The 64,724-nt window shown below is 38.0% G+C and overlaps 4 protein-coding genes across 6 annotated transcripts; 1 reads left to right on the top strand and 3 right to left on the bottom strand.

Annotated features, from left to right (window-relative positions):
• The first annotated feature begins 7,049 nt into the window (after positions 1 to 7,049).
• LOC145766384 (uncharacterized) lies at positions 7,050 to 20,364 on the top strand. 2 transcript variants are annotated; one of them, XM_082578084.1, is made up of 6 exons: positions 7,050 to 7,200; positions 8,917 to 8,968; positions 14,879 to 14,947; positions 16,248 to 16,426; positions 18,213 to 18,320; positions 20,164 to 20,364. In XM_082578084.1, the coding sequence occupies exons 1-6, from the start codon at positions 7,129 to 7,131 to the stop codon at positions 20,263 to 20,265; spliced, it is 582 nt and encodes a 193-aa protein (XP_082434210.1). In that variant the 5' UTR covers positions 7,050 to 7,128; the 3' UTR covers positions 20,266 to 20,364. The 2 variants fall into 2 exon arrangements, with proteins under 2 accessions (XP_082434210.1, XP_082434209.1); XM_082578083.1 differs by having other exon boundaries at positions 16,239 to 16,426.
• Positions 20,365 to 20,821: 457 nt separating this feature from the next.
• On the bottom strand, positions 20,822 to 29,127 carry LOC145766383 (DNA-directed RNA polymerase III subunit RPC4-like). The gene is made up of 11 exons (XM_082578081.1): positions 28,988 to 29,127; positions 28,029 to 28,150; positions 27,731 to 27,780; positions 26,569 to 26,680; positions 26,208 to 26,335; positions 25,524 to 25,593; positions 24,869 to 24,962; positions 24,412 to 24,466; positions 24,135 to 24,270; positions 23,458 to 23,595; positions 20,822 to 22,345 (listed from the first exon to the last, which is right to left on the bottom strand). The coding sequence occupies exons 1-11, from the start codon at positions 29,022 to 29,024 to the stop codon at positions 22,214 to 22,216; spliced, it is 1,074 nt and encodes a 357-aa protein (XP_082434207.1). The 5' UTR covers positions 29,025 to 29,127; the 3' UTR covers positions 20,822 to 22,213.
• Positions 29,128 to 33,796: 4,669 nt separating this feature from the next.
• Positions 33,797 to 52,669, bottom strand: LOC145766292 (uncharacterized). 2 transcript variants are annotated; one of them, XM_082577967.1, is made up of 3 exons: positions 52,563 to 52,669; positions 40,346 to 40,625; positions 33,797 to 39,824 (listed from the first exon to the last, which is right to left on the bottom strand). In XM_082577967.1, the coding sequence occupies exons 2-3, from the start codon at positions 40,508 to 40,510 to the stop codon at positions 38,982 to 38,984; spliced, it is 1,008 nt and encodes a 335-aa protein (XP_082434093.1). In that variant the 5' UTR covers positions 40,511 to 40,625; positions 52,563 to 52,669; the 3' UTR covers positions 33,797 to 38,981. The 2 variants fall into 2 exon arrangements, with proteins under 2 accessions (XP_082434093.1, XP_082434094.1); XM_082577968.1 differs by having other exon boundaries at positions 40,346 to 40,666; positions 52,563 to 52,631.
• LOC145766293 (oxaloacetate tautomerase FAHD1, mitochondrial-like) lies at positions 40,557 to 42,647 on the bottom strand. The gene has a single exon (XM_082577970.1). It carries the CDS (start codon positions 42,626 to 42,628, stop codon positions 41,981 to 41,983), a length of 648 nt encoding a protein of 215 aa, XP_082434096.1. The 5' UTR covers positions 42,629 to 42,647; the 3' UTR covers positions 40,557 to 41,980.
• Positions 52,670 to 64,724: the final 12,055 nt, after the last annotated feature.

The following is a 64,724-nucleotide window of genomic DNA, read 5'->3' as shown; positions in this document are numbered from 1 at the left end:
TTAGCAACAAGCTCATTAATACGAGGTGAAACATTAGCAACAGCACAACGAAGATCGTGTTCAGGTGTTTTGACCTGCGATCTGTTTTTTGATTTGATTCCAAGCAGCACTGAAAATGTTGACTCACACAACCATGTTGATGAAAACAACAACAATGCATGAATAGCAGGTTCCGCAATCTTTTTGTACGACTTGCACATCGTATACCAAAATCACTTAAATTTCTCTCAGAGTACACATCGCCATCATGTTGGAGTTCAATCATGTTGGAGTTCATGTTGGAGTTCAATGTTGGCCATCATGTTGGAGTCCAATCAGTTCCTCCTGCATCCCTGTCCCAGCCTGCAGTGTCTGAGCGTTCGCAGTGAAAGGATTCCTAAGATATGCAAATTCGACTTCACCAAGACTTGGAAAATAGCCGTCAATTTCCATTTCCACCTTCATAAAATGTTCAGTGACCAATTCTGAGAACCTTGTGATCACAAATCGGGGATTTTGACACAGAAATTCTGTTACAGTACTAAACATGGAAAAGTTGCCAGAGCAAACATTTCCTCTTCTTAACTCAACTGTTTAATCACAGATCATTGATTTGTGCCGAAACCGATTGGCAAGACAACTGGTGCTTGAATGATGTTTAATATTCGGGGACGACTGGTCGATTGTATTTGCTTTCTAAGCTAGCCTTTGTAATTACGGTTCTCATAGCAATCAGTCAGCTGTTTTGTCTTGTGTGCTGTGATTGGACAAAATAAGTCATGTGAACTTGGTAGTTACTGCAGTCTAGTTAAAGCTTCTACTGGGGTGAAAATGTGACTTACTAAGGAGTTCTTCTCAGGTCTTCAAATTATTAACATCATCAGGTGATAAAAAATATTTCAAGACAGATTAGAAGTTATGGAAAGAATATCCTTATACTTATCTAATGTACCCCTTGAAAAGTCGAAATGTACCCCTGGGGGTACATGTACCCCAGTTTGGGAACTCCTGGTCTATAACGTCAATTTGGCTATAACGTCAGTTTTTGCAAATCCCCTAGAGCTGCCGTTATAGGCGAATTCTACTGTATCAACTTCATTGCCACAGATATATTGCGTTAGCTGAGGAAATATATCGTACTCATCTCTGGTGACATAACTTTTCCAGAATATGAGTTTTTTGTGTGAAGCAGAAACTTTTGCGGCGCGATCATTCACATATATAAAATTAGAGAATTCAGAGAGTCAAATATATCGGCAAGGTAAGCAACTTTTGCCTTGAAATCTTCTTGCAAAAACTTCTCGGCTAATCTCACACAGTTCTGTTGCCTCAGGAAGATAGCAATCTCCTCTCGCAAATTACAAACTCACTTCAGGACACGACCTCGTGACAACTATCGCACTTCTGTGTGCAAAGTAATGCTTGATAATAATTAATCAGAATCCACAAAGACGAAAACAAATGCCGATTTAGTGGACTTGTTTTGATGAAGTTTACACACTTCACATCATTCAACACTTCGTGCAGCTCTTGAGACAGCTTTTTTGCAGCAAAGGCCTCTCTGTGGAGAAAGCAATAAGTCCATACAGCACTTGGGACTCTGTCTTTGATGCGTTTTACCACACCAGACGATGCGTGGTCCAACGTGTGGAAAACTTTGTCATAGTTTGTTGGACATAGCGTTCGTGACATAGGCCTATAGGCCTAGTGCACGTTGCAATATATATCCCGTAACTTTGTCAAGTTAATTTATGTTTGAGACTGAAATTTTTGTTAGATTTACATTTAATAATAATAATAACAATAATAAAAGCGAAAATTGTTAAAACTTTTTGCACTACGAACATGCTACAAAGCTTTCCGATGTCTCGACATGAAACGCTTCATGACTTGTGTTTATATTTTCTAGTTTTGTGATCGATCTCTTTATGTTTTAAATTTTTTTATTGTTATTTTTTTCGCCCAAGATACAATATGCCTGAAAAAACAAGCGACCCAAAAAAATTATCAGGCGATCCAACTTTGGGTCGCGACCCATGAGTTGGGAACCACTGGATTAGGGGAAGGCGGGGAAAAACGGGCGTGTTAACTTCAAAGTGCTCTATTTGAGCAAACAAATTAGATATCAAGGACTTATCGCGTTTTGCAAGTTTTTGGAAAGTTTAATGTTGACTGGAATTATAATCAGACTCCAGTCATCGTCTATTTGTTGGGTAACAAATTCATTTGTTTATCTTTCCATTTAGCTGATACGTAACAGCCTCCTGTAGCACCACATTTCAAAACTTTTTAAAGCCACGTATTTTGCATATCCAAATCTCATATCCATGCGTCACAATTGGGAAAACGAGAGTTTGCAGTCATCTTGACAAAGTTTAACAAATGCATCTTTGCTGTTTTAGTTCTCCAAAACAAACTAGCTATCCGTTTGTATCGATATGTTTGTTTTCCTCCAAACGTCCATCGTTTTGCCCCAAACAAGCTACCAAAAAAAAAAAAAATTAGCAAAACTAAAATATGTAGAAAGCTTTTGGAGGATAGTGATCCATTGTCCTGCAATGTTCAAACTAAAAGAGAAGCAGAAATTTTCAAAAAACACCTAAATATCAGATTTTTGCAAACACTTTTTTATATCAAAGTACTGAGAAAGCTATTTCGATCTCTTGGCCGCCGAGTGTCTCGCAAAAGTTTCAAATTTTTTGTGTGGAATATTTAGGCTAAAAGATAGAGAATATTTTTATTTGTATTTTTTTCAAAAAAGCGAATGTCCGTTTTGCCCCGCTTTTCTCCACGGGACGCGCAGCTTCGCTTTTCCGGCAACATTAAAAGGTCAATCAACAATTTTTTACGATTCGCTACAATCTTGTTTTCAGCAAAAATACTTAAATTACTTTAGCGCACTCTTACAAAAAAAGGAGCTCTTCAAGCCAAAAGTGAGTGTGGTTTTGCATCCCCATGAGCTAAAATCCCCTTAACTGGGGCTCGCTGCGCCTATTAAATGCTTTTTGTGATTTGTATTGGAAAACTGCTGAGATGCCACCAAAGATAAACTGTTTAAGTGCAGGAACTGATATGGCCTTCAAACAACGCGCCGTTGGCTTCATTTCGAAAGAGCTTTGCGAAAAGTCAATTTAATTCCATTGTCAATTCGAAATGTGATTTATTTCGTTTTCTTCGAGCAACAAAGGTACTGACCCCTTTTGCAGCAACTGAACATGAACAAAACTTTTACAAAAATAGGAAGTTCGCTATTCGCTTAAAAAGCAGCAATGCGCTATTTACATATCGTAATTTGTAAATACACTCGTTCGTGCAGCTTATTTGATGTGCAAGTTTCATCATCTGAGTGATTTGGCATGGGCGATTGGAATGGAGTGGCTTGTCTTGTCGGAATTTAGTAATCCACCAAGGCGCTGATAAAACGAATTCTGCTCTGCATTGTTGATAGAAGCGACGCCGGAAGTCGGTGGCAACTTCCAATAAAGCTTCGCGCTGCAGCACGCGAACTGGTAGAACAGCTGTTGCTTGATGAGATGCAGTAGCCTGAAGCCTCAGCAGAGACATTTCATCAATTTCGAATCAAGCTCGTGTTACTGAAAAGTCAGAATAACGCAATTTGAGAGCAATTTTTTGTCAAAAACTTTACAGCGAAATTGGGGACAAGTGTAGGCCGAGATGATAAATTTGAAAGAAACTAGCAAACAAAACGACAATCAAGGTTCGATTCCCAGTCTGCCTTCCAAGGGTCAATCATAAAAGTTCCAATGCAATTAACACTCCATCCCAATTTGTATTAGCCTAATAAGGCAGACAGTCTCAGTTCAGGCGAGCACTAGCGCATGTTGTGGCACATTATTGCCCGTACAAATGGCGTAGCTAAAAACGTAGCGTATATGTAAAAACGTGGACGTAGCATAGGCCTACTAGACACTTTTAATGCAAAACACAGACATTTTGTGTGCCAAGTTTGAACATTTTGCTTGTCATTGGGATTAGGGGTTCTCATCACTTGGGTCTGCTTGAGGAACAGAATCAATCATGACCACCCCTGACTGAAGGAAAGGAAGTGAAGTAGGTTAGTTACTGCAAGCTTAATCTAACTACATCTTGTTGCTGTAGCGTCATTTAACATTGAAACAACGTTCAATAAAATTCAACCCTTGCACACGAAAGGTCAGTGTGTATTAAAGTCAGTTGACATTCAATGACGACAGAAAGTTTGAAAGGGTTTTGCAATTTTAATAAACTACTGTTGACAAACCATAACTTTACAGGAGCAATAGACTCTTAGGCTATAGACCACGTACTATACCTGTAGAACAGTCACACCATTCTTTCTACCGGCAGTGAGTTACGTCAGAGGCAAGCCTATTACTTCGTAAATCAGTGAGTATTACCCAGACAGCCATGTTGTCGGGCCAGATCTGATCATATCCGTACCCGATCTGGTAAAGATCTGGACCAGATAAAGTAGTGGTCTGGGTAACGACTTCTTAGGCTTTTCAAGCCTTCTGTAGGCTACCGTTTCTTTTTTTACAGCAACGTAGTCTGCAGCCTTCAGGACATGTGCTGTCTTATTAAGAGGATTGGACGGTCTTTTAATCATTCGCTCACGAACATATGCTGCTGTATATTTGCATAGTAACCAACTGTATATCAGCAAGACCTACTATTATCAGGCGTACGAGCATGCAAAGAAAACGAGTGCAAGGCAAACAGCGTCTTACTGTTCTCCATAACCAAAGTAGTCATCATTTTGATGACGTGGGTTCGATTTTCATTTCTGCCATAACTCTTTTTTCTTCTGTAATTACCAAACCAACTTTAAAGCAAGAATCAACTCTTTGGCTGAGTGCTAGAACACTCACATTTTGATGGTAGCCACTTAAACATGTTCTGATTGGTTGGCTGTGTCATTGCATTCATTGGGGTCATACTGGAAACTGACCAGTTTAAGTGGCTACTATAACCTCAGGGATCACATTCATGTTACACCCAGAACAACTTTTAATACAGTCAAATACCGAGATAAATGGTAAGAACTATGCATGAAGGGCTAAGCCTGGAACATGCATGTTACACGGGTGACATGAAGGGCTAAGCCTGGAACATGCATGTTACACGGGTGACATGAAGGGCTAAGCCTGGAACATGCATGTTACACGGGTGACATGAAGGGCTAAGCCTGGAACATGCATGTTACACTGGTGACATGAAGGGCTAAGCCTGGAACATGCATGTTACACTGGTGACATGAAGAGCTAAGCCTGGAACATGCATGTTACAAGGGTGACATGAAGGGCTAAGCCTGGAACATGCATGTTACACGGGTGACACGACGACGAAGAACAGTCATAATTTGTTTAACTTGAAGGCAATAGATCACAACTGTTAAACCATAGGCTCTATCCAAGGTGGGAGGGTGAAGGGGATAATCACCCCCCTACTCATTGACGTGGGGGGTAAGCAATGCAAAATCACCCCCCCCCCCACTGATTTGGCTTTGAAAAGGTTTTGTGATATTTTATTGATCGAATTTTGAAAAAAAATATTTCGGCTGTTATCACTTTTTTGACTTGGTAACCCTGAACTACGAGACATGTGTTTACACGGTGGAGTTTTAACTTATTTAAATGCTTACCCAAAAATGGCATCTCCGAAACAACCATTTGGAAACCCTGTGCACGCTGATGATCAATGAAGCTGATGCTACAGTGGGGGTCTGAGGGGCGTAGCCCCCCAGAAGTTGAAATGACTATGATGATTTTAACCCACTGTCCAAAAATAACTCCTCCCCCGAATTCTAAAAGTGGATAAAGCACTGCGTTAAACAATACATCATTTTAAAGACAATTTGCCATCGGCAACTCTGTCGTGAGCTATATAAAGCAAGTTCACTAACTTGATAGCCCACAGCTTTTTCCTATGGCCTGGTATCTAAGTTGAAACTATTTTGTAAGATCACTAGGAGATCTACGCTTAGGGGCCTACTGCAGCGAAAACATTTATTAAGTAAAAATGTTTGAAAGGTCCGACTTGACGCGCTTGCTTTAAATCAGTGGTTCTCAACCTTTTTGTTTTGGAGGACTCCTTTTGGTACCTTCTAAGCAGTCGCGACTCGCGGACAGTTAAAAAAATTTTATCTAAAATTTTGGTATATTGCTTTTCCTATAACAAAATTAAATGTTTCATGTTTCGAAACGACACACTTAGAAGAATTTGCTGAAATTGCCACGCCACTTATGACGATTGATGGCATTGATGAAATTATGGTATGAGCTTTATGTTGGCATACAGGATCAAAAATCAGTAGGCTACCGGTAGCCTAATCTAAGTAGTCAGACTTAGAATTTCTCAATGTAGAGAGAAAAAAGTTTTCTCTGCCTATAAAACGTTGAATGGTAGTTTTATTAAATATTTCTGGAAACTTCCTTGGTTTCATATTATCTGAATAATCTAAATGTTGATTTGATGTTTTTCTATCAATTTTTACAAAAATCAATAGATTTTTGCGACCGCTACAAACAATTTCTCGCATTTTTTATTTCTCATCAATAGCTTATTATTTCGTTATAATCTTTGTCATTGCAAAACTGTGAGTGGTGATAGACTGCTGACTAACATTTGCATTTCTAAGCTAATCATTGATCAACAATCTGTTGTCTTAAAAGAATTTAGTTGAACAAAGCCTTATTAAAAAATTAATTCATTTTTACCCTATTATATTTTTTTAGTTCAGAAACCAAACCTTTGAACTTTCTAAGGACACCGCACAAGTTCGTTGGGAAGTACAGTCAATAAATCATGGTAATACACAAATAAAGCACAACCAACCAATTTTTAAATTTCGTAATTTATCAACATGCTGCAAACTCGGAGGGTTTCACGGACCTCCTTGGGGTCCGCGGACCTCCGGTTGAGAACCACTGCTTTAAATAGACTGATATGAGACAGATACTGTGAAGAGTAAATGATTCTTCAATGCTCATTTTAACATAAACAAATTCAGAAATAGCTTTTCTGCCTCAGTAATCTAATCATGTGCACTTGTTTCCTTCTGCAGCGTGAACCTCTCAACAACCGTCATCTCTAGGCCTACATGTTGCACACAGGCATCAATTTACATTATAAATTATTTCAGTATTTTATATGATGTTGCTTTGTATTTTCTATTTTCATGTCTGGTTCCTTTGGATTACTTCATTACCGGGCTACGTCAAGGTAAGCTAGATTAACTAGAAAACCTCTTCCGAGACAAGGTTTGAACCAGGGTCTTGTGATCCCTACCCCATTGTATTAAATTATCCGATGCACCATCAGTGCCTCATCATGAACACTGTTGGGCCGGTGATGGCGGAAACAACGGCCCAACCTAGTTGGGGTATTGTGACGTCCAGAAAGTGACGGGTTTAGAAACCAATTATCATTAGAATTTTAATTCCCTCCCAGGTGAGGCCTGCTACAATAGGTTAGAGGTGACTGCGTCTGCAAACATCTCCCATTGCGATACGTGCGTGATGTCACCATAGTACTTGTGATGTTGATGCAACTATTGTGAAAATCCCGTTGCAACGAGGGAGCTGGAGTATGTGACGACCTCTGACGACGTTACTGGTCCCAGTGCCGGTCTTTGGGGTGTGCAAACCGTGCGATCGCACAGGGCCCGCAAATTAGGGGGCCGCAATTTACTCACAAAATGCAGTAATTTTGTCATTTTCAATGGAAAAATTCAACAAGTGAGTTCAACAAAGGAATTAGCAACAAGAAAACATAGAGACTCAACGGGTGCAACCTATTTTGTCCCCTGAACATTTCGTACCCTGAAAAGATCGAGAAAAAAACAACAGAGCCGAGGTCGCTGATCGGAGTTGCAGTAATCATTTCAAAATTTTTCTTGATCTTTTCAGGGGACGAAATAGGCCGAAATTTGATTTTGTTACTCCGATTTCAGGATACGAAATCGGGGTGCGAATTTTTCAGGGGACGAAATAAGTTGCATCCAGACTCAACATAGAGACATAGCTTTATTTCCGAAAAATGCCAAGAAACCATGATCTTATCCTTTTGCTATGCCACCGGACAGCACCATTTTACAGTAATATTCATACCCAAATTTTTGTTGAACATGCTCTCAGAATTCACCAAATTCAAAGTAATGTTTCAAAATTTTTTGAGGGGGCCCCAGACCCCCCACCGCTGGGTGTCGTCCGGCGGTCACGCCGTCAGGCTTCATCCGCCAACCGTCAAACCACCCCCCTCCCCTTTCAAAATACCTAGCTATGCTACTGAATTGGATCATTGTCATTGGGGCCCGCAAGCATATTCCGCACAAGGCCCGAAATAGCCTACCATAAGACCGGCACTGCTGGTCCATTGCAACAACAACCACTTGATGACATGAGCAAGAACAGAGGGGTGTGACAAACTATTACCCCTTACCATACAATGTGACATGACACTGACTGAACCCAGTGGCATAGCTAGGGGACGTCTGGGGACGGCACTTTCAGACTACGATTTTTGATTTTGATTATAATCTGATAAAAAAACGAATTTCATTTTCTCATGCTTTTTCTGGAAGGGGCGGCAAAATCCGAATCCGCCCCGGGCGGCACATTCTTTAGCTACGCCACTGACTGAACCTCCTTAGCTCAGTAGCCGATTCAGAAGACGGAGGACATGATTTTGTTTGGTTAAATATGAAGAACACGTCTTGAGCAAAGACATTTTTAAATCTATAAATACACAAAAAGTGACTAAATCCAATTGCAGGATCCATATTCTCTTGCGATTTTTACTCAACTTCGACTTTTCAAAACCAAATTTTTCAAAATCCCACTTTTTTATAGACCCGCTACTGCTCTAGCCTACAGTAGTGTAAAAACTTTGTTATTGTTTTATGTTTCATGCCATTAATCATTAACGCATATTTCTTAGGGGGATTCAATCTGCCAACAAGCGCCCGAACTTCCGCTGACGTATTGTTATGGTAAGCCATTGTCTTTGTCGATCGTTGCTATTGGAGCAGAGCTCGGTAGTTTCGAGAAGAAAGTTTCATCAAAAGTCTTGCTTGGATTTTATTTTTCTTCTGCTTGGACTTTGGTCTTCAACCAAAAAAATCTGTGGCGTCCATGCCAGGGGTGCCCAAACTCTTGTCCGCGGACCAAATCCTGCCCGCGATACGTTTTGTATGGCCCGCGCCTGTTGTTACACAATGTGTTGCTTTTGGCCCGCAGACACACTGAAATCATATCAATTCAACTTGCAGCTTTAAAAAATTAAAGAAGATAATACTTCTTACAAACAAAAGCCAGGCGAGAAAAGTTAGAATCATTGTTGTGTCATAATCACAAAATCAACTATTATTGCCTGGAGAGTATAGCAATGAGTGATACCGTCGAGAAGTCATTCATTTGCTTGCTAGCAATATCATCAACCGCTTTAGAGATTTTGCCGCAGTTGTAAAGGGCTTAGATCATGACGTACTCAACAGAGGCCATGTCATCGTGCGTGCTGGAGTCTAAACTGGAGGCGAACATGTTTTCATGACTTTGACATACCATATTGAAAAGATATGTATAAAAAGTTGAAGTGAACGTTTTTCACCTTAAATATTTATCTTACATGAAAAAGTTTGCTAGAAAATCAATTTTTAATTGTATATTCATTCGCCATTTGCGCAAGCATACTAAAACTATGCAGAGTTGCCAGGTGTGAAAACACCAACAGATATCTGTGTGCTTTAATCGGTACTGTCCCGTTGTTCTGTTATTGAATTTGCACAATTGTTTTAACATACCCTTCTTTGAACAGGAAAAATCTACAAGAACTATCTTTACTTTTCAAAAACGCAGAAAAGTCTTAGTTTTTAAAATACTTTTTTTTTCTTTCAATTTTAATATAATTCCTATGTGATGAAACTTTACTAAACGTTTCATTTAGCAGCTTTATCTGCGGTTTTTATAATTTATATATTGAGCAATTTTTTTAATTTTAATCAGCTTTGTTTTGAAAATTGCACTTCTTTTCATGGCATTTCCTTTAAAAAGTTAATTGTTTTAAACTTCTGGCAACACTGATATTGTGTTCAATAATTGAATTAGGTTTTGCGGTAGTTTTTAAGGTGCTTGCTGTTGAAATGTTATTTAGGGTAGGATATTTGGATAAATGAAATGTTGATTTATTGAAATACTGGCCATGCAAACAAATATTGAGTACCGAGGCTGAAGGCCAGCTAGCGAATGCCGGTAGCCGCGTCGGTTTTGGTAAAATAATGTTAGGCTACTTGAGGGCACACCCAGAAGTGTTATGAAATTGTGTGAAAAGTAACTTACGGTACTGTAGGTACTGTACGGTACCTTTGAGAATGATGGGAATTGTTGAGGCTAGCTTTGTTTTTTTTTCCAAATTGGTGTAGCTGTTTTTATTTTTAGTAGAGCTGTAGTATATTAAACGCATGATTGCAGTGTCAGCCTTCAGCTCTTAAGCCTAAAATTGCTTGCATGGTCACTGGTCAGTATTTCAAGGTCGCCATGGCTCAGACAAATCTAGAAATCCTATGCAGCATTTTGAAATTCTACTTTAGAAAAATAATTGCTTAGTCTGGCTAGACTTGTGCAGGCTAATACTTTGCTACACTGTAGAACAGTACAGCAAAAATGTGGCATGAAGGCACCCAGGAATTAAGAGACACTTTCATTTTCGAACCTGGTTTTAAAATTTTGTTGCAGTCTAATATACCCGATTGTTCTATACTGTGCATGTAGTATAAATAGGAATAGTCTAATGTGGTATAAGAAGGAATAGTCTAACAAACGCGTTTAAGTTTGTGTGCATTAATAAAAATTTAGTCTCCAATTTTGAGACCAGCAAAGTTTTTAAAAAAAAAGCAAAACGTTAACATGTTTAGATTGTTCTTATAAAAACTGTGCATTTAAATTTTGCTGCTTAAAGTTTGATAAGTTGAATTTGGTCAGTTTATGCGGTCTCAAAGCATCATTTGTGAATTTTGTCAAACTTGTGCCATTGCAAAGTGTAGCCTATAGTTAGTGCAGGCATAGTTTTCATTACATCTTCATTTTCATGTATATTTCAAAGTATGTTAAGAGGTTATTTGATATTTAATTAAGATGGGTAGAAAATGTTGTGTGACTAATTGCCATGGAAATTATGATGAGGCAAACAAAGAAACAACTTTTCGTTTACCTCGAAATCCTGAAAAGAAATATACCATATATATACAATTATACATATATCAGGTGACACAGTTTGCCAATGGGTACTTTATGGTTATATCATGTTTCATGAAGTTGTTAACCACTGTTGCAGAACCTCGTTATGTCGTGTTTTTCACTCTATATCAGATCAATACCAGTTATCTGTGAACAAAAAGTATGCAGCTACATTGGCCAATATTAAAGTTTAAAAATTATTGTTGTCTATTTTTACCTGTATCAGAAAAGGAAGTAAAACAAAAGATTTTAAAACTTGTGCATTAAAAACTTGTTTTTTGTTTGTTTTTCTTTGTTGTTGAGACTTCTGTAAGGACTGTTATAGAACTTCTTTAAATGTCCATTTTCATTCCTGAGAAGTCCTTGCACTGATATTATTTAAAGTTGTCGTAACAGATAATTTTTTCGTTCATTATCTGAACTAAAGTAGCACCACATTAGTTGCGCAACCAGGGGGGCTTGGTTTAGCCCCCCCCCACTTTACTAAAATCCTGGTTGCGCTACTGGCCACAGTCCTTTCATGTAGTAGTTTTGACCATGTAGGTACATTGTATTTTTGTGAATCAGCTCTATACAAAATAATAACTTCAAAGTTAAAACCTTACACATCTACTGTAATTGTTTTTATTATTGTAACACACACGGGAACAACTATTCATTGGAATAGACTATGTCAAGCATATGAAATGCCATGGATGAAAATGTATTTTACATTTTGAAATTTAAAGGCAAAATTTTCATTATAATCGTTTTAGGTTTAAATATACTGTGTTTGCAATGCAATATGTCAATGAAAATGTTCGCCTCCAGTTTAGACTCCAGCACGCACGTTGGTTTGGCCTCTGTTAAGTACGCCATGGCTTAGATCCATTGCTATCCATTTTTTTCTGCTTGAACCTTGATGAGGCTCCGGCTCACCTGCAGCTAATTGAGCTTTTCTACGAAGCGACAGCAACATCTTTCTTCTCGTGCCTTTTTACCAGCAGATGGATAAAAAAAATCTAGAAATGCAAAAGTTCGCAAAGAAAATTACGAGCTTCCGGATCAACATAGTGTACATGTGTGAGCATGTGTGGTCCGCCTCGTTAGCTCAGTGGTTTCGCGCCCAGCTCAAGATCACGCGGCGCTGGTTCGACTCTCGGGGTGTGCGCTTGAGCAACACATGTTCAAGCGCACAATTCAGGACTGCTCTCCATTCAGCGGCACCTAATGGATGAAATAGTTCCTCGGCAACAACACTTCAACTATCGGAAACTTCACTCTGTCAATCTCGGTAACCGGCCCTGCGATGAAAGCCTCTACAAGTAAGTTATGCGAAACTACCAGAAATAACCTATCAAGGCTTTGTCAGTCCGAGGATAAATATTCCAAACCAACCAACCAACTAGATGTTCTCGCTTCTCGGTGATGAACTTGAACCGCTTGAGGTCAAAGCTGATTAATTACTGGGTATTTCACACTTGTCCACTAGTAGCCTCGAACTAGACCTGACCTGGGTACAGAAATCAAGATGTCAGTTTCATCCTTCACACTTCACGGTGACACAGCTATGCTTTGCGTGGTTTCTGGTGGAAAATAGACAGTCAGACAACTGATACAGCCTATAACTGATGACATCCCGCGATATGTAGCCTATATAGCAAAATACCTAACCCTGCATAATGCTTTATTGTATAAAAATGACATTAAATAACATCATATCAGTATATGTCTTTTCTTTACGCAAAACAAGATTGTTTGAGGCTGTTGGCCCGCAGGCATTTCTGCATTATCAAATCTGGCCCGCCTGGAAAAGCGTTTGGACATCCCTGGTCTTTGTGATTATTCGTTCGTTGTCTGCGCTATAGATAAGCTAGGCATGAGAAAAGGAAGTTGCTTGCATACGGAAATAACTTTAGGGCCGTTGTTCGACTGCAGCAGCACAATGATTGTTTAAGATTATGACCCGTGAAGGCAGTGGCGCGGAAGCTGCCGTAGTGTTGTCAGGCTTCGCCCCCCACACCCCCTTGTGTGGTAGAACATTTAAAACTGGTAGTAAGCGTTCGGTCGCCTCCAGTGTAAACGAACGACGCCAAAACATACACATTGTAAACTGTAACAAATGGAGAACGGCAACAACAAAGCAGCTGTTCAGGAAATTAAAACGAAAACGAATAAATTAGAAAGTGATATGAAAACGACAGTTTGTGGAAATGCACACGCTTCCGAAGATTGCTTTTTGTTCAAGTGTTTTCTTTAAGAACTGTGTCATGCGTTCTTTAACATCGACAGTGTCCAAAATGTTTTGGTGGACATGCATCAACGCAAGATGAGTAAGTTGCGATAGTATCTCAGCAATATTTTGAACGGAATTTGCAGTTTTTCCATTGACAACATCGCTGAGCAAGGTAAGTTCCATTTTTAGGCGATCTTTTCTGATTGCGTCGGGTAAGCTGATCTCAGTGTCAGAACTTTCCTCACCGTTTGCACAGCTCAGAAGGGCCTTCTCTCTGTTGGCTGCTGTAAGCAGATACGCCTGGTCGAATCTTCGATCAAGCTCAGCTTGAACCAAATCAAGGGCTTCGATGTATTGTCGTTTTCGCGTTCCTTCTCCCCCAGACATCCAGAACCCCAAAGCATCCGATTCCTCTGTGTTTCTAAATCTTGCTGGAGTTTTGCTCACTCGGAGATCCTTTGGCGTCTTTAGGTCATTGGCAGACGCAAAGACGTTCGCTGCTTCCATAAGCTTGCAAACGGTTTCATCTTTTCTGATATTTTTGATCCGTTGGCTGAGAATGGTGATGGATACCAAAGCTGAAGAAGCAGAGATCTTCTTGTTTTGGAGCTGCCTTGCGATGGCTTCTGCAGGCTGAAAAACTTCACCGCTGCAGGAAATCGCAAAATAAAGCCATGTCGTGCGTGCTTGTTTTACCAAGCCGAATCTTTGCATGTTCATCTTTGCACGGTCATCTCCTCTCATTGCACTATCTTCTGTCATGTCAGTCAGACATTGCAACAGGTTTGGGTAACACCAACACGAGCGAGGGCAAAAGCACGAACGCACCAACGAGTAGGACACAAACCCAGCAAATTGCAGGCAACTTCATTGGAACCCAAACGCAACATGCATAAAGATTTATATTTAGACGATTCAGGAATTGCAACTGCAACACTTTGAACGAAGTTTAAGGTATCCGCCATAAGCCTCAAGTCCTTTACAAAGTTATGTACGGTACCTTAAATTGTCAGAATTTTCTAGGGGGGGGGGGAGGGCTGAAGCGATTATCGAAAATTCCAAGGGGGCTGAAATGGCTCTAAGGTGGCTGCAGCCTCTTGAGCACTCCTACTTCCCGTGCCCCTACGTGAAGGGCATGATGACGTGACAATGTATCGCTAATGGCATTTATGTTCGGTTGGTCATGTTCTAACATACTTTGCGCACTGTTGCAACTGTGTAACTTGATGAGATTCGGATAATATTTGAAGAACATTTAAGTTTGGGGTGATGCGAAGGTTTCGAGAACCACTTGTTGACATAATACAAGCGTTATTGTGATGTTACAAGGGAAGATGATGTTTACAAAATCTTAACTTTGTCACAAAATCATAATAATTTTTATCTTTCACAACCGACATTTTGTTACGGTACATCTGGTTCGGACTAACTTCCAGCATTATCTTTCATCAAGGTATCACAGCTTATTGTTGCAAGAAGAGCCCGGGAGAATGCTGCTGGGATGAGATATGGAAAGTTTGGTGTAAGAATATTATTCAAACGTTTATTCTAGTCTAGAGCCTTCAGTCAAACCAACCCCGTTTTTATTTTATCATTTTTTGAATTTTGTGAAGTATTAAAGGCCTACTAAATGAAATTTTCAAACGTGAATTAAGCACTAAAATGCGTAAACTGAACATTCAAGAATATATTTCAAAAAATAATTACCGAAAAAAATTTGTTTTCAATGGCACTGGCAAAGCCCAAAATCCAATGTTTCATTTATTTTTGATTTTTTCAAAATGACCAAAAAGTGGAAACACAGCTCGAGAATATATCACTATCGACAGCAATAACAAAAACCACGTTACCACGTCTGATGTTTTAACATCAGATCTGATGTCTTGAGCAAACTGTCTGATGTTTTGGTGTTAGAATCTGATGTTTTGATGTAGCCTACATAAATACATAGCCTACAGTTAAATCGCCCGCAGTAACAACTATTGCTCGATCAGCTGATTGCTACTCTATAGTGACTGTAGTAGACTGTACAATCGCACGCTTCGCTGCTCACGCCCCTTCCCGTTTTGAAAGCTCTGACAAAAGCACGCGCGGAATGCTGATCAGTGATCAGACTGCAATGATCGTTTTATGGTAGCAAGTTAAACACAAAGAACATGGAAAATCGCCAAGTCAGGTTTTTCCTTTAGTATCCCTTTTAAAACCAACTTTTTGACTTTAATTTGTTCACTAATTTTAAAACTGTAAATTCGAATATTGTTAAAAAGTGAAAGATTGAGAAATACCGAATGAATTTTAAATAACTACAAACTACATTGATGAAATAAGTTGATGGAGTTATAAAGTGAGCACGATATAGTTCACGCCGTGCACCATCAGCGCTACCTTTAGGCTACTACAAGATGAGGCTAACATAATTAATATATGTTTCTCGGCAGCCGATATGTAGCAAGAATTGACAGCGATAGACACCGTGTTTCGCCCATGAGGCTGGGCTCGTCAGTATCGCACCACTAATTCTGCCACAAAGGTATTCGACCACCGCTTTACCCGTATTCTCGAGCTGTGTTTCCACTTGTGTTAGGCAGTGTGTTAATGCACCCGCAGTGTGGCTTTAAGTTTTGGAATAAGTCATGTGTTCTGCTATTGATTGGCCTACTGCATAATTATGTAGGCTACATTGTAGCGTTTGTGAAGAGACAATGGCGTTATATTACATCACTAATAACCTATGTGTAGCACTGTTATTATATAATCAGATAACCTCAATCATAATATTTTAAGTTGTTTTGACTGACTATAATATTCAACAGCCTTTCCAGGGTTTTGGATTGTCGTTCTCGTCATGGCGATCCTAATCGCGTCCTGTTGCAGTTTTTATTGTAACAACTCCCCTAGAGGAGGCCAGTGTGACGTGTTCAGAAGAAATTCCCTCGATATGTTCCAGCGGTTTCGAAGGTTTTCGTCAAGAGATTATTCGTCATCAAACGATGAGTGGAAGGTAACATCTTATTGGCCCTCAAGACACATCTTTATTGGTAACATTATACCATATTCATATTACCATTGGTAACATATACCAATGACACATGGTCATTGGTAACATCTTATTGGCCCCCATTAAGAAAATCACTGTATCCAAAAAGCATGCGACGGTTTCTTAAGTTTTTGGGCCCTTTAAAAAGGTTTCGGGACACTAAAATAATTTCAGGCCGGGTCCAAAAGTACCCCTTGGAACCCCTTGTTAACGCTACCCTTTGGAACCCCTTTTAACGCTACCTCTTGGACCCCTGTTAACGTTACCCCTTTGACCCCCTGTTTACTCTACCCTTTGAACCCCTCTGTTAACGCTACTGCCTTCGAAAGTTGTCCATGAACGTGCCTGTTGAGGTGGGTTCTGTTGGATATTTAGGTTTGAGATACAAAATTAAAATAATTGCTCATGGCACTTTAAGTTTAAGAAAATAATTTGGGGTCGGTAGCAAATGCGTATCAGGCTCCGTTTACATCTTTATACAAATAAATGGCCACATCTTGGGCCCGGATAATTTTTCAAACTGGTGCCCAAAAGTGGGAGATGTTCCACCAACGGACAGGGTGCGACCAACGGACCACCGTTCTATTTCTTAAAATAAAAGTTGGAAGCACGAAAAATGTTATTATGGTATCGAGATTAACCTTTTTGGTTTTGAAAATCTTCCTTGCGGGGACCTGTGATTTTTTTTCATATTGTTATGAAGGAAAGTATGTTTTACAAGGTAGAAAGTAAATTTTGAATATTTTTCTTCTGCAATTTTTTTCACCCATCGGTTTATTTTTTCAAAACAATTTTTTGTTTGTTGATTGCTTATTCATTGATTAATGAAATTGCAATGAGTTAAATGTTTAAATTTTATCCATCATTAAACTAGGCCATAAAATCCAAGAACTATCATGTATCTGACCAACGGACCACCCACCTGTTTGACCAATGGGTCACTAGCTAATTGTTTAACAATGTCTTCCTTTATATATTCAGACTAAAGATGTCAGAAATTAAAACAACGAACAATAAAACAGGGTTGTTTAGTTCGGAAAATCTCAACAAAGTTGTCGAAGATGGTTTGAAACAAAATATTTTTGTTCGAAACTCGGCGAAAAAATATGATATACCACGAACAACGTTGGCTCGTTATGTTAAAGAATGAATCAATGGATAGTGAGAAAACTACTGCACCAACACCCGTGGCATCTACAAAACACCTTTCTGATATCCTGAAGTTTTCTACAACTTTAGAAAAATATGAGATTTAAAAATAGTAAAATAAACACCAAAAACACTTGAATCTCGTATTATGAAATTGAATTGAGTATGAAAATATGAAATGAAATTTCATAATAAAAGCATATTTCTAGTGTTTGTTGCTTATGTTGTTCATGTATTAAATAGTCCAACATAAGCTCCAGTGCATCAGCTTTTTGCCAAGTAGAAGTGACCCGTTGGTCGTATAGGGGTTTGACCAACGGGGCACTTTTTATTATCATTTAAAAGTTATTTTTCGGCAGTTAGTAGTTGAAAAATTAAAAAGTTTTTTTGGCTGAATATAGCCTACCAGGGTATGTGACCTACTGTTGTGCCAAAAAAGGAGGACGCATGACCTTTGTATGGACAGAAAATAATAAATATGTGAAAAATGACCCGTTGGTGACACATCTCCCTATCACTTGGATCTCCAATTGCTGGTGTTTGAACTAACACATTCAAAGACCTTTTTAGGGAACTCACTTTCCTTTTGATTCATTTTCAGCCGCCTCCAGAAGCTGTACTCCCCCCGTATTCGAGTGTATCTCCGATTGTGACCGAGACAATGGGAACTACGACCGAACAAAGCCAGACTGACAACACGACACATTCAGTGAGTAGCCTACCCAAAGTTGTACAACATTCGATAAACCTCCACTGCCCTTCTGTGACAGTAAAAAAAAGCTAAATGTGATCCCATACTTGATTCAAATGTCGGGTACGAGAAGATAAGGTTCTCATTGTACTAAGCCTCATGCACTAAGGAGAGTAGGGTGGCCAGTTCCTTTCTCTCGACCGCCTTTCCTTCAGCAACTATGCCCATCCAATTTATTACACCCTGGGTAGAGGTGGATGGGGATAGCCTAATTCAATACTTGAGAAGACAAAATCATATGCCACCGCAACAAGACCAAAATTGATTGGATTAAAATTAAAGACGATGGCCAAACAAACAATGATGAGTTACATGTGCACTTGTGCAAGGTTTATTGCCACCAGCTTAGTGGCCTACTGCTCAGCAATGGAATGGATTAAGAAATTGTTAGGAATGAACTTGAGAAATTTCTTTGTCAAATTTTACAACTTTCTAAAATATTTTTTAATTTCATTCACGTTTTCATTCCATTTAAAAAATAAAGCATTACATTTGAAAAATTGTCATACTGTACAATGCATTTCAAACATTATGAAGTCATATTTTTCGATTTCAGTCTGTGGATGATCTTTTCTAATCTTTTAACAACTTACGTATAGAATCCATCTAATACGTCCTTCTATGAATTAGATGCTAAGTTTGTAATTTGCAAAATCATTCCAGGATTATTGAATATGTTGCTTGTCAATAGCATTTAACCATCACAGCAAATTGCTTTCTACTTTCAGTACTGTAGCAAGTCAAAAACATTATCCCTGCCTTGTATCACCACGAACATTCAAATGTTCATTGCACCAGGTTCATCCCCGGGGTTGGTAATAAAAACTATTCAAATACAATTTAATCCAGCCCACAATTGCTGCATCTGCAAAGTTTGCTTTGGACACTAAACCGGTACAGTAAAGTGGTTTCGTAATTAACTTATTCAAGTTAGAAAAGTTCATCCACTGCAGCAGCGACCGAGTGGTTAGCGCGTTGGGCTCGCAGTCGAGAGCCTGCATGTTCGACTCCAGCCACCCGCACTTGCTGTTGTTTCTCTGGGCAAGAAACTTTACGATAATTGCCTCTACCCAGTGATCGATTTCGAGTAATGGGTAGTACCAAATTTAAGTCATAAGTAGAGTAGACAACCGGAAACAGACATTGCAGTCGGCTGCAGCGTGGGTCAGGTGTACGTCGGAAGGCGTAGCCTACACCGATGCATAGCGCTCAAGTCCGCTTTCTCGCAATGCAGGATAAAGATAAAAAACAAACAAACAAAATATATCCAATATCATCTTACAGTGTGACCGAAAATAAAAAATGATTGGCTTTTTATAATTTAGAAATAAAGCCAACAATGTAGTTTTTCATTGTCAACGTCATAGCAACTTTTGTACCACTAATAGAATGTGACCTTTATCGTTCCTTTACTTCTATGCGCCTCAGTGCTGATATGTTGACACTGGTTTGTAATGGGATGAGAGCAAAGCATTTCCGCAATAGTATTCAAAAGTATTAACATTTGTAAAGTGAGACATTTCGAAAGATCAGTTTGGAAGAGGAACATTTTTAAATGCGCAGTAAACTTTATTTACTCTTGTTTCTCTCAAAATAGACCATAACCCTGCCAGAAAATGTTGCCATTTTTACACTATTTTAAACATTAACAACGTCGCTAGTCGTTGAAATGGTGTAAAAATAGCAACTTTTGCTGGCTGGCAAAAAACGGTGACATTTTTTGCAATTCTCCGATGAAGAGAAGTTGTATTTTTGTTACACAATTGGTAAATCAGTGAAAAGAGGAAGATTTTTGTTTCAGGCTTCCCCTCCTCCTTCTTACGCCGCTGCTGTATCCGAAACACAAACTCTATCCGAAACAACTTCACTACTACCTCCTCTGGAACAAACTTCGACGTCATAATACAAGAGCACGTTCTCTGAAGTGACGTCATATAGCCTACGTGTACGCTTTTGCAATCAGTGACGTCACTTAGCCTTTTCTTGTTGGATAAATAGTAAAGTTTGAAAATGATCCGCTTAGTTCAGAGTTTCCAAACTCTTTGTTGCGACTTGGAATAGAGAATTGTAGGAATTTGTGATGTTGGAAGCATTTCAATGTTTATTTGTTCAGTTTTCCCTACGTGGAAGACTAACGGACACAATGAATTCCTTAAGCCGCAAACACGGGTTTGGACATCTCTTGTAGGCTATAAAGCAAACGATGTCATTGCTTCTGAAAGAGTTTATAAATGGTCTGATATTTCATGACAAAGTGCATAGGAAACCTTGGGTTTGATTCTGAGTGTCAAAGTCTTCCGCGGCGTTTATTACGTCATTGTTCAAACGCGTCATATCGCATTTGTTGTTTCGTCATAGTTTACTGACTCGTGGTGTTCTGCTGCCTCTGAAGGAACTTCAATTAAAACCCCCAAAAAAACTTGGCAGTCTATTCCAAGTGAAAAGTTAACAGTGTGCAGAAAAGCTACTCTTCTTTACAACAATGGTTCGATTTCTTGCTAGGTTTAGTGTTTACCCAAGGAGCAAGCCAGTCCTTTTTTTACATTGCTTCAACGTTTGCAGACGTTGAATCAATGTACAGTAAAATAGAATTGGTTTGCTAGGTGGGTACGGTATTGAGTTTGCTTTGATGCTCAAAGACAGAGACCAGCAATTGACTTCACATGATAGTCGGCTGCATTGTTGAGTAAGGTTCAGTTTCTTCGTTTGGTCAACAGACAAAAGAATATCGGCTTCTTTAAATATTTGTTAATTCATAATCATCATCATTATGACGATGAGCTGCTGTACTATCGCGTTATTATCACCATATGTCCGCCCCGATAGCTCAGTTGGTTAGCGCGTGATTTCGTGAACGAAGAAGTTTCAAGATCAAGCGGCGCTGGTTTGACTCTCTGGGTGTGCGCTTGAGCAACGCATTCTCAGAACTGCTCTCCATTCAACGGCGCCTGATGGATGCAATAATTCCCCGCCAACAACCTTGGATGTACGTATGCGCCATGGTGAAGCTGAAGAAGGCTCTGATTATATGAGTGAATTCTTGATCTTGAAACGCCTTGGACATTGCTGCATTTATTGGTTTCCCTTGTTCTGTGTATTTTAATCAAAGTTTTTGTGCTCTGTGCCTATTTTCTCAATAACACCAGTTGCAAAGAGTTCGCAGCACATGCATTCCCGTTGAGTTGTAAAAGGGCCCAATTTGGAGAGATTTCCTTGCCCATATTTTCTCTGGATAATTATTACCAGTGAAATTTTCAGGCACAATACTTCTCGTCAGTACAAGTTCCACCAGAAACATAAACGACCAAAATATTTAAAACGAATTTACCTCAAAAACAACTTCGTGGCAATCGGGCCCTTCTTGAATTCACGTATTCGACGTCATGTGTTTACGTAACAAGTGAGCGACGACGCTGGAAGCTATAACTACTTTTCTGCCGAGCAAAAATTAAAATATTGACTGCGAGTTGAATAGATGATAACTGGGGGGTTGGGAGGGGAATGCCACATCATGGAATACAAGAAAAACAAAGCTGATTGCTGTCGCTTCATTTCAAAACTAATTCTACACAGCTTCTTCCTCCAGCCAGTCTGCAACTTGTTGTTGGTCCAACTGGGAGTTAATGTCTTCAGTGAAGCTTCGTTATCGCTCTTCAGGACAAGTCATCGATTGTTGACCGAGAAGCAGAGCAATGAGTTCGCACAGCACTTTAAACATCGCTCTAGCGAAGTAAGTTCGGGTCGGCTCGAAGCGCACCGCGAACATACACCACCCGATAACGCCTGACACATCACTGCTTCAGTGGCGTTAAAGCCGCTAAACAATCGCAATCACGTCACATCAGACGCCATTACGCGGTCTTGACGAGCGATCCCACATCCGGGATACAAACAAGCTTGTGGTCGATGTTGCCCAAAATAGTCACGTGACCTTTCGATGACTCCGGACTGCCCTCTGGTGGTAATCGGATAGAAGCGAATTCCTGAAAAATTAATTCGTTGATTAGTGTGAACAAGCAATCATGCTTGGAATTTTTTTACAGTTTGGCTTCAAAGAAGTGTTTCATGTCTGTCGTGTTCGGGTTCAAACTCGGTTGTTGCACGTTTAGACACAGATTAAAGGGAAGCTGAAACAATGAAAAACAACTAAATCAACATGACTCGGGAACTGTGTTCTGAAAGCTAGTGCAATTCGCTATCACCACAGCGAATTCGCAGCATCAGGCTAAAACACCGTCGTTAGTATCCACATTGTGAAGTAAGCAACAATCATGCTGCTAAAAGCGATACTCAATCTATTAAATCAAACTAAGTTCAACCTCAATATAAACGAAACAACTGCAAATGAAGCGATGCGCATATTACATACAAGCTCATCCTTGTTGGGCCAACCATCACTTCTATCCTGCGTTTAGGAAAAACATTGCGATGGTTTGTGAATTGACCTGAAACCAAGATGCTCGGCCCACGGTTGGAACAAAGTAAATATAATGTTAACTGATGTCAAGGTTCGACTCTCGGGGGTGTGCGCTTGAGCAACGCATTTCAAGGACTGCTCTTCATTCAGTGGCAACTAGTGTATAAAATAATTCACAGAAACACCACTTCAACAATCAAAAACTTCACTCTGCCAATCTCGGTGACCGGGCCGCAACTTTCCAAAAGGTATCATTACAAAATCCCCTTTGAACCTTGTTTGGTAATTACAGAAGAAAAAAGAGCAATAGCAGTGGTGTGAATCAAACCCCGTCAATGAAATCACTATCATCGCCCTAACCCTCTGCGCCAAGTCAACCGATGGCAAACCGATGACTTAATTTAGCTACGATTTACGTTTTTCCTTTGTTGCTCAAAGGGGATTTTTTAATGGTACCTTTTGGAAAGTTGCGACCGGGCCTGCGTCTGTGCTGCAAAGTATCTATTGTATAAGCATGCGAAACCGCCAGGATTAAGGTCTCAAAGAAGCTTTCTTAGTCCGAGGATAAGGATTTCGACTGATGTGGACCCCTGCTAACGGAGAGAACGCCAGATCTCATCATCAACTAAAGAAGAAACAAACAGATGAGCAAAGTCAACCGACGAAAACGAAACTTACCTCAGCGAATGATGAAGGAGTTCCCATCTGCAAGTTGAAGTAGACACCGCCCAACACCAACCGACACCTGCCCGACTTCATGATCTGTAGCTTTCCGATCCTTCCTTCCGACAGCTGGTCTAGCGTGCATCGCGTAGTCTGTTCATGTTATAGACGGGTTAAAACGCAACAGATGTACAGCGCTAGTGAGATGAGCTACATCGCAGTGCAATAGATTGATGGAGGATACGTTGGAGGTAAAACAGCGAGATGCAAACCCATGAGGTGTACTCGCCGCGTCTCTTCTGTCTGGAGTGAAGTCGCTCCTGTGTGCTTACGAGTCCTACATCGCAACGAGCGTGGGTACTGAAGGCGATGTGTCGAGTCAGAGGGAGATTGATGTGTCTGGAGTTGGTCGATTATAAACCAAGGAGTCGGTACATTTCTCGCCCAACTCCACAGCACTGCTGGAGACAAGTGATGTAGAACCCAGGGCTGACAGAACAATTTCTTTAAGAAACTAATATACAGGTTGCTCTATCAAACATTAAATTGTTGTGAGTGAAACAAACAATCCACAATGGAAGGAAAAGTTTTCAAAGAAGTGTGAGAACTTCCTGTTCTGCATACGTCACAATAACAAACTGCACAGGAAAGAGGTTGACATAAACGCGTTAACATAAGGTTACTTCAATCACCTGGGTATCTTTCAAGGTCTCCTTCGGGGTCGTACCGGGTTCCTGCTTTATCTTGGGGCTGTCCGGTTCGGAAGGGGGAATTCCCGGAAGTGTGTCTGGTATCTGCAGCATAATCATCTTTCCCTCAACCTGGCGGCTAAAAATACAATGGAGATGCACACTTGAAGACAAGACGTCACTAAGTGAAGACATTCGGCCAGCAACAATACTGGCACCCTGAGATGAACCGATGCAAACGCGATAGAAGGTTACGTCATGGGAGAAAAGTCGTCCTCACCTGAACACGTGTGACGTCATAGACGGATTGCACAGCTTCGACGATTCAGTGGCGTCTGCAAAGTGGAAGGTAATTGAAAGACGTATTGAAACAAGACTTGTGCGCTTTGACAGGAAAATCAGTCAGAGCTCTGCCCTCACAAAGCCCTCTCAGCGTGAACAGGATCCACCATAGCGTGAAACATAGAGACGTACTCCGAGTGAGGCGGCTCAGGTAAATTTGGAGTTGTAAAAATTCAGATGCAAAAATTCTATTTTTTTTTTAATAACTTAGTATGTAACGTTAGTATGACTTTCACTTCCAGTCAATGACAAACAGTTGATTAGAGTCAATCGTTTGGCATTATTTTGATTTGTATGAACTGGCAATGTTAAAAAGGTAGCAAACATGTGATGATCACAATAGCACTTTTTTTGTTTTACGCCCACTGCGACAACATACGAACTCTAAAACGCACTTTCCTGCTTGGCTGCTTTGAGGGAGGGTGGTTTTGAGAATAAGGGGAGTGTGACTGGCTTCAAGTTCTCATCGTTTTGAAGGTCGGCGATCAGCTGAAGTAAAAGTTATTCATGAAATAAACGTGAAAGATGTCTGAGACAACCAACAAGATTACTACAAACCAGATTGTAGCATTCCATACTTTCATGTCTGGTAAATCATCTAGTTAGTTTAGCAGCGCAGAATGTCTTCATGAAGCTTGGAAGCCCACATCTTATGATTTGGAAAAATTACTTTTCACAATGTGGTTTAGAAAACGTCATGCTAGCCTGCACTGTAAAGGTAAAGGTGAGTCCCATACTTGAATCCAAGCATTGGGGGATGAGAAGATAAGGTTCTCATTATACTAAGCCATCGGCACTAACGAGAGTAGGGTGGCCAGTTCCTTTCTCTCGGCCGCCTTTACTTCAGCAATTACGCCCACCCAATTTATTACACCCTGGGTAGAGGTGAGCGGTGTTTGTCAACAACCAGCATAAGCCGGGAGTCGAACCAGGATTGCGTGATTGGAAAGCGAGCGCCTTACCCGCTGCGCCATCCCACCACCTGTACAGGCCTCAATTCAATGAACAATTGTTCAAGTCAAATGTTTTCCGATTGAAATGATCACTCACACTGGTGTTTCCTTCTTCCAGCTTTCTCATTGCAACTTCCGACTCCTCCTGCTCCATAGCGAGATCAACACTGCAGGAGGAAAGATGTTAAAATAAACCACACAAAGCAAACGCTGCTGAAATGAAACCGCTTGACGTGGAATCGAACTTGCGACCATTTCACTCGGGAGTGGAACCACCACGTGCACAGTTGCGCATAGATGATTACTACTCACGATAATAAATTAAGAACCGATATCCTGCTAGTGTTACAAGTTCAAAGCGTGACTTACATTAACAATGGGTAGAGCAAAATAGTGAATAATTTTACAAAGCAGTTTTAGTAAAACCGAAACAATTTAATGGCATCCAACTGATATATACTTAGCAGCTACTGGCAGCACTCACATTAGAAAACCGCATCGGATCGGTGTGAACAATCCTTCCTACTGTTTATATTTAGTGTATTTGCATTTTATGTCTTCTCGAATTTGTAGAAGACAAAAAAATATCTCTCTAACTTAAAACAATAAAAGTGCTCAATGCCAAGCAAAGCTCTCTCTAACTTTCTATTAAACTGGTGCTAATGTTGTTCTTTCTCCCCCACCAGACGTGGCTTGCACTGAGTTAATATAGCACTTGCCTACACGATTTTCACCCGAACCGCTAGTGGACAACAGTGGAGAAAGTACTATATTAACTCACCGTTCTTTCTTTATTGTAGGTCTTTGAATTTGTTTTGAGGATTCTGATTGGGTGGAATGGGACTCCCTACCGCGACTACTGGACTCTCCACTGGGCCCAACCTCAAATATACCATGGGACTGAATCGTCTAAAAAAAGAAGATTACAATTGGAAAATCATCGCCTAAAGAACAAGAAAACACTACATTGACCCAAACTACAATTGAGAGCTTTGAAAGAATTTAAACTTTTTTATTCACATCACAAGACTTCAACAACAGAAGCAATAAGGCATTCGTGGAGGCGAAGTAGTATATAGTTGAAAAAAAAGCATAATTACAACCCTTTAAAAATAAATGGAATAGCCTGATCACTCGGTCACCTCTGTTTTGAAGAAGGACCCACCCCTGCCACGCCCACGTGGTCGTCCATCACGTGACCTGTCACGTTTCCCTCTACTTGACTTGAGAGATGGTTTTGCTTCCTCCTTGATTCTGCGCAACAACAATCAGTTGGTTGTGATTGGCACAGGTCCATATTATGACGGATCCAAAAGAGCAGCACGTGTGATAACCTTCACCGAATCATTTGGGCGAGCGATTTATAGAAGTGTGGGATGCCCAACCCAACTACCAGACATGCAAAGGATGCGTTAAAAGTACAGTGTTGTCAGACGTTTTTCAAACCCTTCGGAGGAATTAAAGAGTTGATTGGTGGTACAAAACTTGAAAAATACGGGTAGAAAGTTGCACATAGCTCGAAGCTGCAGGTATACTTAACCACATTTTAAGCTTATTTTATTCTGAAGAGAGTCAGACAAAAACCTGCAGCTTCGAGCTATTTGCAATCTTCTACTTGCAATTTTTGGAGGAATTGCTATTTTACAATTTGCGTTAACTCAAAATTTACTTTAAAATTATTCAATTTTATTTTACCCTCTTAGAAGTCATGATGTTTGCAAATTTAACCTCTCCTAAGCATAAAACTTATTACTTGAAAAATATACAGGCCTCGACAAATAAAACATGAAATTGTATATTTCTAGATGTATTTTCAGCTTTTATTTGTCTTTAAATGATTAGTAATATATTTTCTAAACCTGAAAGTTCCATTCAATGTAAGTTTTGTAGGTGAGTTCACAATCCAATTGCTACGCAACATAATTAAGAATTGCTTTAAATCACTTTTGGTCAACTTTAAACTTCCGGTTAATTTTAAACACGCAAGCTTTGGACGACCACTACCACACTTTAAAATAGTCATCATTTTATTAAATATGGCAGTGCCTTACCCTTCACTTGTCAGGTAGGTAGCCTAGTTGGTGATTCCATACGTCTATAAATCCTGAATCAGGTAAAGACCCTGAGATGAACTAAGTTGTTGTCTAATTGAAGACAAAACTGCAATCACCCACTGTCCCACAATTTATTTGGCACAACCGTACTAAAACTACCACATTGTTGAGCAAATACATTGACTCATACAACCTACGGTTCTACTTTACTTCAAGGCGGCAATACTTAAATATCTCGAATATTACTCACTCAACTTTATTCCTGTCTTTGCGAACGGGAATGTTTGGAGCAAAAGTTTTCTGAAAAAATTTGTTGCCGTAAAATAATATTGTACTTCATGCTAAACTTACTGTGTGATAAGCAGCCTCAGTTGATTGCATGACGTTATTAAGATTTAAGAAAAAAATTGAAAAAAATCTTCCATCAAAAGTAAATTGTGAAACATCACTTTCAAAAGTAAAATACCATTGGAATAAACATTATTATATATAATATACAAGCCGCAATGAAACGTTCATAGAGCAAAATGTACAAATACAATCAAAACCTTTTTAATGCCTCCTAGTGTGAGATCTCGAGGTCCACGAAGGGAAGGAAGTCGATTTGGGGATTGCTCGCTCTTCACCTTGGCTCGGTTGAGTGAGGATGAGGTTGGGCGAGCAAAAACGTCTGAAACATTATCATAAAAATCCAACAGTGACTTAGCTTATTCTAGGACTAGGTCAAGATAGCTCACTTTATACAAACACAGTGGCGGTAGAAAGAGAAAAATTCTTCCTGATTGTGTACTACGGTACACTGAATGTTAGTTAGTATTATACTAGGCTGTTTTCAACTGTCTTAGTGTGATTAGCATTTTTTAAATTTGTAACATTTTTCTTTGGGAACCAAGCTATGGCATTAGAAAACAGGGGTCAGCAAACATATTTCTTCACCAATTAGAATGGTACACTGGAGTGTAGAATCATGAACTGTCCAAGTGGATGAGGGACAACAATGTTTAGAAAAACTGTGTTATTTACATTATGGTATTAGTTAGTTTGCTGCACTTTCACTGAATATTTCTTGAAAGAGTTTGAAAAACAAGTAGAATGCTGAAACAGGCCGTGAACTGGTCCTACAACTGTAATGCAGTAAAATTTTTGCACAAGTTGTTCATATTTTAAACAAAGCCCTTTAACTGGTTTGAAAAATCTGTGGCATTCTGACAGGAAAAACTATATAATATTATATACATTATACAAGTGGTTTAGGACTAGACATATAATAATTGAATAAACCACATGGAATCATGCACCAACTAAGTCAATCAATTAATTGTTTATTTATCAAAAGAACAAAACACAAAAGTGACATAAAACAATAATACATACATACAATGTTTAGGTTTTGTTATCAATAGGGAGACAATGAAATGATCATACGGTCCACTAGTCAATTGCTACCCTAGATAGAATAACTTAAGTTATATATGAAACTATTCAAAGTAATTTAACAAACACCAACCTTTTTGCTTTGAAGTTGAGTTGGTATTTTTACTCATGTTGTTCTGACTAAATGTTTCACGCTGTTAAGTCAACACTTGTATATTATACAACCCAAAGCAATGCAACAGTAAAACTGTGTCTAACTCCAGTTGAGCCAACCTGGAAATTGGAAATGAGTAGAGATAGCAATATTGCTGCTAGCACAAAGTAGATGTTCAATTTTTTTATTTTAGTCTTCAAATAATTTAACAACGTTTATCTAATCTTTCAATAAGCAAACCATAAATCTTCTAATTATGCTAAAAATATTCAACTTCAATGATGAGTTTAATTGGGCTAGTTTCCAAACGATTGGAGAACAATTTTAATTGCCGTACAGCATTTTAAGTTTTATTTTCCATTCACAATAAATATCTGAAATGCTACAACCAATTAAACTATTCTATACGGTAGTTTACATGAGTGGCACAGCGGTAGATAGCATCAACAGTTTATAAGATTAAGTTCATTGCTTTTTATAGATTCATCTATTTCAGTGTATAGTTTAGTACATTGACGTGCCAATAGACTGTGTGCCGCAGATTTGTTTATTTGGAAAAGAAAAAAAAATCATTATCAATATCAAGGTTTATAAAATGATCTTGCACTACAAGTGGTAGATTGGGAACTTTATGCATAATTCTGGCAATTTACATTCACCCCCTTTTTTTAATTTTTTTCTCTTGATTGTTTCCTAACCCTAACCCCTTTTAAAATGTTTGCGGAAACTGCGATCAGCGACTTCGGAACTGCGGAAAATCTGAAACTGCGATTAGCGACTTCAGCTTTGTTCTATTTTTTTCTCTCGATCTTTTCAGTTTGTTCGTTTGTTTGCCGATCAGCGACTTCGGCTATTTTTAATTTTTTCTTGTCGATCTTTTCCTAACCCTAACCCCTTTAAAATGTTTGTTGAAACTGCGATCAGGACTTCGGAAAACTCTTAGGATCATTACCGGAAATTTTAAAATGTTTGCGAAAAAACGGAAACTCCGATCAGCGATTTCGGCTTTGTTCTATTTTTTTTTCTCTCGATCTTTTCAGTTTGTTTGTTTGCGAAAACTGTGATCAACGACTTCGGCTTTGTGCTATTTTTTCTCTCGATCTTTTCAGGGGGAAAATTTTAAAATTTGCGGAAACTGCGATCAGCAACTTAGGCTTTTATCCCCGGCTTTTATTAATTTTTTCTCTCGATCTTTTCAGGGTACGAACTGAGGGTACCAACTGTTCAGGGTACGAACTAGGTTGCACCCAGTAGTGGCACCATTGTGTGTGACTGCGTGATTTGATTGCATTTGCATTGCGATTTGCGAATTCCGAAGTGCGGCATGTATTCAGAGTTGCGAGAACGTAAAAAATCTTCCATTCAAAAACAGGTTTCAATCCAGTTCAAAACGAACTAAATAATTGATAAAATGATGACTAAATGATTGATTAATTAAGTCTTTATCCTCGGACTGGGAAAGCTTCTTGAAGAGCTTAATCTTGGCAGTTTCGCATACTTGTAGAGGCTTTGAAATTTGAATCACTGACGCAGGCTCGGTCACCGAGATTGACAGAGTGAAGTTTCCGATTGTTGAGGTCTTGTTGCTGGGGAATTATTCCATCCATTAGATGCCGCTGAATGGAGAACAATCTTTAACATGAGTTGCGCAAGCGCACACCCCGAGAGTCGAACCAGCGCCGCTTGATCTTAAAGCTTCTTCGGTTTGCAACAAGAAAAAAAGAGGAGCCAAAACACCATGGATATTTAAAGAAGGGGATGCGAAGGCTCACAGCGATTACCATATTTTTACGACACTTATTTTTCGTTGTAGCGCGTGAAACATGCGATTCTTTTCACAATTGCAGAAAGTTTTGTTGTGCAGCTGGTACAGTCAGCTACAGAAGACAGTTAGTAAATGGTAGTTACATAGAGCATATTTGAAGAATAGTCTACTTGTTTGGAAAGACTATTGAAAAGTTACCGGTAAGCTGTTTTTCTTAACAACGCCTTTGAAGTATAGGTAAGATGTAAAGCAAATAAACGGGTAGTTGAATTAACAAGTAACCATGAGCATTCAGCAGTGAGTATCCAGGCCTGATGCGAATAGCGCAATGCAGGTTATCATATTTATGCAGATGATGTACCGTAGCCTATGTTGTTTTGCAGCCAGCTAGTATTAAGGGCCTGCAAAGAATTATTGATGTGTGCCAGCAGTATGCTATGTTGCATGACATTATATTTAATTGTAATAAAACTTTAAGTTATTTTGGCAGCCGATTGTAGCATCGAATAGACAGCGATAGACACGTGTTTCGCCCATGAGGCTGGGCTCATCAGTATCGCACCGTCTGCGCACACGGTGCGATACTGATGAGCCCAGCCTCATGGGCGAAACACGTGTCTATCGCTGTCTATTCGATGCTACAATCGGCTGCCAAAATAACTTAAACGTTTAATTGGAGGTCTCAATGGCTGGCGTGGAAGCTACACCGTTCTGGTTAGCGAAGCGTCAATGCAGCTCGCTGTGCTAGTGAGTAATCAGCCTTGTGCTGATAGCCGGGAAGAACGCCTTTCTTCACTGTAATAAAACTGTTGGAGTTATGTTCAAAACCAAGTTCTTAAAACTTGATTTCCAACCGTTTGTTGATCTGGGTGATGAATGTATTCGTTTTGAAACGACAGTAAAGTACGTGGGCATTGTGATTAACAACATGCTGTCTGATGATGAAGACATGAAAAGACAGCTCCGGTCACTTTACTGCCCTGGCAATATCCTGAGAGCAAGATACTCCAGGTGTTCTACCACTGTCAAAAACATACTATTTCGATCCTACTGTATGCCAATGTATAGCCTAGCCTATGGTTCTCAGCTGTGGTGTAAATATTTTTCGTACAGTAGGCTATCAATCGTCTACGTGTAGCGTAGCCTATAATAACAGCTATAGAATTATATTTCATCTTCCGAGACGTATAAGCTTAGTATAAGCTCTGTGATGGTAACTAACAAAATTACGACGTTTCATGCTCTCCTTCGTAAAAGTATATATCAATTTACTGATCGCTGCTTTAACACATCGAATAGGGCCTATGTGGATTCAGCATTTGATGAATTCCGAGTGTAATTATCAATCAATCTGCTTTCTTTCAGCATCGTGCTCTCCAGCCTGAAACTTGTGGTATTTGTGTAGTAGGCCTACCGACAGCTGCTACTCGTTCTCTGTGTGGTGTTGTATCTCGTTTTCTTTGTGTGTCTGAAACAAAATCCAAATAAATAAATAACAATAGTTATTAAACTACTACCGGTGCCTATTGTCATTTTACGGCAAACAGAGATTATTTAAGATAAACAAAAGCCCTTTTATTGTCAGACGTATTAAAAGCCTTTGTATTCCTTCTTTAGATATCCCAGAAAAACACCTAGGTAATTTATGCACACTTAAAATGAACAAAGCGCTTCCAAAATAGGGTTTATTTATATGATCATTTAGTTCTGGCACATTTAACTATCTTTTGTAAAAAAACAAACTTGTGTTTGCTTTTAACGTTACCTCCTGATGTTTTTCAAAGTTACCTCCTTTCAGAGCTACTAGGTTACCTCCTGATGTTAAAGATGATACCTAGCTTTTATTACCAACGTTTCGTCAGTCAGCACAACTCACTTTATCAAGGGGAGCTGAAACAGGTAAACACAACCTGTTCAATAACCATGGCACAACACAAAAACATACTGACGAAATGAATGAAGGAGCAAGAATCAGAGTTAAAAACGCAACAATATAATCGCTCAGTTTAACTGATAACGCAGTGATGCCTAAAACCAGCAGGCTACTTTCCAAAAGCGTAAATTTATCTAAGCCTATCTCTAAGGCCAACGTCAAAAAAAAGTGGTAAATTGGACTCAAGAAATTTTTTTAAAAACTAAAAAAATGTCGTCCTTGTCGTTTCTATTGTCGTGTTCTAGTAGGCAGTAGTTCTCAACTTGGGGTCCGCGGACCCCAAGGGGTACGCGAAGCGATTTCAGGGAGTCCGTGAAAGTTTGCAGCATGGTTGATAAACAAAATTTAAAAATTAGTTGGTTGTACTTTATTTGTGTATTAGCGTGCTTTTCTAAGTATAGTTCCCAACGAACTTGTGCGGTGTCCTTTGAAAGTTCAAAGGTTTGGTTTCTTGACTAAAAAAATATATAAATGAATTAATTTTTTAATAAGGCTGTGTTCAACTTGATTCTTTTGAGACAGCAGTCTATTGATCAATGCTTATAATTTAGAAGTACAAACGTTAGTCAACCGTCCATCACTGCTCACAGTTTTGCAATGACAAAGATTATAACGAATTGATTAGAAATGAAAAAAGGGAGATATTGTTTGTAACGGTCGCAAAATTTTATTGATTTTTAATAAAATTTATAGAAAAACATCAAATCAACATATGGATTACTCATTTTTGATATTCTGTGCCAACATATAGCTTATAACATAATTTCGTCAATGCCATCAATCGTCATAAGTGCGTCGCGAGTTCAGCAAATTCTTCTTCCAAGTGTGTCGCTTAGAAACTTATGAAACATTTGATTCCATTATAGGAGAAGTGATATACTGAAATTTTAGATAAATTTTTTTTAAAGGTCCGAGACCACTTCGAAGGTACCAAAAGGGTTCACCAAAACAAAAATGTTGAGAACCACTGTTCTAATGTTTATCTTTCCAACTACTTCTACTGCAATCGCGTGCCTTTACTAAGTCGAGCGCTTTACCTTCTGACATAACGGGACGAACTGTAGTCCACAATTGGAGAACTTATGTTAATATGTTATTTTATTGATTAGAATCCACAGAAACGCACCAGGCGTATGAACATTCAAACACAGATAAGCGAAAATAATACAGTCAAATGTACCTGTCCCAAGCAATCAAACGTGCCGTTTTTTAACAAACATCAAAGACACAAAACCGTTTTCATGTCACAATTAGACCTGGAATTCCAGTGATAAGGGACCGTTCAAATATTACGTAACGCTATCGAGGGGGAGGGGGGCTTATGAAAAGCGTTACGTTAGCGTCACATCGGGGGGGAGGGGGTTCAAGAAAAACGTTACGTAACGCTTACGAGTACGGTAGTTTATTTGTGCTGGCTGGTATCGTCGTTTGGATACTAAATTAAGCTGAAATCATATCCAACAAACAACATATCCAACAAGTATCAACTACGGTACTGTAATTCCATACAGGTTCTAAGTGCTTAAAACCTCGCATTGCGAAATTGCAAGGCAGCATTCTTACATCACAAAGCTTGCTTTGATGTGAGTGAACAACATCAGGGTTGCCAGATGGCCTTTTTTAGGACAAATTCCAAAAATCTGGCCTTTTTAAATTGCAGTTGGCTTAAAAAAAAAATTGATGCAAATAAGGCCAGAAAATTTTGGCCCTTTTTATGGCTGCAAGTTTTGACCGGTTTAGAAAGTATTATTTTAGTAAATTGCAAATAAAAGTATCACTTAAAGCCTGAACTATATCCGTTTTAATTACTAAGTAGAGCAGGGGTGACGAACCTTTGTTTGTTTATCTTTATCCTGCATTGCGGGAAAGCGGACTTGAGCGCTATGCATCGGTGTACGCCTTCCGACGTACACCTGACCCACGCTGCAGCTGACGGCAATGTCTGTTTCCGGTTGTCTACTCTATTTATCACTTAAATTTGGTACTACCCATTACTCGAAATCGATCACTGGGTAGAGGCAATTATCGTAAAGTTTCTTGCCCAGAGAAACAACAGCAAGTGCGGGTGGCTAGAGTCGAACATGCAGGCTCTCGACTGTGAGCCCAACGCGCTAACCACTCGGCCGGTCGCGGGCCACTTTTTGCGGTCGCGGGCCACTTTGTCAATTACTCATGAGTTATCGGGCCACACAACTTTTTAATCGCAACCTACTATGAAATCTTTTAGAAGCGACTCAAGATATTATTCATGAAAAGTAACAAACGGCGGATGGAAGTAATAAAACCAACACAGTTGAAATAATCTTACGCAGAATCGAAACATACAACAGTAAAAAATAATAACAAATCAACTTGAGCAAAAAGGATAGAGCAACAGTACTTGCACTGATAACGAAGACAGTTTAATTTTCGAAGCGTTTGCTTACATATGAGTATGACTTCTTCTTTTTTTGGCTCTATTCTTTTTACTCAAGTTGACTAAATGTTTCGACCATTATGCTTCGAAACAACAAATCAGTTAGTGAAATTTATTTTTCAAACAACAAACAAAAGCCCATGCGAATCATACAGCTGAAGCTATCTAATGCAGCATTGAAGCATAAAATATTAAAAAATAACATTGAAGCATAGAATTTTTTTGCTTAGTGGGATTTTTGGAAAGTTTTTTACAAGGTGAAGTTGGTGAATAGTGTTTCACAACTTTACCTTATAGCTTTCCTATTTTCTAACTTTAAACCCTGAAAGTTAGTGTTTAGGGCAAGAAAATAGCAAAAGAAAGGTGTACCAGTAAAGGCATAAAACAGTTTTGAGATGTCTTTTGCCCTTAATGCATGAGCGATTGTCAAATTGTTTTGCGAGCCGCACAAAATTCTTTGACGGCCGCATGCGGGCCGCAGGTTCGTCACCTCTGAAGTAGAGATTAGAGAATGTGTTAGCTGTGGACAGGGTGGTTCTATTGAGTTGAACCGGGTGGGCTACTAAACGTTTTCAGTAGGTAGCCTACATAACGTTTTAATTCCAAAAAAAAGATACTGTAGCTAAAATTTCATGTCTCAAACGTAAGCTTTAGGTGCATACAAACCAAGATATTTTATCAGCACGTGTTTCCACATCATAACTTTGATATAAACTGGCAAAACGGGCTTTGTAATGGAAAAGCGTCACGTGGGGGAGGGGGGGGGGGGTTGACAAAAACGTTACGTTGGCGTCACATGGGGGAGGGGGGTCAAAAATTCGGAAAAACAGCGTTACGTAATATTTGAACGCTCCCTAAGTTTGAATCTCACCAGTCTTCAGCAGCTAAGATTTTATGAGTTTCATTATTTATTTCATAACGAAACGGAGATACTGGTATGTCCAAACGCACTGCAATAAGGAGCAAAGGAATTTTAATTCAAAAAGAAATATTTCTTTCGAAAAGTCCTCGTCAAAACTGCAAGAACATTCTAGTTTGCATGAGTAAATTTTGTCATCTTGTTCAAGAAATATAAGACAGATATTTTCAGCGCGCAATTTCTATCCCTAAACTGAAACCACAAAATGAGTATTCCCCGTCAGTGGGGTGATACGGGTTCTGACCAGAAAGAACTTCATATTTGAAAACTTGCAAAACATTCCACAATTAACCAAGGAAAATGTAAAGCCATGAAAGTGTGGGGGGTATTTGAAACAAACGTAGTTTCAAATATTTGATATATATAAGCAGGTGGGTTATACATCGAAGAAAATGCTGTTGCTGCTATCGTGAAGGCAACCTACAATGGGAAACTCTATTATGGCTATACCTTTACTGCATCGGTTAACACTACCAACATTTTTTAAATCCATAACTAGAGAATCCCTAACGTTGCTACAACGTGTTGTCGGTGCAAATCATCAAGCAGTAAGCTAAGCTTTTTAAACAAAGGTTATTTCTTGTGGTCACCCATTTCAAAAAGTAAATTCAAACGAAAATAAAATGAACAAACAAGGCACCAATTGTTTCGGCTCCATCGGAACACTAGCTCACTGTTTATGACAAAACAGTTGAATTGAGAACTCAATCTCTGGCGCAGCGACGTGTGAAACATACCAACCTAAAAACTGCCATATCTGTTCTCTTAAAATGTCAAGCACATAATTATGTTTCATAACTGGGAATTGGGATTGTGTATGAAGTAAGGTTTTTTATCACAATCAACAAATAGAGCAGACATTCCGGGCCCGATGAAAAGGGTTGATAACCGGATGAGGGTATTGACTGTGTTATCACAAGCGGAGAAGCCTCAATCACTTGGAGCACCGGTTACAAGCTACAGACGCATTTGTCCAGTGTCCACATGACACTAAAAAGCGATTTGGGTTTGCAAACCCCGAAACCTAAGGAGGCGCAACGACCGTCCCCAATCAAAATTATTTGCCACTTTTTACAAGAAACTTAGTTTAGAAATTTGGGAGTTGTTAACTGCTTCCAATATTCGGCAGCTGTCTTCAACAAAGACTATTAATATTGTACGATTCATATAATAATCTGTTGCACGGAAAGTTACACATGCTAATAATAATGTGGTTATAATCTCACGCAAACGATTACAGCAAAAATGAAATCTGGTTCCAGAAACGTCAAAAATACACCAACGCAACTCCAACAAGAAAATCACCGTATGCCTTCTTTACACCAAAGAACTTGGCTGGTAGCACTTTCAAAGGCAGCATTTGCTCAGAGGGATTGTTCAGACCAAGAATATGCAGCGAGTCATGAAAAACTCCAACCTTGGACAAACACAAAAGGGCAAAGTACCTGGCCGTCTCTGACGTCACCTGCTTGACAATTCGAACTGATGCTAACATCACAAAGCGTGCAACATCATAATAGGTATCGATGACGCACAAGTGAAAGGAAATTCTAACTACTTCCGGATTTCCAGCTAATACCCCACAGAGGGTCGGCGTACAAGGAAGCTTGTTGTGATCTTTCACCCCAGCCGGAAGTTCATCCTATGCATACGTCCTTCTTGGGTGGTTCCTACTTAGCACAAACATCACAAGCACTAATTGTGAGGTTGGTTGAACACATGACAAGTCATGGCATGAACATTTAGCTGTTGCTTGGGGTTGTGATTGGCCTGTAAATAACTGCAGGACGAAGACACCGCGCTTAAATTGCTACCAATCTGCGACCTGATTTTCGCACAAGAAACTTATTGCCCATCATTTCAACACAAAGTAGCCACAACATGTAGAACACGATATTAATTAAACTACGTGGATTAATAATACCTAGCGTTATATAATAGCACAGTTAAACATATAAAATTAATATAAAACGTTAATAACGAAGTGCAAGGTTGAACTCTATATTTAAGGAAATTTTGTTAATTTTGCGTCCATAGTTGTTTTAAAACCTCTTTTCAAAAGTGCAACGCAAATAGGAGACAATTTGCAGTTAGACGAGCAATCAATGGCTCTTCTAATCAGAACGGATACTTCCATAGTAGAGGCGCACCACACAGCTATCAAAATTTAACCGAAATCAAATTTAGATAAAAATCGCCAGCGTTGAGAACAACAGAATTAATCCAATTTACTCAGTCAAAATTAAAAGAGGTTGAAAAATAATGGCTTCTTGTAGAATATTTGCGACTTAGATTTAGAGGCCGACATCCCACCTGACAATAAATCTAAAAGCAAAATGGGTTGAAATCTTTCTAATCACCAACTTTTTATGATAAAAAAGGGCAGCATTGCGTATAAGGACATAAGCTGCTCGTAAGCTAAACCACATTTGCTTGCGTGAAAAAAAACAATCTAACTAAAAACACTAAGAAATCTGTGCAAGCCGACATCGTAAGGTTAAGCATGATTACAATTATTTTTTAAATTGACCAAAAAAGTCAGAAATCATTTGCATGCCCGCTCTATGCAATGATCGCATTCAGGATATTTCAAACGTCCCAACTCGACAATAAAATCTATGTCTAAAAAATAAACTAATAATTGAAGAAATAAACAGAATTTAAATGAAACAAAAAGAAGAAAAGTTTTAGTTAAGCAAAATTCAGCGTTGTCAGTTATGCCTGCTGCAATGGCAACATATTTGTTGCACCTCACATAACGACTCGTTATGCTGCACCAAGCGCCACCGCCTCTTAACTGATCAATAATAACTGCACAAAAAAGAAAATAATTATTAATTCGAGCAAATCATGATTAAGATGTAGACAAAACAAATTCAACGATAGAAGGTCAAAACATTTCGTCGTAACAAATGAGGATGCTACATTGCCCTATAGAACTTAGTCGTCAATCAACATAGGCTCTGAGAGTAGAAACTCTTGAGGTACATCAACAAGTTCTGGAAAATTATGAAACAATTCTTCCTTCACATTCACCAACAGAGGAGGAGGATGAATCAGTTCAAAGTCTCTTGATGCCATGTCAGGTTTGGGATGTTCTAGTTCTACCTGCCGCAAGTCAAGTAGTGGTTTGCTTTGTAACAATTCACTGCCAGGATCTTGCAGAAGAGGAACGGTTTGTATGAGTTCAACCTCTTTCAAAACAATCTCTGGGACCGATTGCAACAATGTAGTAGGAAGGAGCTGCATGTCCGGAAGGTTGTTCTCCAACTCTGTTGTACGAAGAGAAATCTCAGGAGAACTATGTTCTAGTATTGAAGGAATAGAGTTGGAGATAAGTGGGACGCTTTGTTCCAAAGCGACTGGGGTGTTGTTGGACAGCAATGGCGTGTTTTTCATTAACTTAGGTTTACGTTTATTGGCGATGATCGGTACCGACTTTTCAAGAACATTGTCAATCCCTTTCGAAAGTTGTGGTTTTGCCCAAACCAAAGAGCTCCTCGATTTCTTTTCTGAAAATGTTGGTTGCTTTTCAATCTCGATGGTTGTGTTTTTAGGATCATTCTGAATGACGGGAACGGTTTTGTGAAACTCGGTGCTGTTTGGGTCATTTATAAGCACAGGATGGTCGATCGATAAGCTCGTATGTTGTGGATCATTTGACCACACCGGAGTCCTCCAAGAGAAAAACTGTTTTGCAACTTCTATGACGGGAACAGAAACAGTCAGATCAAAATTATTGCTTGCTTTAATGGGGATTCCAGCAAAATATGACATGAACGCCTGGAAAAGAATTATATTAAATCATATCAATTCTGAGAAACTGGAGAAAAATCACAGCAATACCATTACGACTTAAGTTGTAAATCATGATTAAGCAAAAAGCAAAACTTTTTCAAAAAATACTGACAACGTCAATTGCAATGTACATGACTGCTTCGGGTCTGCTACTATTCGGTGAGTCCGATTCGGTGAGTTCCTAACCTCTAACCCTAAAACGGCAATGACAATTAGGCTACGGTACCCGATAATTTAAAAAAAAAATTGAAAAAATCCCCCGTTAAGGGATCGGACTCACCGAATCGGACTCACTGAATCGGACTCACCGAAACAGGCCATTCCGGACTGCTTCATATACGTCATAAATATTATACATTTATACAAACAGTTTGGCATTCACCTAACAACTATACGCTACTCATTAGACTACACATTTTAATCAGTGATCAGAGACAATCGTCAGTGAGATTCAATCCACAGTTTCACAAATGGAAGGCAATTAAAACGGTTGAAACTAAAGATACCTTTTTCATGACAGGATCTTCACGGGAGTAAGATGATTTGGAATGTTTCATTCTTGGTATAGAAACTTGAATCTCGGTATCAGTAACCTTGAGGTCGGGAGGAAGATTTATTCTATAAGACACTTTTCTGTCTCCTCTCCCTTCATAGGGATTGTAATTCGCCATGTTTATGTCAACACTTAGGTCTCAATGGCAGTGATGACAATCTTCACAATTACTTCTTGAGAAACAATTTTCTCTTCTCTTCAAACAACGCCGCCTTCCACAAAGTGAGCCATGCCTTAAATAACAGTATACTGAATTTTGCTAGTCTGTAAGTTCCTGTGAAACATTAACATACAAGATTTTAAAATTAGTATATTCTCTAATAGAAGCGGCAAATTATAGTTACTTGATACTCATGTGTTCCACTATTTTAGTCACGTGCACCACATACTGTCATTTGTCAACAAAACACACATACTGCAAATAAATTATATAAAGTGAACACCTTGAATGAAAAGTTCGACTCAGTATGAAAAATATCAAATAAATTATCGATTATATGAGCATTAATAATAATTTATTAGTCATACAAAAACGAGCATGTTCATCCATCATGTCACGTTGTCACCAAAGTGCAAAGCAACTTATTTTTGTATTATAACCGTGTTCCATATTGCATTAGTGGCTATCTAAAGTAAAATATCAGAAAACAAACACAGTGCCAATGCCATTGATCAGAGCCAAAACTGTGTTGGCGTGGTATCTATAATAACAATTGAGTATTTGTTGCACTAAAATGGTCTATGATGTAGGAATGTACATCAAATATGCCATGGTCTTTTTATCTTCTGCAGCAATGAAATGATGTGAGACACTCAACAAAGAAGAATTAACAAAATGTGAAAATCTTTCTTACGTAGCAAGTAACAATTGGCTACTCATAGTTAGCAATACTAAAGTAAAGCTGCTATTGTGGCATTATGTTAATTTGTTTCTATACACAACATATTTTATAGAAGCAAACTGGTTACAATGCTTGGTCAGAGCAACTCATAACTTTACTTTGACCAATCTGAGGCATTGCATATTGTCTTCAGAATAACTAAGCATATTCTATGTAAGTTGTGAGCTATAGTAATTCATGGTGCTAATCTTGATCTTTTCAGAAGTAATTTTATGCCAAATCAGCTTTGAAGTTCATATTTCATATTTTCATTGGATGCATAAATTAACAAACTTCTTTTATGATAGCAGTTATGCATAGGCAGAAAAACCATGAATTATTGTTATTCATGAAATGCACATGAGATTTGCCTACTCACTGCGCATGGAATGGCCCGTTTCGGTAAGTCTGATCCCTTAACAGGGAATTTTTTCATTTTTTTTTTTAAATTATCGGGTACCGTAGCCTAATTATCATTGCCGTTTTAGGGTTAGGGGTTAGGAACTCACCGAATCGGACTCACCGAATAGTAGCAGACCCCACTGCGCAGGTGCAGGAAAGAATCAAACAGACCAAGAAAACATTATATATACCTAATTTGCCATCAGTGAAAAGTCCTGAATGGCAATTATGTTAATGACAGTTAGAGAGTTCGGCTAAAAGAATAAAAATGAAATTGCAATTTTCATTTAAAAGTCAAATTATCTTTATTGCACTTTAAATTTCATGGAAAGCAACGAGTCAATCCCACATTCCATAACATCACCGCTGACAACAGGCCCGACACCTTGTGGGGTTCCTGTGAGCACCACGTCTCCTTCTTGTAATGTCATAATATTGCTTATGAAACTGATTAAGTATGGTATATTGAACATCATATCGGACGTAGAACCACTTTGTCTTTCTTTTCCATTTACATTAAGCCACAAGTTTACTTTATGGGGATCCTGGATCTCCTCTGCTGCAATAAATCGACTTATGGGGCAAGCAGTATCAAAACCTTTAGCCAAAGACCATGGTTTTCCAGCTTTTTTGGCTTTATCCTGCCAGTCACGAGCTGTCATGTCGAGTGCAAGCACGTAACCTCCAACATAGTTAAAAGCTGCATCTTCTGAGATACATGAACCATCTTTTGAAATTACTACACCTAATTCCACTTCATGGTGTAGGCTGGTGCAGCTAGATGGAATGACCACATCACAACCTTCCATCACATAAGATGATGTTGGTTTTAAAAATATTAGGGGTTCCTTTGGAATCGGGTTGCTCAATTCCGAACAATGATCTTTGTAATTCCTCCCTACACAAACAACTTTTCTTCCCCATTTGCAAAATTTTGTTAAGTTTTGCTGCATTGTGATGTTTCAAAGCCTATAAATGTTAAACCTGTAACAAAGCATGCACAAAAGAGAAATAAATTATTTTTATGAAATGCTACAAATACCTGCTTATTGCAAAAATACATATATGGGTAAGTCTTTGTCAACTTGACCAAGCTATGTAACCCATGGTCTCAGATTTTGATGAAATTTTGACACTTTGTGGAGCAAGTCATTCTGAGAAAAATAATACCAATCTCAGCAAAATCGGTTCAGCGGTTTTCGAGATATGGCCATTTGAAAATGAGCTATTTTTGCGTTCGCTCAAGCATGAAATTAGTGAAAGGTTGGTACGAAAAATTTTAAACGTAAATAAAACATACACCATTAATGTTACAAACTTCAAATTTTGTGAGAACTTAAGTTTGGTTAAAGTCAACACATTTACAAACTTTCAGCAATTTTGGTCATGGTTGAATGATTTTGAAGACAAGTTAATATTGTTGTGGAATTGAAATCAATCAACCGTGACGTAACTTCCAAGCACTATACTGAAAAAGGCCCCTCTTCAATTTTTTCGAGTAATACATCATATGAAAGGTCTTGACTTCCCCTATACAGTGAAACAAAGATATCTTTGTGTATTTGAGAAAATCTAGGCGTAGTAAGTTGAAATGTACCATATACACAAAATGGCTAAATTGATTGTTTTTATAATTGTTCAACAGTGCTTTGCTTCCCTTTTTTCCAATTATGCACAAAATATATACATTAGTAGGCATAATAGGTTAGTTGAAAGCTTTGAATATCTTGCTTAGTCAATTAACCATACTATGACTACTGAAAATCAAAGCAAAGATTATTGAAATTCAATGTGTAAAATGTTTCACTTGGAACTGTTTTTTAATGAATGTATATAGTTTAATGCCAGAAGGAAATAAAACCAAGAATACTAATAGAGAAGTGGCTCTTTTTACCTGGTCCAAAGATGCAATTTAATCAACAAAAAAGGTTATATATCTTGCTTTGAGAAGTTTTAAGAAAAACATAACGATATATCAAAAAATTCGTCAGCAAAGGATAATTATATTGAACTCTCATTGCAGTTTTGAACCATGATAACTTTTGGGCTGCTTTTCAATTTATATTCCCAATTTAAATAATTAGGTCAAACTGGATATTAATGTATATATATAATATATTCCAAAGCATATGTGTGACAGAAATTAATTATATTTATTAGCTGATTTCCAATGAGTTTGAATTTGTTGCAAACATTGCATGGAAAATTAGTATTGGCCTCGAGTAGTTGCAAGGGTTGGACTGTCTACAACACACAAAACATGTTCAAAAGGGATCCAACATTCATCTTTTTCAGTATCGCACAACAAAAGTTTGATGAGATCTTGATAGGACTTATCCAGGCGTGCAGCATCTATCAACAAAATAATGTTTTGATGTATGCCTTGTATGGTACACACACAAACAGAGTGTATCCCTGAACATCCAGCAGTTACACACCATTTAGGATGCAATGTGCAAAATTTCGAAAAGCTAACTTTGTCTGCTGGATATTTCTCTCTGAAGGCTGTGTGTAGTTCTCTTAAAGTTGAAAGTATCAATCTTTTTTATTGGTAAACATTGTTTTGAATACTAATTCGATCACTCATTCCAGCCATAATTCAGGTGAACTCATCATCAAAATAAAAGCTTTAAACAATCTCTACAATAGCTGAATCAAGGATTTTTGCCTTTCTAGGAGGTGGTAGAGATAAAATGCCTTCAGTTTTTAGTAAGTTTCGAGCCTTCTTCACCATGCATTGTGACACGTCAAAGTATTCCATTGTTTCCTGTCGATTCCAGTTTGATGGAACCATTGTCAAAATTCGTATTTTTTCTGCTCTGGTAGTTTCATCATAATCATAACCCATCGTCGGTTTGTTCCCCACTAGTGGGGGTGGCCGATTGTTTCCGCGCAGCAATTGTCTTAATCCCTTTTCTCCATTTCACCCTGTCCCTTGCATCTTCCTCCTTCAGTCCGACTTTTTTAAACTCATCCTTCACTTGTTGTTTCCACGTTCTTCTTGGACGACCGCGCTTCCTCTTCCCATCCACCTTTAGATCTAGTGCCTTTCTAAGAATACTTCCTTCCTCCCTCCTTATCACATGTCCATACCATCTTACTCCATTTGCCCTTGCCAGTTGGTCTATGGTCTCTCTCATCTCTAGCATATCCAACAATTCTTCAGACCTTTTTTCCCTTCTCGTTTTCACCCCACACATTGCTCTCACCATTGACCTTTCCGTTCTTCTCAGGATTGCCAGTTCACTCTCTCTCAATACCCATGTCTCGCTACCATATAGCATTGCAGGCCGCACACAGCTCCGATATACTTTTCCTTTCATCCTTAGTGAAAATTTTCTGCCGTACAACATTTCCCCACATTCCCTGAACTTTGCCCAGCCCAATCTTGCCCTTGTTGTCACCGCTGCTTCACATCCACCACTTCCATCTATCCGATCACCCAGATAACAGAAGTCTGTCACTGTTTCGATGCCATGGCAGAACTCATCATCATGGCCTTCCACTTCATTCCTTCCTTTACTTTCTAATTTGTTAATTTTTTCTTTCATTTTTTTTATAATTTCATTCAAGGCACTGACATCTTTTGTAAGTTGAATGCTAGTACTTTGTGTTGCATTATCACTGTCAAAGATGCCTTCGGATGGAACGTTCAATACTGTTGATAGACGTTTTCCATATTCATTGTTGATTTCATTTAATTTTCTCTTTCCGTATGAGCGTCGCATATGAGGTCATTGAGGTGGGATTGAGTGAGTTTTATTTGGCATCAAAAGAATAAGCAATGAACTCACGTATGATTACACTTTCAACTTTGATACCAAGTACAGCAACAAAAGCATCAATCAAGGAAACTTTGTAGCAGCCATGTATGATGAAAAGTGGTACCGGTATGTTGGAGTAACTTTGGAAGTTGACACAGAAAACAGTGACATCTTTGCAAATTTTCTGCACGCTAATGGACCGTCTCCATCTTTTCATTGGCCAAGAAACAAAGACGAATGTTGGATCCCTTTTGAACATGTTTTGTGTGTTGTAGACAGTCCAACCCTTGCAACTACTCGAGGCCAATACTAATTTTCCATGCAATGTTTGCAACAAATTCAAACTCATTGGAAATCAGCTAATAAATATAATTAATTTCTGTCACACATATGCTTTGGAATATATTATATATATACATTAATATCCAGTTTGACCTAATTATTTAAATTGGGAATATAAATTGAAAAGCAGCCCAAAAGTTATCATGGTTCAAAACTGCAATGAGAGTTCAATATAATTATCCTTTGCTGACGAATTTTTTGATATATCGTTATGTTTTTCTTAAAACTTCTCAAAGCAAGATATATAACCTTTTCTGTTGATTAAATTGCATCTTTGGACCAGGTAAAAAGAGCCACTTCTCTATTAGTATTCTTGGTTTTATTTCCTTCTGGCATTAAACTATATACATTCATTAAAAAACAGTTCCAAGTGAAACATTTTACACATTGAATTTCAATAATCTTTGCTTTGATTTTCAGTAGTCATAGTATGGTTAATTGACTAAGCAAGATATTCAAAGCTTTCAACTAACCTATTATGCCTACTAATGTATATATTTTGTGCATAATTGGAAAAAAGGGAAGCAAAGCACTGTTGAACAATTATAAAAACAATCAATTTAGCCATTTTGTGTATATGGTACATTTCAACTTACTACGCCTAGATTTTCTCAAATACACAAAGATATCTTTGTTTCACTGTATAGGGGAAGTCAAGACCTTTCATATGATGTATTACTCGAAAAAATTGAAGAGGGGCCTTTTTCAGTATAGTGCTTGGAAGTTACGTCACGGTTGATTGATTTCAATTCCACAACAATATTAACTTGTCTTCAAAATCATTCAACCATGACCAAAATTGCTGAAAGTTTGTAAATGTGTTGACTTTAACCAATCTTAAGTTCTCACAAAATTTGAAGTTTGTAACATTAATGGTGTATGTTTTATTTACGTTTAAAATTTGTCGTACCAACCTTTCACTAATTTCATGCTTGAGCGAACGCAAAAACACCTCATTTTCAAATGGCCATATCTCGAAAACCGCTGAACCGATTTTGCTGAGATTGGTATTATTTTTCTCAGAATGACCTGCTCTGCAAAGTGTCTAAATTTCATCAAAATCTGAGACCATGGGTTACATTTTCCCTTTTTTCTGGTCAAGTTGACAAAGACTTACCCATATATTATTATATATACATTGTTTTCCTGCAACAAAAACATTAACATCTGTTGATAGCCTAGATGTTGACTGTTGCGGTGCACTGTTTAATTTTGCAAGTATAATCTACATTTTATAGCAGGGCTTTGGAGCCGGCATAAAAATGAAACTAGTCCAGCTCTGCAAAGCTCTCTTCTATCAGAGCACAGCTCCAGATTTTGAGCTCTTTCATACTAGGCCTACTGCTCCAGCTCCATTATTGTATTTTCTCGATATACGACTTCATTAATAATTTCCCTCGATCAGTAATCAAACTAAATTTAAAGTCAAACTACGAAATAGCTGACACACAAAAATTATCCAACTGTAGTGTAGACAGATCCAACTATTAAAACTATCAACGAGGAGAACTTAAACCCAAATTATTTAACAACCAAAAGTGCAATTAAAGAGCACATCGCCTCTTGAAACGTGCACTGACAATGTATCGATCGACCATTTTAAAATCATCTCTCTAGGTCAGGGGTTCTTAACCAAGAAGGATGGATCCAGGGGGGTGCACACCCCCCAAAAAAATTTCAAACCGCTATTATATTACTTTATATTTTGATAGATCATAGCATTTTATATCAGCATGTAACGAATTGATGCTGCGTAGACATAGGCGCCAGGTTTTGAAAATTGCCGGGGGGGCAAACTTTCTAGCCGACTGATAGCTTACATTCAAAATGCTGATGTTTGTTTGTTAGCATTGATGTTTGTTTGCGTCTATCTGCCATTGTATATCGCCAAGCTTTATAATGTAGGTTCAGGCCTCGAAATTCACGGCGGACATGTCTGCCGTCACAGCATGTGATGTCCGCGGGAAGTACCATCTAGATCGGTCATATTTGTCCGCCGAGAAATAACGCAAAACTAGCGATACAAATCGTCATTGCATAGCACGAACAATTGCTGCAATAATATATTTTCCAGCGCATTCTAGCGCGCATGTAGAAAATGTGAATACTGTATCCCTTAGCTTCCATTCAAGCAGGAAAACTTTCGATTTTTACGTTGCTTCAACGATTGATGACATTGAATCAGCGTAACAAAGGTGAATTCTTCGCTAAGAATCGATAGGAGTACACTAGTACAGGTACTTCTACACTAATCACGCGCAATTTAATTCAAGTTTTACGTCACAATGTCTGGCTTTGATCTCCGAGTAATAATGATACGGCAAGGTTGGTTAGCCTACTAAATTAGATTATACGAGTAGGCTATTACAGCAAGATGCAACAAAATTTTTTAAGTTTTGGTATTACAGTAAGAAAGAAAAGACCCAAGGAAAATCCACTTTCGCTCACATGACACGCAAAAATAAACTTAAGGAAAAAAGCCTGTGAAACTTTGCACAGCAGAAAATAGTAGCGTTGGTGTAGAAATTTTCCGACTCCTGCCCAGAGTATTGTGACGCAATAAGCCACATGACCTCGTTCGGGGGAAGTTAATCAGTTATGCGGCGTATTGCAGCTACATGGCGCTTTGACTCTTCAAGCGCAAGTCGTTGGTCTGATGAAAGCCTTTCAGAGTGACTTTACTGATTTTTTAAAAAGCCTTCTAAAACCGTAGTTATAGTTCTGAAATGGCGAAGAATTATTATCAAGATAAAGTGATTAAGCATGACGATCGACGGCTAAAACTGGTGTGTCCGCCGAGATAGCTGCTCAGACCGGACATGTTTGGCCGCCGTCAACTAAAACGAATTTCGAGGCCTGTAGGATACTTCGAATTATATGCTGGTCACTTTGAACTTTAGCTCTTAATACGCGTAGATACTAAACTGAGCAAACTGCACCTCGTTATTGACACTCCCAAGAAAAAACAAAGCAGAAGAAATCAAGAAAAACGTTTTTCTATCATTGTTACTATGCTTCAACGGCACCATGCTGGCGTTTATCAGCTGCCGTACTTCTGTTTCTTTTGTTATCTCAGGAGCAGCGCTCTTGTTGCAACAAGTAGATCTTTTAATTGAGATCGATCCGCAATGAAGGTCAAACTGACGCAAATTTGAACTTACAAACATTTGCTTTAGAATTTTTTAAAAATAATTTGCGGGGGGGCAGCCACCCCGAGCTAAATTTACGGGGGGCGCCGCCCCTCCGGAGTCGGCGCCTATGTGTGTAGATTATGGAATGTGTACCAATGGAAATAATCATGTGTTTTGTACTACTCATGTTTTTAAACTTTAAAATATTTCTCAAAATTTCATCACGTTCTTGAATTTTGTTATACCATACCGTAAGTGTTTTTTTTATTTATGCTTGTTTTTAAGACTTGATTTTTCATGCACACTTTCTCCGTTTTCAGGTCTTTATTAATATTAAACAAAAACATTTGTATTAACAAAATGAATGCTTATCAGTATGCCAAATACAGCCGAGACACATGCCGACAGTGCCACACTGATGGACCTCCTTGAATGAAAATAGATTTCAGCAGCACCCCCCCAAAAATTAGACGCTGGATCCATCCCTGTTAACCAGAGGTGCACGCACCACTAAGGGGTACGAGACCTGTGTCTAGGCGATGCGGGGATGCTGAATTATCAAGGCTTGTTATAATACAACGTAAGAAGCAAAGTTGTTTTACCAGGTTTCAACAAAAATGTCTAAATGTAGGCCAGTATTACTTTTCAGCTAATCCTAGGAGAGGTGTGAGAACTGGTTGGTAATTTCAAGGTGGTGCTGACAAGGCATAAGGTTAAGAACAGCTGCTCTAGGCAGATCTGATTTTCAGACTAAGATTATAAATGAAAGCCTTAAGAATCAAACGTAACATTCGTAACAATCCATCTCTCAACCTCTATTTTGTTTGGCAGGAAGTGGTAATCCGTTTCTCAACCGGCAGTTATTCGCCGGTGGCTCATTGTTCCTTTTGTGTGTGTTCTAATTGTTTGTCAAATGCCTGTAGTTTTACACCTCATGTGATCTGTTTCCCACCAATAATTTACTCTTAATCATTCTTGTATCATTTGTTTAGTTTGTGCTTTTCAGTCCGGAGTGTCTTACAGTTATAGTACAAAGTCAAGTTTATCTTACAATTTTTCATTTTATGTAAATTGCAGATTTTAATTCCTGATGAGGACACATGTACATGTGGAAAACGTTTAAGTTATTATGTTGTGTATTTTGTTTTGTGTATAATACATTATGTTAAACCCGCTAAAGTTACTTTGCTTGTCTATGGTTCAAAAAAGCAAACTCTCTACCAAAGCTTTATTATTAAAAATACCAGTCAATAGTTATACACTTATACAATACAGCATATATAAATTTTGTGATAGGTTGCTGTTAAATTATGTGAAATCAGCCAATAGCAATAGTTTCTCATGAAATGAATTGGAGCTGGAGCTGTCTATCAAACAACTTGCTCTCCAGCTCCATCTGAATTTTACATACAGCTCCAGTGCCTTTTGAAAATGCAAAGCTCCGGGACTCCGGCTTGAAAGCTTTAGTTCGTAGTTTTTGTATAATAAAAATTGATTTTGAATGTGTTACTTTTAAATATGTTCATTGTCACAATGTCACATGTCATCCACAACTACAAATGTCTAGATTTAGTTTATAACAGAAGTTCCAAGACAGACGAAAAATATTGTTTTTGTGTTTAAAAGCATTCCATCGTATTTTCCGTCTCAAGTTGTAGAAAGATCCCGATATCAATTGAGCAATTGTTCAAACTGGAAAGTGATGTTTTCATGTTTAAATTTTACGACAATTTACTAGCCAGATTGCTTAGAACTCCAACCTTTTTAAATATAGAGCTTCGGTAGAGAGTTTGTCTTGTTGAACCATAGGCATACGAAGCCGAGCAACGTGATCAAGTTTAGCATCTTCAAGTTTATTACATTTATATAAACATAAAACTACGCAACAAATTAAGTATCGAACGTTTTCGACATCACAAGATGTCCTCTTCAGGAATAACATACATACAAATTAACTACATCTGAAAAAATACAATGGTTAACTAAATCTATAAACAGAAAAAGACAAAAAACTGCACAGTACTTCTGACTAGCTCAAACTCAACGATATAGGCTCCACGAGAATCAAAGGTAACTGCATCAAAAGGTGTTAAACAGGTCACATGATATGGTAAAAAGGCAAGGTGCGAAAAAACTAATTTTAAAATACAGAGAGCAAGAAAGACGAGCCGCAAGCATACAATTGTCTGTTTAAAAGTGGATTGTGACGTTATGTACAGGGCTTCCAAGATCTTAGTTTGATACTCAGACCTGCCTCTAGACATGATCTCAAACTGCTTGATAGAAACGTTATTTTGGCATTCTGTACATGAAAAAATGTGATCTTTAATTGCGCTTTTCTGTATAGAATTCAAATTCAGGTGTTCCCCAGCTCTAGTCGATAAATGTCTTGTTGACATACCGATGTATGTCAGGCTTGCATCACGCAAACAACTGAATTTATAAACGACATTAGAACATAAAGCAAAGGGCGTAGGCGACTTCAGCTGAAAATATCTGCCTACTTTGAACATTCTATAAACAGGGTAAATGTCACAATCAAATTTCTTTTTGACAATTTTAGCTAGATTTTTTGAAAATCTTACCGAATCTTTTCCCAAGAATGGTATATCAAAAAAGTTGCTAAAATCGTCTTCTTCGGGTTTATCTTTCGGTTTCGTATCCAAAAAAGTTTTTAATATTTTATCAAAAAAGTATGACGGGTATCCATTTAAATGTAGCATATTTTTCAACTTTTTAGTTTCATTGTGGAACAACAAGTCCGTCGAGCAAACCAAACGGGCACGAGATAAAAGACACAAGATTAATCCAGATTTCCACTTATTTGGGCAAAAAGCATTGTAATTTAAAAGTAGGCCAGTGTTGGTGGGTTTTCTCCAGATTTGTGTGTCAAACGAGTCATGATTTATTTTTACTTCAACGTCTAAAAAGGCAATAGTGTCATCAGATTTTTCAACAGTAAATTTGATGTTTTGATGTTGAGCATTTAAATGTCAACTTTAAATGTCAATGTTTTGATGTTGAGCTTTTTAAATATATATGTCAAAGAGGTTCACGGCCAGTCTACAAGAAATCATGATAATGGTTCTCTAAACCAGGGGTTCCCAACCTGTGGTACGCGAAAGTTTTTCAAGTGGTACGTGGGCAGCTTCCGTTTTTTTATTATTAAATTTTGTTTATCTGGTTTTGTTTACAAAACAAAAATTCCCGAAGCCTATTCTCATTGTTACGTCACTATTCTTGTTGTTTTGCATCATTACGATCTTCAAAATACAGGTCATGTCAATTGTCAACAAGGAGCACAGTTGCTTTGAAAAGCCGTACAACGCTGTGGGACAGTGGGCGTTGATTATGTCAAATCATTGCTCTTGATAGATATCCTCTACTGTTTTATAGCTTCTTCTACAACTAACATTGAATAATCTAGTTGTAAGCTAAAAATAGATCGAAATAAAATGTTCAATAATGGTCACAAGGAATGTTCTCCAATAAACTTCTGGTTCAGTATGGCCTCTTCATATTCAAAGCTAACTTTCCATGCTGTTCCACAGCTTGGCCATGTACCGTACTTCTAGACTAGCCTACCTAGTCTAGAAGTAGGCCTACATGACCTAAGGTAGTCTAGATCTAGAAGTATATATATACATTACTTAGCCTTGTTGAAGTCTAGGCGACGTCCTGCAGTAGAATTGTTGTACCACGCAACGCAATAACTGCTTTATTGGGATTGTAATCCGGTATTGTGGGACCATCTAACGACACTAAATTGTTTCAACTGCTCGCTGCTCAATAAATTGTTTCAACTGAACTGCATACCGTCTTTTATAAAACCTGACGATTTATACCATTATGATGTCACCATTGAGAGTGTGAAGTCATTAACACACAGCGGGAACATTTCTCCACTATGAAGAGACGTGTTTTCCCCTCGGATATCAACTAACCTAGTTCTCCTTTTTAACAATGATTAAATGTCCGACAACATTGAATCAACAAAAAACGACAATATTGCCAGCCGGTGCAAATTATCACCTTCGGATTAACACTTTGTTGTAAACATTAAACGTCGAGAATAACAAATAAGACTTACAACTGGATATATTTCAATTATTCCATGGTATATGATATATAATATATACACGATACGGTAGGCTAGCAAATGTTCCCGCACAATACAACATCGGTGATTATGACGCGCTAACCTAATTCTGTGTCATTCTTTGATGCTACATATTTTCAGCAGTTAATCCACGATCATTCTATTGCAAAATTAAATAATTGGCAAGAAGAAAGCGGCGGCCAAACTTGGCCGACTGAGGAGGAAGCACCGGCGATCATTTAAGCACTACTTAGCGGCCATGACCGCAATGGCTGCCGGCTGCTTAATAATGTCGACTGCTTGTGCTGCACTTTTATGTTTGTTATTAACAGCAAACACAAGTACGCAACACTCCATAACCAACACGACACCATCACAAAAGGGGATATGAGAGCTTCATCAACACCATCAAAGCATCATCATCTTATCTACCAGCTCATCCATTCCACCACCTATCAGGATAAGAAACTATAACTTAAACTGGATCTCAATCGTTATAGGCTACTGTGTGATGTGCAGTCTGACCAGGTCACCACAGAAAAAGCTCAACAACTGCGGTGCTCAATGTTGCCACTCTCTTGTTATGGAAAAGTACTAGATTTGACATAAAAAAACACTAGGGCAACACTAAAAGGCGGAAATGCGGAAGGCGGAAATAAGCCGGGCGTTAAATGGCGTATTGTCCGCAGAAGTAGCGATTTAATGCCGATGTAGAAAACGCGGAAATACGATCTTGGCGTCCATATTGTTAAACATAGCGATAACTTCATCATGAAAGAATGAAATGTTGCAACATGGAAAAAGGCGGAAATGCGATTTTTAACAACAACTCACCACCGAACCTACTTTTATGTTAAAATATCATTGAAAGATATTGTTTAGAAGCAATTGTGAGGTCATTAAATACTTTGACTGTTTTAATTCCACAGTTATTGGAGTAATTTTCGAAATTTAATGGAATTTATTGAAATAGGAAAAAGGCGGAAATGCGGTTTTTAGCCACAACTCACCACCGAACCTACATTTATGTTGAAATATCATTGAAAGATATTGTTTAGAAGCAATTGTAAGGTCATTAAATGCTTTGACTGTTTTAATTCCACAGTTATTGGATTAATTTTATAAATTTAATGGAATTTATTGAAATAGGACAAAGGCGGAAATGCGATTTTTAGCCACAACTCAATACCGAACATTTTCTTATGTTGAAATATCATTGAAAGATATTATTTAGAAGCAATTGTGAAATCATTAAATACTATGACTGTTTTAATTCTAAAGTTATTTCGGCTTATTTCGCATTTCCGCCTTTTAGTGTTGCCCAAAACACTACATTTACAAAAAAACACTAGTATGATAACTTAGGGATTTTAGATCATAGGGATGCGAAACTTCATCCGCTTTTGGCTTATCCGCAACACTAGAAGGGTTACGTTTTTTTGTAATTTACAAAATATTTTCCTTTTTATGGGTTATATAAGAAGAGTTAAGTTGGCTTTAAAGTAATTTAAGGTTTTTAGTTGAAAGCGAGCCTGCAGTAAAGCATAAAAAAATGTCAAATTGGCAATTGACCCTTCTAATGTTGAAGGAACAACGGAGTTGCGCGTCCCGTAATGTACCGTCCCTAATGATAACTACACGATCATTTACAAGCAAAATGTACAAAAATGACAACCAATGGCTTTAGTGAGTGTTAAAAGTTCTTAAAAGTTCAAAATAGAACTAAATTTACTAAAACTAAAGAAATTTCCTTGAAAGTGAGAACTCTGAAGTTGATACAAATTTCAGATGTGTGTTATGTCTGTAATAGAGTCACAAGGCATGCCATGTGAATCGCTCCTTTGTTTAACATTGTTGAGGTACTGTTTCTTTTGTGCGAAGCTTTGTCTACAACATCTTTGATCAAGCTCTTTGTAGTTAGTCTAACTTACTGTATAATAAACAAGTATAACAAGTCAAATTCATGGCAATTTAATCTGCACCTGTTTGGGTAAGGCCCTTGTGTTTTACCTTCAAAGCCCGAGTGGAAAGGTTACAGGAGCAAAATAAAATGGTCCCTCGTCTTTTACCATTATAATCCAGAGCCGAAATGTATAAGCGAGTAGGCGTACCATAAGGTGAGGCTACTTTGAACCCTTTTCACAGTTCTTTGCGTGTATTTTTTAAAGTATTTATGTTAGATATATATCTCAAATTTGGTCATCATTGGATGCAACCATACAAAAAACTCCGGTGCAAGTATAGAATCCGCCACCCTAGTCAACATGACGTCACAAAACGGACGCAACTACTACATAAAGGGTGAAAAAAAGGATGCTGAAAAGCGGCGGAATGAAGGTGATAAAGCGGAATGGATATGGATTTTTTGACAATTTTACTGTGTTTTTACAATAAAAACATTTTTTGACAATTTTACTGTGTTTTTACAATAAAAACATTAAACCAACGTCGAGTGTTGAATATAACTACCTAGAATGACATAAAATTTACCAAATTGCATCAATTCAGCTAAAAATTTACCCAATTAAACTTTAAAAATAAAAATACGAAACGTTTGCAACTAAATGTGTTGCAGCTTTCTAATTTCAGCTCGCTTTTTAATTTTTACAATAAAAGTACCAATCTAACGCAACTGCAAAGAGTATTTCTTGCTTTATTCACCTGGAAAGTTTCAGGTTTATATCTTATCTACAAAACGGGCAATCGTCGTTCAAACGTAGCCGCTCGGCGACACTTTTTTCCAATGCATTGTAAAGGCGAATCGATCCTTATTCAGTATAAGCCACCCCCTGTTTGCAGTGATCGGTAAATAGTGCTTCCACTAAACTTGCTGTAGTTTTCTCGTTTCTGCTCGGATTTTAACAATTTTGCCATCGTTGGAAAGCACGATCATATATCTACACGAATCAATTGGCTACAAATCCAAAACAAGTACTATCATTATCTTGTAATAACTTAAACTTTACCAACTTTTACCGATTCTCAGCAATTTAATTTTTACAACAAAATCATTAATCTTTTGCAAATGGAAAGAGTATGTCTTGCTTTATGCACCTGAAAAGTTTCAGGTTTATATCTCATCCACCAAACGAGCAATCGTCGTTCAAACTTAACCGCCCAGCAAAGCTTTTTTTCAATGCATTGTAAAGGCGAATCGATCCTTATTCAGTATACGCCACCCCCTGTTTGCAGTGATCGCTAAATAGTGCTTCCACTAAACTCGCTGTAGTTTTCTGGTTTCTGCTCGGATTTCAACAATTTTACCACCGTTGGAAAGTACAATTATATATCTACCTGAATCAATTAAACACAAGCACAAAGTAAGTACTAACTTTACCTTGTAATAACTTAAACTTCACCAACTTGTACCGATTTTCAGCAATTTAATTTTTACCATAAAATCATTAATATTTTGCACTTTGAAAGAGTATGTCTTGCTTTATGCATCTGGATAGTTTCAGATTGATATCTCATCTACCAAACGAGCAATCGTCGTTTAAACTTAACCGCCCAGCGAAGCTTTTTTTTCAATGCATTGTAAAGGCGAATCGATCCTTATTCAGTATACGCCACCCCCTGTTTGCAGTGATCGGTAAATAGTGCTTCCACTAAACTTGCTGTAGTTTTCTCATTTCTGCTCGGATTTTAACAATTTTGCCATCGTTGGAAAGTAAAATTATATATCTACTTGAATCAATTAAACACAAGCACAAAGTACGTACTAATTTTATCTTGTGATAACTTAAACTTTACCAACTTTTACCGATTCTCAGCAATTTAATTTTTACAACAAAATCATTAATCTTTTGCAAATGGAAAGAGTATGTCTTGCTTTATGCACCTGAAAAGTTTCAGGTTTATATCTCATCCACCAAACGAGCAATCGTCGTTCAAACTTAACCGCCCAGCAAAGCTTTTTTTCAATGCATTGTAAAGGCGAATCGATCCTTATTCAGTATACGCCACCCCCTGTTTGCAGTGATCGGTAAATAGTGCTTCCACTAAACTCGCTGTAGTTTTCTCATTTCTGCTCGGATTTTAACAATTTTACCACCGTTGGAAAGTACAATTATATATCTACCTGAATCAATTAAACACAAGCACAAAGTAAGTACTAACTTTACCTTGTAATAACTTAAACTTCACCAACTTGTACCGATTTTCAGCAATTTAATTTTTACCATAAAATCATTAATATTTTGCACTTTGAAAGAGTATGTCTTGCTTTATGCATCTGGATAGTTTCAGATTGATATCTCATCTACCAAACGAGCAATCGTCGTTTAAACTTAACCGCCCAGCGAAGCTTTTTTTTCAATGCATTGTAAAGGCGAATCGATCCTTATTCAGTATACGCCACCCCCTGTTTGCAGTGATCGGTAAATAGTGCTTCCACTAAACTTGCTGTAGTTTTCTCATTTCTGCTCGGATTTTAACAATTTTGCCATCGTTGGAAAGTAAAATTATATATCTACTTGAATCAATTAAACACAAGCACAAAGTACGTACTAATTTTATCTTGTGATAACTTAAACTTTACCAACTTGTAACGATTCTCAGCAGTTTAATTTTTACAATAAAATCATTAATATTTTGCAAATGGAAAGAGTATGTCTTGCTTTATGCACCTAAATAGTTTCAGGTTTATATCTCATCTACCGAACGAGCAATCGTCGTTCAAACTTAACCGCCCAGCGAACCTTTTTTTTCAATGCATTGTAAAGGCGAATCGATCCTTATTCAGTATACGCCACACCCTGTTTGCAGTGATCGGTAAATAGTGCTTCCACTAAACTTGCTGTAGTTTTCTCGTTTCTGCTCGGATTTGAACAATTTTGCCATCGTTGGAAAGCACAATCATACATCTACCCGAATCAATTGGCTACAAATCCAAAACAAGTACTATCATTATCTTGTAATAACTTAAACTTTACCAACTTGTACCGATTCTCAGCAATTTAATTTTTACAATAAAATCATTAATCCTTTACAAATTGAAAGAGTATGTCTTGCTTTATGCACCTAAATAGTTTCAGGTTTATATCTTATCTACAAAACTGGCAATCGTCGTTCAAACTTAACCACTCAGCAAAGCTTTTTTTCAATGCATTATAAAGGCGAATCGATCCTTATTCAGTATACCCCACCCCCTGTTTGCAGTGATCGGTAAATAGTGCTTCCACTAAACTTGCTGTAGTTTTCTCGTTTCTGCTCGGATTTTAACAATTTTACCATCGTTGGAAAGTACAATTATATATCTACCCGAATCAATTAAACACAAGCACAAAGTAAGTAAGCCTACTAACTTTATCTTGTGATAACTTAAACTTCACCAACTTGTACTAATTCTCAGCAATTTAATTTTTACAATAAAATCATCAATATTCTGTAAATGGAAAGAGTATGTCTTGCTTTATTCACCTGAAAAGTTTCAGGTTTATATCTCATCTACCAAACGAGCAATCGTCGTTCAAACTTAACCGCCCAGCAAAGCTTTTTTCCAATGCATTGTAAAGGCGAATCGATCCTTATTCAGTATACGCCACCCCCTGTTTGCTGTGATCGGTAAATAGTCCTTCCACTGAAAGTGCTGTAGTTTTCTCATTTCTGCTCGGATTTCAACAATTTTGCCATCGTTGGAAAGTACAATTATATATCTACCCGAATCTATTAAACATAAGCACAAAGTAAGTATTAGCTTTATCTTGTGGTAACTTAAACTTCACCAAATTTTACCAATTCTCAGCAATTTACTTTATACAATAAAATTATTAATCCTTTGCAAATGGAAAGAGTATGTCTTGCTTTATGCACCTAGAAAGTTTCAAGTTTATATCTTATCTACAAAACTGGCAATCGTCGTTCAAACGTAGCCGCTCGGCGACACTTTTTTCCAATGCATTGTAAAGGCAAATCGATCCTTGTTCAGTATACGCCACCCCCTGTTTGCTGTGATCGGTAAATAGTGCTTCTACTAAACTTGCTGTAGTTTTCTCATTTCTGCTCGGATTTTAACAATTTTGCCATCGTTGGAAAGTAAAATTATATATATATCCGAATCAATTAAATGCAATCACAAATTAAGTACCAAATTAATCTTGTGATAACTTAAACCTCAACAATTTGTACCGATTCTCAGCAATTTAATTTTCACAAGAAAATTATTAATTTTTTACAAATTGAAAGAGTATGTCTTGCTTTATGCACCTGAAAAGTTTCAGGTTTATATCTCATCTACCAAACGAGCAATCGTTGTTCAAACTTAACCGCCCAGCGAAGCTTTTTTCAATGCATTGTAAAGGCGAATCGATCCTTATTCAGTATACGCCACCCCCTGTTTGCTGTGATCGGTAAATAGTGCTTCAACTAAATTTGCTGTAGTTTTCTGGTTTCTGCTCGGATTTGAACAATTTTACCATCGTTGGAAAGCACAATCATACATCTACCCGAATCAATTGGCTACAAATCCAAAACAAGTACTACCATTATCTTGTAATAACTTAAACTTTACCAACTTTTACCGATTCTCAGCAATTTAATTTTTACAATAAAATCATTAATCTTTTGCAAATGGAAAGAGTATGTCTTGCTTTATGCACCTGAAAAGTTTCAGGTTTATATCTCATCCACCGAACGAGCAATCGTCGTTCAAACTTAACCGCCCAGCAAAGCTTTTTTTCAATGCATTGTAAAGGCGAATCGATCCTTATTCAGTATACGCCACCCCCTGTTTGCTGTGATCGGTAAATAGTGCTTCCACTAAACTTGCTGTAGTTTTCTAGTTTCTCCTCGGATTTTAACAATTTTGCCATCGTTGGAAAGTACGATCATACATCTACACGAATCAATTGGCTACGAAACTTTATCTTGTAATAACTTTAACTTCACCAATTTGTACCGATTCTCAGCAATTTAATTTTTACAATAAAATCATTAAACCTTAGCAAATTGAAAGGGTATGTCTTGCTTCATGCAACTGAAAAGTTCAGGTTGATGTCTTATCTATAAAGCGAGCAATCGTCCTTCGTGTTTGGACAACACTGATACATCTCACATCTAGGAAAAGTGCAAGGTGCTAGCCGTTTTTGTCATTCGTCCAGTTCAAAGAACACGCGACACAATTTAAACCCTTTGAATCGGGATTGTTTGGAGGGTAGCTCATAGCCTTCTTACCAGTTCTGTAGCCAAGGGGGGGGGGGGGGTGGGGGTTGGGGGTTACAACCCCCCTTTAGCACGCGTGTGACGTCACGATATTGAAAATGATGCTTTCAGTCTTTACGTCTCTAAAACAAAGTTTGCCTAATTTTAAACGAAACTGCATTAAAAGATCGAGTTTTGCCAATACCAAACAATCAAATATCTCAACCAGGAATACGCAACAAGAAAACATAGCGACTTAGCTCTATTACCAAAAAATGTTACGTTTGAACGACGATTGCCAGTTTTGTAGATAAGATATAAACTTGAAACTTTTCATGTGAATAAAGTAAGACATACTCTTTCAATTTGCAAAAGTTTAATAATTTTATTGTATAAAGTAAATTGCTGAGAATCGGTACAAGTTGGTGAAGTTTAAGTTATCACAAGAAAAAGATGGTACTTGTTTTGGATTTGTAGCCAATTGATTCGTGTAGATCAGGGGTGCACAACCTTTTTGCTATTGCCGGCCGCATTCCAATTAATTCTATAAAGCACGGCCGCCAGTGAGTTTTAAATGATTTTTTTTTTCAATTTGCGTTATCTAAGAGAAGAATTTATTCGTTAATATTTACTAAACTTATCATACTTAGGCTATACCTAATAGTACCATGAAATATCAAACATTTTGAAATGAATTTATTCAATAAAAGTCTGCGACATTGCAACTCCCTTGATTTTGCATACGAGCACCGGTTAAGACACCAGTCTCAGTTAGCCTGATTTGTTCGGTACTCGTTTTTGTAGGTACTTCATTCGTGAAAAGGCAGACTCACACTTTTCTTCAAATTTTCGACACAGATTTTCCTCGACTCGCCTTCCAATTTTGCATAATGGTGTGACATATGACGACAAAAATGCTGTTTTGCATTATTTCCTTGAACAGTTTTAACCACTTGACTGCATATTAGACACATCATAGTATGCGCTGCCGTCTCCATCATGAAATAACCCAACTCCCATTTGGAATTGAATATCCTTTTCTCCTCTGCTAGTGTTCTTTTTCTTTTTAAGGACATAATGCAATGTAGGCAGTGCCGGTCTTAGGGTATTTCGGGCCCTGTGCGGAATATGCTTTGCGGGCCCTAATGACAATGATCCAATTCAGTAGCGTAGCTAGGTATTTGAAAGGGGAGGGGGTTTTGACGGCGTGTTCGCCGAAGGCGACACCCAGCGTCTGGACTGGAATGCCTCAGAAATTTTTGAAAAATTACTTTGAATTTAGTGCATTCTGAGAGCATGTTCAACAAAAATTTGGGTATGAATATTACTGTAAAATGGTGCTTGCCTCACCCTCACCCTCAGCACTTGCCTCACCCTAAAGCCGCAACTATGACTTCAAGGAATGGGCTACCGGTACTTGCTTGTGAATCGAATTGAATTTTTTTCCATTGGAAATGACAAAAATTACTGCATTTTTTGAGTAGCCTAAATTGCGGGGCCCCCTAATTTTCGGGCACTGTGCGATCGCACGATTTGCACACCCCAAAGACCGGCACTGAATGTAGGCTACCGTTATAATGAAATTAGGCAGCCGTGGCCGAGTGGTTAGCGCGTTGGGCTCGCAGTCGAGAGCCTGCATGTTCGACTCCAGCCACCCGCACTTGCTGTTGTTTCTCTGGGCAAGAAACTTTACGATAATTGCCTCTACCCAGTGATCGATTTCGAGTAATGGGTAGTACCAAATTTAAGTCATAAGTAGAGTAGACAACCGGAAAATCAGACATTGCTGTCGGCTGCAGCGTGGGTCAGGTGTATGTCGGAAGGCGTACACCGATGCATAGCGCTCAAGTCCGCTTTCCCGCAATGCAGGATAAAGATAAACAAACAAAAAAAACAAGGTTGAGGAAAAAGTTTTGTCTCAAAACGATTTTAACAATATAGCCTAGCCTACAAAAACTTATGATGACAATGTTTTTCAAGTTTTAAAATTTGAAATATTATATATAATTACAAGCTACAAGGGTATCCAGTGGTTCTAGATATCCCTGTATAATATTTAAAATACATTTCATTTTTATTAATGAAATAATTTTTTTACTTCAAAAACAGGGCACGGCCACCAACACATGCTTATTAAATTACGTGTTAACGGCCGCAGGTTGAACACCGTTGGTGTAGATGTATGCTCTTGCTTTCCAACGATGGTAAAATTGTTCAAATCCGAGCAGAAACGAGAAAACTACCGCACGTTCAGTGGAAGCACTATTTACCGATCACTGCAAACAGGGGGTGGCGTATACTGAATAAAGATCGATTCGCCTTTACAATGCATTAAAAAAGCTTCGCTGGGCGGTTAAGTTTGAACGACGATTGCTCGTTTGGTAGATGAGATATAAACCTGAAACTTTTCATGTGAATAAAGTAAGACATACTCTTTCCATTTGCAAAAGTTTCTATTTGAATACAAGGTTTATGGATCACTAGGAGTTTTTGCAGTTCTAGCTGATTTAATTTATTTTTTAATTACTTAACTGTATCTAAATTTAAAATTGGCAATGGCCCAAAACACAGTTAAAGAAGAAATCAAAAGGATTCTGGCCACTACAAACATATTAGATGAAGTAATATCAGAGAGAAAGACATTACCCATTGAAACATGCGTCAAGCAAGACGAAGCTCTCATGGATGAGATAGCTCAAAAACTGGTAAAACATCTTCTTGGAAATAAAGTATTTCAACAACAGATGGAAAATCAAATAAATGCTTCTGTCAAAGAAAAAAGTGCTCAACTGGACAACAAATTTAAAGAAGTTGAAAGAAAACAAGAAGAATTAGAACAATACTCAAGAAGAAATTGTATCTTGATACATGGAATGCCAGAAGAAACAAAGGAAAATACTGACAAGATTGTAGAAAAATTTTTAAAAGAAAAATTGGACATCACCATCACACAAAAAGATATTGACAGAAGCCATAGGCTAAAAGCAAAGCCAAACCATTGCAGACCTTTAATTGTCAAATTTACAAACTATCACATAAAATATATGGTGTATTCTCAGAAACGAAAATTAAAAGGAACCAAACTTCTGATCACTGAGTCGCTCACAACTCAAAGACTGAAATGCATCAGAATATTAGAAACAAAAAGGCAGGAAAAAGAAATCCATTCGTACTGGACAACAGATGGGAAAATATTTTACACCAAAGCAAAAGACAGCAGTAAGAAAATTTTTATGCCCTTCAACATTGAAAATCGTGAGCTTTAAATTTCTTTTTATGATAGACATGATACATTATTTACATATTACTGATGAAAAATCAGTTAGTACTCTCTGATACTGTTAAGTGTTTCTAAACTATTCTTTATACCGCAAAACAAAACAAGGTTTTTACTTAAATGACACCTCACTTATGCCATGTATGTCAGAAATCTTGTAAAAGAAACCAGAATTCAATTTGCTGTGACATATGTGATCAGTGGGCACACTTGAAGTGCATATCTTTAACTTTGCCACAATTTAAAAAACTTGGAGCCTCTGATGAGCCATACTACTGTAACAAATGCATGTCATGCATTATTCCTTTTAATAACATATCAAATCTAGACCTAACTACACTTAATAATGATAAACCTTACAAGGTAAATGAGCTTTTGCGTGATCAAAGCCAAAGTTATTGTGAAATCAAGGATCTATCTTCAAAGATAAATGTCTATGAAAAGAATCAACTGTTATTACTCCATGTGAATATGAGAAGCTTAGTTGCTAATCTTGCAAAACTAGAATCATTGCTCACTGAAATGCCAAGGCTACCAGATATAATTGCCGTATCAGAAACCTGGCTTAATGATAATCGTACTCAGTTTGTCCAGTTGCAGGGATACAATTTTATTTGTTCTCACAGTACACATGCAGACACTAAATCAGTAGCAGGTGGTGTGGGAATGTACATAAACCATTCAATAACATATAATCAATTGGACAATTTTGGTTTAAACATAAAAGGTTGTGAAGAATTGTGGGTAAACATACCAGCAACAAATAATAGGCACTGTTTATTTGGTGTTCTTTACAGACATCCTCAACATAAACTTGATGAATTTCAAATGAAACTCTGTGAATGTATTGACACAATAAATAACCTAAACAGGAACTACTATATATGTGGTGACATTAACATTGATCTTTCAAAAAAAGATGTTAACTCATCTGTCAAGGCCTACTCTGATACACTTCTCAGTTGTGGCTGTCAGCAACTAGTGGAGACTCCTACCCGAGTAACCGCTAAAAGCTCAACTTTAATTGATCATTTTTACACAAATGACTTAAAAAATAAAATTATGTGCCATACTTTGCTACATGACATTTCTGATCATTTTCCAATTACAATTGCAATACAGTCAATGAAACCCAAAGAGGGGAAACATACTCATACAATTAGAGATACAAGAAATTTTTCGGCAGAATCGTTCTTATGTGATCTTGAGAATTCTCTTACAAATCACTGTACATTAGATCAATCAATCCATAATCAATTTAATGACTTTATAGATACATATAACGACATACTTAAT

Source organism: Aplidium turbinatum, chromosome 3, assembly GCF_918807975.1.
Source record: "Aplidium turbinatum chromosome 3, kaAplTurb1.1, whole genome shotgun sequence".
Lineage (NCBI taxonomy): Eukaryota > Metazoa > Chordata > Ascidiacea > Aplousobranchia > Polyclinidae > Aplidium > Aplidium turbinatum.
Note: the sequence above shows the minus strand (reverse complement) of the source record. Positions and strands in the feature narration are given on the sequence as shown.

What these genes read in the sequence shown, in the direction of transcription:
- LOC145766384 (XM_082578083.1), top strand. Translation starts at nt 7,129, where the DNA reads ATGATGTTGCTTTGTATTTTCTATTTTCATGTCTGGTTCCTTTGGATT. An exon ending in TGAGATATGGAAAGTTTGGT is followed by an intron (nt 14,948 to 16,238) that starts GTAAGAATATTA and finishes AATATTCAACAG; the next exon opens with CCTTTCCAGGGTTTTGGATT. An exon ending in CTGACAACACGACACATTCA is followed by an intron (nt 18,321 to 20,163) that starts GTGAGTAGCCTA and finishes TTTTTGTTTCAG; the next exon opens with GCTTCCCCTCCTCCTTCTTA.
- LOC145766383 (XM_082578081.1), bottom strand. Translation starts at nt 29,024, where the DNA reads ATGAGTAAAAATACCAACTCAACTTCAAAGCAAAAAG. An exon ending in ATGACGTCACACGTGTTCAG is followed by an intron (nt 24,271 to 24,411) that starts GTGAGGACGACT and finishes TTGTATTTTTAG; the next exon opens with CCGCCAGGTTGAGGGAAAGA. An exon ending in AGACCTTGAAAGATACCCAG is followed by an intron (nt 23,596 to 24,134) that starts GTGATTGAAGTA and finishes TAACATGAACAG; the next exon opens with ACTACGCGATGCACGCTAGA.
- LOC145766292 (XM_082577967.1), bottom strand. Translation starts at nt 40,510, where the DNA reads ATGGCGAATTACAATCCCTATGAAGGGAGAGGAGACAGAAAAGTGTCT. An exon ending in AAGATCCTGTCATGAAAAAG is followed by an intron (nt 39,825 to 40,345) that starts GTATCTTTAGTT and finishes ATTCTTTTCCAG; the next exon opens with GCGTTCATGTCATATTTTGC.
- LOC145766293 (XM_082577970.1), bottom strand. Translation starts at nt 42,628, where the DNA reads ATGCAGCAAAACTTAACAAAATTTTGCAAATGGGGAAGAAAAGTTGTT.